Source organism: Lycium ferocissimum, chromosome 8 (genome assembly GCF_029784015.1).
Source record: "Lycium ferocissimum isolate CSIRO_LF1 chromosome 8, AGI_CSIRO_Lferr_CH_V1, whole genome shotgun sequence".
In the NCBI taxonomy this organism is placed as follows: Eukaryota; Viridiplantae; Streptophyta; class Magnoliopsida; order Solanales; family Solanaceae; genus Lycium; species Lycium ferocissimum.
This window is the reverse complement of record NC_081349.1, coordinates 18,644,849-18,716,937: the sequence shown is the minus strand read 5'-3', so window position 1 is coordinate 18,716,937 and position 72,089 is coordinate 18,644,849. Positions and strand designations below refer to the sequence as shown.

Below are 72,089 nucleotides of genomic sequence, written 5' to 3'. Positions count from 1 at the left end.
GAGAGTAAGTTCAGAAAAAAAAAAATGGTTATACGACCACTTATACGGTCCGTATAACATTCCAAAGAAGGGTCAATCCCAGGTGGGATTATACGACCATTTATACGGACCGTATAAAGTTATACGGACCATATAAGTTTCCGTATAATCGAGTAGGGTCACTTTTTCCAGATTTTTTTCCTTTTTATATATACATGACCCGAGTCCATATTTTTTCATTTCCCACATTCTCCACAACTCTTAAAAGCTCTAGAACCTTATCCCAAGCATATTCCACTCAAACCCAAGGGAAATCAAAGATCAAATAGCAAGAATCAAGGTATCCATGTGTTGGAAGACTTGCCAGGGTTAGTAGACTTCAAGAATTTCTAGGGTATTGAAGCTAGGGTTTTCATACAAGTTGATAACTTGCTCCAAAGCTCATTCCTTTAAGATAAAAGGTTAGTTTTCATGCTTATTCCATGTTATTAAGAATTCTTAGTCGTTGAATAACTTGGGTGAAAGGAGAAAGTAAAAGATGAGGCCTAAATGTAGATTTTATGGTATTTTTCAGTAGTAAACTAACTTGAACCATGATTCTTAGTATGCTATAGATATAATCTTGTTATGAAGGATATTAATGATGACAAGGAAGTGTTGTATAAGATTGTGTAAAGGGTTGGTGTGAAGTTGTTGATATAAGTTGAATATGAGAATAAATTTTAAGACTCAATGGAATATGCCTACTTGATTATGATATTGTGGATGTCATCACAGTTGTTTGGGAGTTGTTTTGAAATATGGTGGAAGTTGATGAAATAGGGGAAATGCTGCCTAATTTTTTGGTTAGCTCATGAGTTGTCCTAGTTTGAATTTAAGAGTGTCCTTAAGACTTAACTTTGGTATGAATCCTTTTAATGTAGATTTCTCAAGCTTTGTCGGTGAACGTTAGATAGTTAAGAAGGCAACGAGGTATGTAAGGCTAACCCTTCTTTCCTTAAGGCATGATCCCATTGTTGTATACCTTCACATTAATTCCATAATGTCTTCCAAGATGACTTCATTCCTAGAATCACTAAAGCTCATGATTCTTGATATTCTCACGATACCATTGGTCTCATCCTATGATGGTTGATACTCTAAAGAAGGATATAATGAAAGTGATGATGATGTTGAGGATACGTATGTACTACTATATATATCAAAGTATGACTATTAAGAACACCGAGCTTATATGGCCGGGTATGATATCTATAGCGCGCGCGCAGGTGCGGTTAGATACAGTATCTTGAGCCTTAGTAGGGCCAGGTACGTATAACACCGAGCCTTGTCATGGCCGGGTACGTGAGACACCGAACCTCTATGGTCGGGTATGATACTACTATATATATAAGTGTATGTAATGCAAGGCTCCAATTAGAAAAAGGGTAAGTAAATATGAAGAGCGTCGCTAGAGGTATAAATGACTCTATCACCCCATGACTCTTCCATCTTATGTTATTTTTCATGCTTCTATTATACTATTGATTATGCTTTACATACTCAGTACATTTTTCGTACTGACGTCCTTTTGTTTGTGGTCGCTGTGTCATGCCCACAGGTGGACAGAGAGATAGACCTGATCCTTAGGCTGCTTATTCAGAGATTGCTTAGAAGAGCTCTATTTGATCCGGAGCTGCAGCTGTTGGTACTATTCTTTTATGTATATATATATGGGCATGGCGGGGCTCTGTCCCGTCTATATGATGTTGTTTCATACTCTTCTTAGAGGCTTGTAGACAGCTGGGTACAATTAGATGTCTTTTAGCCTTGTCGGCTCATATTTTGTATATCATTTTGTCAGCCTCGTCGGCTTGTATATATGTATATGGGCATGTTTGTTGATGTTGATATAAAAAGTGCCTTAGCCCAATGGAAATGGCATTATTGATGCGTAGAGATTGTTAGCAGGCCATGTGGCTCACCTAGATATGATTGTGAAAGTATGATGAGAGGTGCCTGGTGGGTTAGCTCCGGGTGCCCGTCATGGCACTATCCGTTTGGGTCGTGACACATATATAGAGAGGATGGTGTTGAAGTACCCAAGTACAACCCAAGGTTTAGTAATTAGAGAGCTTATCTGCCTAAGGTGACTCTAAATTTCTTGTCTGCCTGAGATAGTATTCAGCCCATAAACAAAGGTGGCCTCGCAAGTGAACTCAAAATTCCTGTCCTTAACTGAACAGTGTACCATTTAAGGAGTAGCAAACTCCATATGAAGTAGGATCTGTTGACTCTTCTAAAGGACCAAAATTCTTCCAGTGGTGTCCTGTGAGTAATCAACATAGATGTCCCAATCAGCACCCATATTCCTCTTAACTTTACTTGCTTTCATTCATTTACTTTAGTCTCAAGACAGCTCAGTAGGACCACTTTATTCTTCAGCAAGAAGATCTTGAGTTCCTTCTCTGCTTGAAGGGCCTGTTAAGCCCCCTAATGTTCCATGATCCAAAAATCATGGGGGATATTTTGTGGTTTGTGAGGGGCCCTTTACTACTTTGGATGGAGCTTTTTCTCCTATCTTCAAAGTAGCATTCTTATTTCTCCTCAAGTAATGTTCAATTTCCTCACTATTAACAGTTTGAATAGGTTCTTGGGGAGCTATATTCACTTTCTGTTTGCCCCTTGCTTGGGCCCTAGCTTCCTCAGGAGACCCCTCTGTGTCAACCACCTCTGTAGCTTTGTCAGCCGCACTAGCCTCAGTCTATGCAACTACTATGCTTTGCTCAAGATGGATTGGTTGAGTCTGAGGTTCTTGAGATTTCTCAGTGGAATTGTGTGAAACAGTTGGATTCTCTTCTGGTTTGGTATGCTCAGCTTGAGTTGGTGTTGTTCTAGACATCCAAGTGGGAATTGTTCTTCCTCTCTTCTTTTTCACTATTGGCGCCTTTTCTTTAGGGGCAAGCTTACAACCCTTAGTGTGCTTGCCAAATTATCGGCACTCTTGACAATAGTTAGGTTGCCATTCATAATCAACCTCCTGAGTTCTACGTTTGCCATCAGGATCCTCAATGAAATGGCATTAGGTAAGGGCTGAGTTATGTCCATCTCAACTAACACCCTTGCATAAGCAATCCTCTCTTTATTAGTAGTGGGTTTATCAGTACAGATTGGCTTCCCTAAAGAGCTAGCAAGTCGCCCTAAGTTTTTAAGAGCCAATATACAATGGGAAGTCTAGGTAGAGTTACCCAGATAGGTATCTCCCGTATTTGTTCATTCTTTATTTGAAAATTAGGGATCCATTGTTTAGGATAAAGGGTCTGTTGTTAAACGTATAGGGGCCGCTCTGTAGCACTTTTTGCTTATCATCTTCATCCTCGAATTTAAAGAGAAAATAACCATCGTCATGAGTGTATACCTGAGGTATGGCTACGAATTTCCATACCTCGTAGACAAATTTCAGCATCTCCTTGAACGCATGCATTCTCCCAATTACGGATCCTATCAGAGCTAAGCTCTATTTTTCTTTCTGTTCAGCAATCACACTCGAACACATTTTCCCCACTTTGATGCCATCTTCAGAGTCGGAGAAAAGTATTCAAGTGGTTTACCAGTACGCAGGGTTCAACTACCTTTTATCAGCTCAGCCAAGTATGGTTCATCATTGTTGAACATCAACTTCCTCGCTGCATTTGTCGTCTGCTCTGGTGGCTGAATAATCTCCTCTTGTTGGACTATTGGTGTCAACACAAGCGGGATTCGAGGAGGGGTAGGTATCTTCGCCTGGGTGAGTATTTTCTTTGTAGCTATTGGTTGGTGGAATACCGTTGGAGCACTGCCTCTCCCAACCATCCATTGCCCTAAATTAATTGGGGCTGGGGTTTGTGGGATCCCAGATTCCGGGGTAACGAGTTGCGTAACTTCCTCTGTTGAAGCCGGAGTTGTTTTGGAATCCGGCGGCGCCGTTACATTCGTCTTCTTCTTCTTCCTTTGCTTAGCCATGGTGAAGTGGTGCACGTTAGTTATCCTCACTTAACGTGCGCCCATCTCAGCATATCTAAATATATAACTGCTTTATATAAAATTGACTCTAAAACCTAAAAATATTATTTTAGCATTTCATACTTATCAACTAATTTAATCAGATTGACCAACCCACAGGCTCTAACTTAGTTAGTCCTTAGCACATTTACATCATTCAATTTCTTTATATGCATCATGCATGTGACGAGTATCTCAAACTTCAGTCTTTAGAAGTAGCTACTATTAAAGAGATCGAATAAGAAAACGAATATTTCAACTAGTAGTGTTACTTCTATAAATACCAGATTTACACCCTATATACTTATATTCTTGTGCCAACTGTTTATTCACAATAAATTCCAGCTGATAAAACAGAAATCATTTTCCATGGCTGCAAAATGCAAATCATGAAATGACTCGTGTAAAAACAGAACTTTCTTGAACAAGCTAAACAGTAAAAAACATAGCCACAGTGAGGTTATCATAGTACTTTTTTTTTTTTTTTTTTTTTTACAAGTTTTGATTTGGAAAGGACACCATATTACTTTGATTGGACCACTTTTGTCTAAACTATTTTGAGTAATTAGTCACACTTCATATTGCTACGTGCTTAAGCTCTAAAACACACATCCTTGGTTCCCTACAGCATATTTATTCTTCATTTTTACATAATCAATAATTGGAGCAGGAAATATTCAATTGAACAGTACGTTCGAAAAGATTGTAACACTTGCGATTCAAGTTGTTGACAATAGGATGTTGTACTGCCCTCTTAGAGTCCATTTGATTTGGAACAAGTTATCGTGGAATTATAATAACGAGATTATAATACGTGAATTAAATAATAGTGAAATTATTTAGTGAATATACTGTTATTGGTAGATGTTTGGATCATTAGACTGAAAAATGAGATATTGAGGCATAATATAAAACATGTGCTGGGTCAAACGGGATAAATTGGGATATGCTTTTATTTTCGACATTTCTTTATTATAATATTTGGGAGAAGAGTTTTGGAGAAGGGAAAATGTTCCATTTTGTTCTTTATCCCAAAATTATAATCCCTTATCCTACCAACGAAACGACCACTTAGAATTCGTACTAACTGATGTTTGGACAAAGTAAAAAAAGGTAACTAACAAGGGTTGCGGTAGTACTCTTTCATCCTTCATCAGAGGTCTCGAGTTTAAAGCCCTGAATATAGAGTCACCTTATTAGGAGCATTTTACTCCTAATGTGAGACTTCTTGACGAGAATTTCGAATTTAATTGGACAACCCTATATAGTTACCGAACAACAGTGAGAATTTTTTTTTTTTTAAAAAAAAAAAAAATTAGAATCAAAGTTAAGAATCTCATGTAATTTCTCAAGTGGCATTGTAAAAGACTTGAAATGTGATAATGATGTTATACTACTTTGTATTTTGTGTTGTACTAACAGAACATATATTCCCTCACTCCCAAACGACCAATTACTTTAACAAAAGAAAATATCCTAAAAGAATTCTCACTTTAGGAATTCAAGATTAAAGTTGACAATTATTTTTAATTATATACCTTCAATTATGCATAGAATTTGAGAGGAAGAAATTAATTTACTTTTATTAAATAGGGGTAACTTCATAAATTTATCTTATATATATTTTTTTAATGGACCTGAAAAAAGTTAAATGACTGTTAAAATGAGAAGAAGAGAATAATTGTTATTAATTATATAGACTGAAAGAGATTGAGCGAGAGAACTTCGAGAGTAGAAATTTAAAAGTTTAACTACTGAGAATTTGATTTTGGAACGTCATCAAACGTATAGACAACCTGCAAAAGAATAGCTCAATTTTCAAGATATTAGGACCAGTTAGGTCATAAAAAAATTCACTTTTTAAAAACAAAATTATTTCATTCGAAAATCTGTGTTTGATCATGAAAATTTCAAATCAAACTTAAAATTGTATTTCAAATTTTGAAAACAGCTTATAACTTGTTTTTTAACTCACTTTTTACTTTTGAAGTTGTATTTCAGATTTGAAAAGTACATTTAAACATGAATATTATTTCAAAATATTCCTTGTCAAAAGTATAACGACACACAACTCAATCTTCAACTTTAATTCTATATGCCAAATAAAATGAAAATATTTGGAATCTAATTAGTTAGGCATGAAAACTCTTTAAAGCAGCTCTCAATTTGCCATTTATGATAAAAGGTTTATTGCTACGGGTCAATAGCAAAAAACGGAGTTTGTTCATATGCCATAAGTTCCCTATATTTGTTCTTTAGTTAATTAGAGTGGGAGGAATTTAAATAAATAAAACCATCGATTACGTACGTAGAATAATAACAATAATAACAACGTGAACAATAACATCATGAGACGAACTTTTGTATCTATGAGATTTTGGAAGCCTAAATCGCTTAATCGAAAGAATATTGTACAGAAGATACTTATTCTAGATCATGTGTTCTCTTTGAATTAAGATTTAATTCTTATTGTGGTGAATCACAAAAGAAAAAAATTATTACGTGTGATTTGTGAATATAATCTCCAAATATTGGTTAGATGAGCTACCTTGAACTGTATTAAGGCTTTATATTGCAATGGAGGAACAAAAATACATATACTGGTAGAGGAATACTTCTCTTTTCTTTGCAACAAAGGCAGAAGTAAAAAGAAAATTTAGAAGGAAGGGAGAGTCCAGATAACTACTACAAACAAATAAAAAAAATAAAAACAAACTTCTTGAATAACGTAACCTAAAGGAATGTTTCCTCTTTCCAGCAACGCTAATGTTCCTTTTACCTAGGGTTCCAAACATAATTCGTCAACTCCTGTGGTCCTCAACTGTAGCCACATCCGTAACAAGGAGAAATTACTTCCTCAGGTCTACTTTACTTGTCAAGCTCCTCGTGAAAGAAGTTTCGCGTAATCATAATTATATATATAAAAAAAGCTGCTTCTAATGAGTTTGATCGTTCACCAAAAAAAAAAAAAAATGAGTTTGATCAAAAAAGACCCGCGTAATCATAATTATAACAATCATTAGTAAATGAACATTCAGTAAAGCCAAAATGTTACTCCCTCCGGAATAAAAAGAGTGTCCACTTACCTTTTTTTTCTTCTTTTGTTAAAAAAGAGTTTTCACTTACCAAATTAAGAAATAATTAATCTTATTCTTCCAAAATTGTCCATATTAAGTATTAAGTGATCGAATCCTAATATCTATTTAATTAGGGATAGTTTAGTCAAATTACCTATTTTTTCCTAAGAGTTGATATTTTCTTAAAATATGTGCAAATGGCTAACCAGACACTATTTTTTATTTGAAGGGAGTACTGGTTTAATTAAACCTCCCTCTGATAAAGATTAGTACTACTACCTTTTAATTAGTTCCTAAACCCGAACCCAAAAGATTTTAATGATAAGTGAGAAAGCGACTCTCTCAAAGATTCATGAATGAGAGTATGAGACCTACGTACTTCATCAGATAATTACTTGACACGATTGGCTCAACTCCTAGCCGCTAGGTACCTCCCGACTTTCTTGACTTTTAAAAAAGTTTGGCATTTCTAAAATGTACGCAAATGAAGCACTTTCTTAATTTATTTACTTTTGAATATAAATTATCACTTCTTTGTTTTCGATATATTTTTCTTTAATTAAATTTTGGTATCAATAAAATATGATAACACATAGCAAGATAAAAAGCAAAGGAAACAACATATAGTAATACACATTGAAGATATGAACTACATGATTACAAACTAATACTACTAATAAGGGTTACACTCAGCTACCTACTAACCTTTTAGCTTAAAACTCGACCTTCTCACCTTCCTATCTAGGATCTTCAGCATGCTGAAGTTGTGTGATGTCCTGTCTAATCACATCCCCGGTTCTTTTCAGCGTACCTCTTCTAACTCCTATTATAGCCAACCTCTCACTCTCCTAACTGGTGCATCCACACACCTTCTCTTCACATGTTCGAACCATCTCAATCTCGCTTCCCTCATCTTGTCCACAAGGGGGGCCACTTTACCTTGTTCCGTATAACTTCGTTATTAATCGTATCTTTCCTAGTATGCTTACACATCCATCTGAGCATCCTCATCTTCACTACACTCGTCTTCTAAACGTGGGCGTTGTTTATTGGACAATACTCTACTCCATACAATAAAATCAATCCAACCACCACTCTGTAGAATTTAACTTTAAGAGTCTCTCTTTCCTCATCTTGTCCACAATGGGGCCACTTCACCTTGTTCCGTATAACTTCGTTATTAAATCACATCGTATGCTTACACATCCATTTGAGCATCCTCTACACTCGTCTTCTAGATGTGAGCGTCTTTGACTGGACAATACTCTACTCCATACAATAAAATCGGTCCAACCAACACTATGTAGAATTTACCTTTAAGAGTTAGCGACATATTTTTATCGCAAAGTACCCGGATTTAAGCCTCCATTTTACCTGCCCTGCTCCAATACGATGTGCGACATCCACATCAATCTCCCCGTCTCCTTGGATTATGGACCCAAAATACTTGAAACTACTTTTTTGGATATGACTTTTGCATCGATCTTCACTTCTACCTCCGCCTCCTGCGATACGTCACTGAACTTGCAATCTATATACTCTGTCTTAGTACTACTTAGCATAAAATCTTTAGACTCTAGGGTCTATCACCAACTTCTAAGCCATCGTTAACTCCATCATGAGTCTCGTCAATCAGTACTATGTCATATGCGAATAAAATACACCACGACATTTCCTTCAATATGCCGTGTCCATTCGTCCATCAAAGGGCTGATCCCTGGTGCAACCCCATCATGGCTGAAAGATGTTGTGAGTCACCCCCATTGTTCTAGTAAGGTCCTGGATCCATCGTACATATCCTTAATTGCCATAATGTAATCCCTATGTACACCTCAGACTCCAAACATCTCCAAAGGACCTCTTTCAGAACTTTAGTGTACGCCCTTTTCAGGTCAATAAACACTGTGTGAGTCTCTTTCTTGTCCCTATACTACTCCGTCAATCTTTTTACAAGATGAATGACTTTTTTAGTTGATCGCCCCAGCATGAATCCAAATTGATTCTCGTAGATAGATATACTCGTCCTCATACTCATCTCGACCACTCTCTCCCTAACTTTTATAGTATAGCTTAGTAGCTTGATATCCCTATAGTTGTTACAATTCTAAATAGTAACCTTGTTCTTGTACAATGGAACTACTGTACTCCACCTCCATTTTTCTAGCATTCTTAGTCATTCTAAAAATGACAATGAACAACCTAGTCAGTCACTCCATACTCGCCTCACCTGCATTCTTCTAAAAATCCATCAGCATCTCATCTAGCCCAGTCGCTCTTCCCCTCCTCATCTTATGCCCCCTCGTGTAATGACCCGTTTGGTCGTTATAGTCTTTTCGGTACTTTTGACCCTTCCCGAGCTTATTTAGTTCACATTTGACCCGAGGGGACCGTTGACACGCTTCCCGAGGTATTTGGATAAGATTTGGGCAAATTTTTGGGAAATTCGGGCTTAAAGCGAAAAAGGGTTAACTCAAGTTAACTTTTAGGAAAATGGACCTTTTTCGAGAATCCGTCGATTCTGAGAGGTCCGAATGGTCTTTTAGAATTTGTGTGTATATCTGGTTTGGTTCCCAATGCGCTCGAGTGCATTTTGGGACTTGGGTTGGGAAGTTAGTTTTGAGGTATCGGGGTTTGACTCGATCAACGAGACCTCCATTGGGAATTCCGAGGTCACGAGCGCATTCGTAGCGTGTTTTTATGTATGTCTACATATATGGTATGTGAGCAGATGGCCTCGTGTGATAGTCAGGATTTCGAGTTGGGATTGTGAAACTTGGGGGATTCGGTGTACGGTGCCGTATGGTGGCACCGATCATGCAAGCGCGGTTGCCTTGCCACCGTAGCATGTAAAGGCGGCAAGATGCCATCAGGCGGCCGGGGGGACCGTCAAAAAGCACCGCGAAGCTGCGAGAGTGCTTGTGAGCCGTGTGTACGGCTTAGATTCAGTAAATGAGTGTTAAAAGCCCTAAGTTTCTCATTCATTACCATTCCGAAAACCGAGCTATTGGGAGCATTTCAAGGCATTTCTTGGGGGGAAATCATTATGGTAAGTCCTTTCACTTTCCTTTCCATTCTGTGATTACTTTATCACCTTAGGAACCCATTATCATGCTAGTTTCATTGAGAGCTTAAGGATTAAAAGAGGGTTCAATGGGTTCTTCACTTTAGGCTATTAAGTCTTGATTTATTGATTGGGTTAGCTTCATTAAGCATGGAATTGATGATTAGAATCTATTATTGCATGATTCCTTCCTATTAGTGGCTAATTTATAGAATTAAAAGTTAGGGTTCGTACCTAAATTTGGGGGTTTTGCCTAGAATCTGAAAGTGATTTGTTAGTTTTCCTAGCTTATAATTGATGGGAATTGATCACCTAGAACATTAATTTCATGTTGAGACCTATAGATTTCTTATTCCATCTTTCTAGTTCATAAACCCCATTCCATAGATTGAGATTTAGGTCTTAAATAGAAATAGGGCTTGACTGATGTTTCTTCTTGATTCTAATTTCATGATTCGGATATGTTTAGACTTCCATTATCTCGAGGCTCAAAGGAAAGGAAAGACTAAGGTTTGATTATTGGAGACTTTGCTGTTCGGCTCTCCAGGTAGGTTATGGTTTACCTTATGGTAAGATTTCGATTAGCGAAGCGTATGTTTAGATGATATTGTCGGAGAATGCATGTAAACTTCGAGTGTGAAGTTGGGTTAGATATTGTCTTAGGTTGGGCCTGTTGTATGATTTGGGGGCTAGCCACCCAGTTGTGTTGATTTACTTATCTTGTTCTAGTTACTTATTGGCTCATTACTGTTACACCTCGAAAATTTTTCCGTTAATGCACAGTGAATAGACTAACGAAGGGCACGAAGTATACGATGTTTCGATAAGTAAGGAATAGCCTTTGGTGACCCTAATTGAGATTTCAAAGACATTCGAGGTAAGAGAGGAAAGTTTGCCAAGAGAGGCAAGGTATACGTTACGTATCGGAAGAGATTTACTAGTACCGAATTAATGATAACTTAATAATGTTTTGGAGAAGAGTTATAACATCCCTTAGATTGTTAATGAGGTGCTAAACAAGTGTTAAGAAGGTTCCATAAGGATTGGAGATCAAACGAGTCGACGAGAACGAGTTCGGAAAAAGACAGATGCGGCCAACATACGGGCCGTATAAAATATATCGGCCGTATGTTAGGCCGTATATTCTGCCCAGATTAGCAGCCTTCATTGGACCAAAAGTACGGCCAAACATACGGTCCATATAAATTATACGGACCGTATGTTGGTTCGTGAAACCGAAGCGAGACAAATTGTGAATTATTAAAAAGGGGACCAAGTTCATTTCATTTCATTTCATCTTCACTCCCCTTCTCTCAAGAACTCTCTAGAACATTTCTCCACATCTCTTGCACAAGAATTCAAGAGATATTAATGATCAACTTCATCAAACCAAGAGAATCAAGTGTGAGAAACTCACTAGGGTTCATCCAAGACAAGAAATCCAAGTGGAAGTGGAATTAGGGTTTTACTCAAGTGAAGTGTTTCCACCCAAAGTCCATTCCTACACCATCTAAGGTAAGTTTTATGGTATTTCCATGTAGTTTAAGGTATTGAGAGGTTGAAGAACTTGGATTATGAAAGGAGATAGAAAATGGGTTACAAAAATGAGCATAATGAGATTTTAAGTAGTAGCTTGGAATGAGTCATGATTCTTGATATGTTGTGATTATGATTATGTTATAAATGACATTAAGAACATGGGATAAGCATTATATGTGAGAAAACGTACTAGTGTATTATGACCATGATTATGGATGAATTGAAGTGAAATTGTGAAATGTGGATAATGTAGATGAATGAAGATTGTTGGTTATAATATTGTGAATGTTATTGTAGACGTTTGGGAGTTGATATATGGCATGAGGAAAGTTGTACAAACAAAGGAAATGCTGCCCAATTTTCTCTAGCTTTAGTCAAGTATGCTAAGCTATCGATTTTCTAATGTTAGTATAAACTCTAATGAAGGTAGAAACGTGAGCATTGAAGGAGAACGTTCAAGTGATAGAATAGCTAAACGAAAAGGTATGTAAGGCTAACCCTTCTTTCAACAAGGCATGGTTCTTTGGCTATATACCTATCCTTTCATGAGTTTACAATGTCTTCCAAATGATTCTGTCTTTAAAAGCTACTAAAGCTCATGATTCTCATTATGAGTCGATTCTACTAAAATTCCTTATATGATGGGTGATCCTCTAAGGATAGATGTAATGAGACGACGATAGTAACGATGACGAAGATGCTTATGAGCTCTTATGTATATGCGTTTATGTATGCATATTATGTAATACCGAGCTCATCTGGCTGGGTATGATATGTATTGCGCGCACACCACTGCAGTTGGGTACGGATAACCCTGAGCCTTGGTAGGGCCAGGTATGTATAATCACCGAGCTTGCCATGGTCGGGTATGTGAAACACCGAACCTTCATGGTCGGGTATGCTATGAATACGAGTATGAAAGCGAATATGAATACGATTATGAGTATGAATATGGATATGAAAATATAAATAAATACGGATACGAATACGGATACAGATATGGATGTATGTACAAAATCACGCACTAGAGATGGAATGTCCCTATGAAAAGCAAGTAAGTGTTTATGACGATGGTTCTACTACCTCCTATCTTATGCTATTTCTTATGTTGTCTCTTATGCTTCTATAATGATGTTGATTATGCTTTACATACTTAGTACATTCTTCGTACTGACGTCCTTTTGTTTGTGGACGCTGCGTCATGCCCGTAGGTGGCCAGGGAGACAGGCTTGATCCATAGCTTTATTACTCAGGGACTACGTAGCAGAGCTCCATTTCATTCGGAGCTACAACTTTTGGTATCTATTCTTTTGTGTACATGCTTATGGGCATGGCAGGGTCCTGTCCAGCCTATATGATGTGACATACTCTTCTTAGAGGCTCGTAGACATGTGTATATAGTTAGATGTATTGAGCCTTGTCGGCTTATATTTTGTATATCATTTTGATAGCCTTTTCGGCTTATGTACATTGTTATGGGCATAGTTGTTGATGGTGATATAAATACATTGTTGCCCAACGGGATTAGTATGAATGATGGATAGAAAGTATGATTTAGCTATGTGGCTCACCTAGATGTAAATGTGAATGTACGATAAGAGGTGCCTGGGTGGGTTAGCACTGGGTACCCATCATGGCCCTCCGGTTGGGTCGTGACAATTGCCACGTTAAGACATTAGGTAATCATGACTATGATATTGCGGTACTTTACTTGATCGGTGTTGAGATAAGATTGTGATTTCATTGTGGCTTATTGTGTAGCCTTATTATTGATATTACTTGTGTGCCCTGGGTAGTACTGTTTGGGATTGAATTAGTTGTTGATATTATATTGCATCGTATTCATACTCATTTTCATGAGTCATGATATTGCATGGTTATGGTATTGATGATGGTAAGTGAGAGAGTGTAGCCTCCGAGGTTTCTGCCGGAGAGTGTAAAAGAAAGTGAGAGTCCGTGATCCGAGGTCATTTATCGGAGTGGACTGAGTGTACGTTGCTCGAGGTTTCTTGCCGGGAACGAATGAGTGTACGATGCCCGAGGTTTCTTGCCGAGATCGAGAGAGTGCTCGTGATCCGAGGTCACTTTCCGGAGTGAGTGGTACATGGACTTCGCGGGCCCCCCATGGGTTGTACTGTCGAGATGTGATGTTCCATCGTCGGAGTACATATGTACGGTGTGTATGCATTACATTCATCATATATACATTATTACAGTGCATTGTACCTTTTGATTTCTGGTGATATGTTGTGATACTATTGTGATGTACTGGTTCGGAATGATTATACTGAGGCTTGGCACAATTAGGCTTAGATGCTATAACATATGTGATGACTTGTTGTGATACCATTGTGATGTCCTGGTTCGGATTGATTATACTGAGACTTGGCACCGTTGGGTTTAGAAGCTATAACATAGGCGATGACTTGTACTATGGATGTGGATTCGTGTTGACTTGTACTGTTGGTTTATGTATTTATCCTGCTTTGTTATCTTTATATACGTTAGCTAGTCTTAGTCTACCTATGATACCTACCAGTACTTGTTGTTTGTACTGACCTACACTTGCTGCATTTTTTTATGAATGCAGAGTACCAGGTGGGATCGACTTCTACTCCTCGTGGTTGATATTCGAGGTTGCTGATTCGAGTCTTTCAGGGTGAGCATGAGGACGTTCGCTGCCCGAAGACTCTTCCTTTATTTATGTCTTGATTTTCATTCTAAGACATGATTTTGAGACTATTGATGTGTTATTATTCCGACTTGTAGTATTTAGTTAGATGCTCTTGTACGACCAGACCAGCTACTGGGGTGGATTTCTTTTATTTCCGCACTTTTATATCCTATTGTGAGACTTACGTTATTCTATCTTCTTCCGCTTATTTATATTTTTCTATAATTATTGGGATAGGGGTTCGTTTACCGAGGTAGGAAAGGTAGGTGCCCGCACAACTTAGTGAAAATAGGTCGTGATACCTCGACCTCTCAGTCTTTATGCACATATAATACCTAAAATCTCACAACTCTCAAAATGAACTAACTCCCCCAACAAAATATCTTGTCTCCTTCATTATTTAAGAGCTTATGGAAGTATGTTTGCCATCTTCGTCTAATGTGCGTCTTCTACCAACATATTGACATTCTCGTCCTTGATGCTATTCACGTGGTCCAGATCGCGGGCCATCCTCTCTCGCCTTGGAGAGCCTATAAAGCTTCCTATTCCCTACTTTGCGCTCAAGCTCTTCATACAAGTGCTCAAAAGCGATCGTTTTAGCCGTCGTGACTCTTAGCTTCGCTTCCTTCTTTGTTGTCTTATATCTCTTCCTATTCTTCCTTTTATCCTCATCGTCTAAGCTCTCCATTAACGCCGCATAGGCAACCTTCTTGGCTTCCACTTTTTCTTGGACCTCTTCGTTTCACCACCAATCCCCTTTAAGCCCACCTAGGTTATCCCTCACGATGCCTAACACCTTTATAGCTGCTTCCCTGATGCAATCAGCCGTCCTAGTCCAAATATTATATGAATCCCCATGCACTACTCCACCAAGCCCCTATAGCCATTAACTTCTCCCCAATCTCGTGGGCTTTGGCTTTAGTCAGACCTGCCCATCTAATCCTCGGTAGACCATATACGACCCTTTTTTTCTTCCTTTTCATAGCTAAATTCATAACACAAGCTTATGTAGGGTTGTAAGATTCTAGTAGGATAACCTTGCAGTCCTTGCATAAATCTCTATCACACTTCCTAAGCAGCATGTAATTTGTCTGGGTCCTAGCCATGACACTACGATAGGTCATCAAGTGCTTCTTCCTCTTCTGGAAGCACGTGTTAGCTATGACCAATTCAAAAGCTTTCGCGAGGTCTAACAGTGAAACTCTTCCTTCATTTCTATCTTCAAAGCCGAAACTACCATACACATCATCATATCATCTTGAAGTGATCCCTATGTGACCATTAAAATCGCCTCCCACAAATAGTTATGCACTATGTGCGATACCTCTCACAACCTCGTCCAACTACTCCCAAAGGCACCTTTTGACATCCTTGTCCAAACGCGCCTACGAAGCATAAGCACTAATTATGTTAAAAGTTAGCCCTCCCAAAACTAACTTAATGGTCATTATCCTATCATTTACCCTCCCGACCTTTTGCTCCCTGAGTTCTCTGTCTAAACAGTCTTTAATACCGTAATTCATTTTGATTGAGAAGTATATATAACTATGGAACACTAAACGTGCAAGAATTAAATGGTACGGAGTTGAGGTAGACATACATACACAAGACAATAAAAGCTGGAACTGGACCCTCCAGAAAAACCTCATTCAAAGTCATTTCATTTCAATTCCCAAAGAGTCTCCTCTCCCCCCCTTTCTTCTCTGGTGGTGTACGCCAGTAGGTAACCCAACAACTTCCCTTTATATCTGCTTCTCAATTCACATTTCCTTACGTGAATGCCTAACAACACTTCATCATCATTTCCCTCGGACTCAAACTCGGATCGGGTTTTGAAATGGATCCTCAACCTTCCATAATGAACCACGCCGCGCCGTTTAATTTGGCTGAGATCTGGCAGTTTCCTATTAATGCCGGTGGAGACGCCACGGCGTATACTTTGCCGCCACCGTCAACGGCGGCGGCGCATAATGTGAGTGATATTCCAAAGAATACAAATTACAGTGGCGGTGGTTCAGTTAGGAAGCGACACGTGGATGATGAATTTGCTAATAAAGGAGTTTCCACTAGCGGCAATGGCTTGGTAATCTATTATATTACTATCTAAATTAACCTCTATTTTCTACTATTTAGCTCTAGTAACTGCCAATGTTAAGTAAATTCTATTGTAGCCTGGTATTCTATCAAATTGACTTATTTTTCTACTATATTTAGCTGTAGAAACAACTGTGATGTAAGTTAATTCTACTATACATTTAGTTGATACAGTCAGACCTCTGTTTTCTCGGAACCGGCCTCTTATGTTACATTTTACCTCTCTATAACACTTTTTTACCTATAACACCAATTATATTTACAAGAGTACACTCTTTGTAAAATTAACCCTCTATAACGACTATCTTCTTTTTTGGTAATATAATAAGTAACGATATCTATAGAAATAGAAACTCTAAGATCACCAATAATAGGTCTAGAGATTTTGATCAAATATTTTGATACTTTATTTCTGGCAAAGAATATTATATGAATATATAGATTTTCATCTTTAAAAGATTTTCCTTATTTATACAAAGCGTGAATAAGCTTAAGATTTGGCATTAAAGTTCCTACTTCCATAGCAGGCTAGCAGCATTAAATAATTTTGTCATTTTTTATAACACTAAAAAATGGAACATTAGATTTTATGCATCTTTTTCGCCTACAGTAGCCAAATATTTTTTAAATGTCAAGTTCCTATAGCAGTCAAAAAATCTGGAACCAACGATGCTGTTATAGAGAGGTTAACTGAATAAAGAAAAACTGGGGATAACTTGAGAAAGCCAGTAGAGTACATTGCTTATTTGATCCTTATGGTTACTTCATTGTTTCCATCAATAATAATCATAATGGAGATATTGGCTGTTGATTTGTTCTCACTATTCTATCTGAATCATGTTTATTAAGTACTTTCGAGGTGATTAGACATTTAATTATTCTCCAGCTTAGGAGAAGTGGAATCTTGGTTTAAAATACAAATTATTTGCCAGTATTGGGAAGAAATGGGCTCAAACAAAATGGTGTGTGTGGAGGATCCATATTGTGATCCTAACTAGTGCGGGATTGAAAATTAGTTGGTTGATTGGAGGTGAAATCAAATTTCTTATATTGAACGTGCATTGTGAGAAAGTGATTATTTTTTTCTGCCTTGTTAATTTTTGACTTAATCTATTAATATTAATTTGGTGATTTGAGCAGACTGATTCTGATAGTAAGCGGCTGAAAGCTACAAGATCGAATGAGAATTGCCAATCTAGAGGTGATGGGGAAGGGATTTCAGGAAAATCTACAGAACAACCTGCAAAGCCTGCTGAACCACCAAAAGATTATATTCATGTGCGAGCAAGGAGGGGTCAAGCTACTGATAGTCACAGTCTAGCAGAAAGAGTAATTTTGACTAATATATTTTCTTCTAATTCGGTGTCAAATGTTAGACTTTTTGCTGTAACAGGTTTGACATGATATAAAATGATGGTTATATATGACAAATATAGTCTTTTGCTGATTGGACTATTTGTTGTGCAGGCTAGGAGAGAAAAGATAAGTGAGAGGATGAAAGTCCTCCAAGATATAGTCCCTGGTTGTAATAAGGTGCGCTACTGCACCTTCCGCTTTCTTTTCACTGTTTAAAATCAGAAGTGCTTGGTTTTCATCTGCTGTTTTTCTGTTTTGTAATGATACTTGAGTAAATACTTTCTGATACTAAGACTTTTGGAGCGTCCCCACCTTTAAGCGAGATGACATATTTTTAGGTTCACTAGCAAAGCCTGCTCCCATAGTAAACTTCAGACAAAGCCTCACAAATATTTCTTTCAGATTTTGTGGACATACTAATTCGGTGAAGGTTAGACTCCAAATCTCCAACAGATAATGTTGCAACAAGGACACTTATTCTTGGAATGAAGATTTAGCTTTAGCATTTTAGCGATGAATTACTTGTCAAACAAAGCCCTTATCCCATAGTATTTTATTTTATTTTATTTTGACAAGTAAAGTCAACCCATGTTATTTAGGTCGAACTTGTATTTTGTTTTATCATTTATAAGTAAAGCCCTTGTCCCATGTTATTTAGGTGGAACCTTTATTTATTGCCCGTTCTGATTGACATATTCAATATATGAACCTGTCTTATCCAAAAATTATCAATTTTCTTAATTTCTTGAAACTTGATCTTGTTTGAACTGGTTGCTTTTTAACAAAAGCACGTGGATTTCTTTGTATATTCCATGCCCAAGCTCTTACTACATATCAGACGTGCTCCTCTCATTTATTATGATAACAACTGAAGTGTGAGAATATATAAACTGAGACAACTAGATAGAATTAAGCAGATACAACTAGAATTAGAAAGGAGGGGGACTAAATTTAGAAGAAAGAAATGATTAATAGCAAATAATGAAAGCAGCTAAGCATTCAAGTACAAACTTGTAATCCATGGGAGAAGGGAACTGAAACTCATACATGGATTCTTACTAGGGAAGAATTCAAGAGGGTCCAATGAAGAGGTTATAGACAATTTCATAAACTCTCAAAGAGTATCTTCACATTATCAAAAAATATGAACCAAAACCCTAAAGACAACTAATTATACTAAGGGTTACATAAGACATAGATAATTACCTAAATGTCCTTGGGCCACATCCTAGTTAAAATAAGCTAAATCAGCTATTTGATACTTTGTGCTCCTTGACTCAAAGCTCTTGATTGCTACATCCATGGCCTTGATGACGAGTTTAGCGTTTTTGGGCGTTATCATATTACTGTCCAAATAATCCATAACTAGACCAACAAACGTTCCTTCTCATAAAAAAAAATTAGACCAATGGTGTTCCTTTGGTTACGGATATCTAATCTAGTGAACCTAGAACTGTCTCAAAGCTACTGGCTTTCGCCACATTAATGGAGATGGGATGGTGGAGGTCGAACTTCTTTCTTCATGATATATAACATAAACGGCTACCCGTGAAATATAAACAAATAAATAAATAAACATCTGAAGTTGAATTAATGTTTTTGGTTGAAATGAGATGGATGGAAAAAACTCAGAATAAACATCTGAAGCTGAATTAATGTTTTTGGTTGAAATGAGATGGATGGAAAAAACTCAGTTTGATTGTTTTTCCGGTTACAGGTTATTGGCAAAGCTCTCGTCCTTGATGAGATAATAAATTATGTTCAATCATTACAGCACCAGGTTGAGGTATGCTCGCCACCCTATCCGCCACACAGGATAACAAAAAGAATGTATTAGCATCTATCCTGTTAGCTGTTGGTGTGTTCTAATTGTGAGAATTCTGCGGTAATACATGTTCTTGATTCTGCAGTTTCTATCGATGAAGCTTGAAGCAGTTAATTCAAGAACGCCAAGCATAGAAGGATTTCCAGCTAAAGATGTAAGTGTTGTATGAACTACTCATTCCAATGGGTTCATTTCTGTACTTGTGCACATCAATGACCAATTAGTAGTGACCACCTTGGCCATATGTATCATTTCTTAAACTGCTCTATACCTTTTTTTTTTTTTAAGCAACGCCAACTCAGTGCAATCTGACCTACCTTCTAGCTTACTGGACTGTGGGTGATTCTGTGCCCTAATTTGACATCTGTCCTTTTTCAGCAAATGAGTCGATAAACGTGCCCCTGGCAACCTTGATTATAGTATTTAACTGGCCACCTTCTTTCTCTTGGGGGACGGGGAAAATAAATGCCTTGTGTCTGCATTTAGCAATTTGTCCTTGTTTCATGTTTCTTCATTAGCTCCTTGAAGTAATACTTGCTGGTTAAACATCATTCATATGTACCATATATTTCTGAGTACTGAGCCAGAAGATATGTTCAGGACTACTTAGAATTTTATGGCCAAACAACAGTACTTACTCTGTTTCAAAAATTCGTGACCATAAGCATTTCCGATAAAATGACTGGTGGAATACTCGTTTCTCTGAATTTGGTCCTTTTTCCTGGATGTCTTTTATTTGTATCTCGCTTTAAACACTTTATGCACGTGGGACTGCCAATTTTTGTGGATCAGAGGGAGTTAGGGAACAGTGCGTAGGTTTTAGGTTTTGATAAATTAGTAAACTGTAACGAAAAAACCAAGGTAATAGTTGTAAAGACAAGGGGAGGAGATACATTATTAGGTCTGAAAGTGGAAAATATTCTATGGTCTTAAAGAGTGGGATAACAAAAAGATTTGCACTGGGAGAAGTGTTTTCCTCAATTTTTAATCCTACATGAAACTGATGACAAGATATTTTAATTTTTCTAGTTCGGACAGCAGACATTTGATACAAATGCGATGGCAAATGCAATGACGTTTGGTTCACAAGCTACAAGGGAGTATGCCAGGGGAACGTCACCAAATTGGTTGCATATGCAGCTTGGTGGAGGATTTGAAAGAACACCATAAGTTAATAAGATCATTAGGAGTCTAATGCCTCTGATGATCGGCAGACATGGCTAGTCAAGGTTTCGTAGAGAGCTTATATCCGGTATCTTTGTCAGGCACAGAGTTGTTGAATGTCTAGTACAGCTGATGGACAGACAACCACATCTTCCACTTCGTTCGTTGGTAAAGCATCTATCTTTTTATACTTGTAGCAGGCACCATATTCTCTTTCGTGAATACTAAGCACAGCTGTTAAAAATGACAAGTATTCTTGTGAAAAGGCCTATTTGATATGTATAGAATTGGGTGTGTCAAGATTCTGAAGTTGTCTTTCTATACTAGCTTAATAAAGTGTTCTGTTCCGTCCTAAAGGCTAAACCCCACTAATGTGTTTTGCTCTCTTCCTGTGAAACTATCACAAAACTAGAAAATATAGACATTTTGCAACCCGGAGATTATTATTATTATTATTTTTACCACCACCACATATTTATATGCTTAAAGATTTTTTAGGATCTAAGGTAGCGAAGACACCCCAATGGAAAAATCCAAACTTTAATGTCTATTAGCAGAATAATAAAAATAAAAAGACAACAAACAAACAAATCAACGGGGAGAAAACTCTCTTTGGAAGTATGCACGCATATAATTTCCACTCTCGTTTAAGGTAACTCAAAATTGTTGAGTCTCACCAGAGATAGTAGATAGCATCAAGTCTTGTAAATGGGGGAAATCAACGTTTTTGTGTTTCGATTGCTCTCAGCGATTTGTTTTGGTTTTCTACTCGGTGGTTAGTACTCGCTTTGGAATCCGACTAATATGGGTTTGTGCCGGAAAATTATACTTCGGTAATAAAGCACTCGCTTTGAGGTCCGACTAATATGGATTTGTGCTGTCAAGTTTTATTTCGGTAATAAAGCGCTTCCTATCAAATGCGATTTCATTCTCAGGATTGAATCAGTTTGGTAGTAAAACGCTTCGTATCAAATGCGACTCCATTCTTAGGATTCAATGAGTTTAGACATTACACTTTATACCAAATCAAACGTTGTTGGATCTTCAATTTACTAGCAATACCGTTTAAAGATATGGTAAACTCAGAAAAAAAAAATGTCGGTAGATAATAAAGAGAGATGACAAAACGAGAAAGGATGCATCGTATTCTCATCAATTTACGCATTTTGTTCTGGACAATTCCTAACTCGAAAATTTGCTATTTCCACCGTATTTAACTCAGTTGTTATCTATTCTTCAATCCTTAACTGGTCTTTTCTGTCACATCCCACTCTTTTATCTCATTAAAATTATCTCTTACTCCATATTTTGCTTTAAAAAAAAAATCTCTGTTTGATTACTTTCAGTATATATATACTTAACTAAAAATATTCAAAAAGTCATTCTACAATAAACTATTTTTAAAAGTATCTTTTTCACTATAAAATAAGAATTTTTTTCTAACAATATTACAATAAGCTACTGAATTGCGTAAAAATGTGGCAAAATTTCTAGTTTTTCGTGAGGCAACCTTGAAATATGGAAAGGGTGCGATGTTTGAGACTAGCTACTCAATGTGAAAAAAATATCTTAAATGGGCGTGTTTTGACCAAATTATACTTGCACCAATTTCTTAACAACAAAATGGAGATGATTCAACCCTCAAAGTTTGGTAAAAAAGCACCCATCAAAGTTTATAAGATTGGGACCTTTTTGTAATTGGTTGCTTATTACTAAATTGACACCCAAAAGATTACAATAACCATTAACCAACACGACGTACACGATTAGAAAGAGCCAATAACCGCCACGTACCTGAAAATTTCAACGGTTTTGCAGTTACAATGCGCCAGTGCGCACATTAGCACTAAGCATGCGTATCGTATCGTACCAAGTCCTTGCTGCTATATAGAAATAAAATAGGACAAAATAGGAAAATCATTGCGAAATACAATACCACCCAAACGCCCTCTATAGCGCGTATAAACCTAACATATTATTTTATATTATTTAGGCTTTAATGCATATTCAGGCCCCTAAACTTTTTTTTTTACATTTTGACACTTCAACTGAGTGTTGTTCCTATTGAACTCTGAACTTGGCCTCAATTGTGTCTATCAAACACAATCCAACTTATACAGTAACATATATGGTGAGTTTCATTTTCTTTAGCCTTGCGCGTGAATGTCAGTCGCATCTTACGTAGAAAATTCAACCAATTAAAATACCGCACCCATTTTAATTATACACATCAGATAGGAAGAAGTGTGCTACTGTGTTATACAAGTGAAGAAGCACACTTAAACTAATCAAATAACAAAAATGGAAAATAAGAAATCAAATTTGGAAACTAAAACTGAAAACTGAAAAATAAGAAACCAAAACTGGAAAATAAGAAGCCAAAAATATTAAGCAACACTAGATCCTATTATGTTATTCCATAATCCCAAAAAAGGTTCAAAATCAATCTCAAAAGGCTCGTCTTCAATTCTTGGTTGGCCTAATTGCTTGGTTCTTCAAAAAAGATCGTTATACACATATTTTAATGATGTGTATAATTAAAATGTGTGGGGATTTTTAATTGGTTGAATTTTTCATGTAGGATGCGATTGACGCCCGCGCGCAACACTAAAGAAAATGAAACGCACTATATATGTTATGTAAGTTGGATTGTGTTTGATTGACACACTTAGGCCAAGTTCAGAGATTCAATGAGAACAACACTTAATTGAGGTGCCAAAATGAAAAAAAAAAGAGCAAATTTAGGAGGCTGCATATGCATTAAGCCTATTATTTAGGTTGAAATACAATATTACCCAAACGACACAATTATATGACACATTGAAATTTCGACATTCAAATTTCCAATCTTTATCCATGTATTCGGATATAAAAACTTTAACTTAGTAAAAAGTATTATAAATTGCAATAATTAACAACTTAATATATTTAAAAACATATAAAAATAATTCCTATCAAATAAACTTTTAGTTGACTCTCAAAATTTTAACTGTGCATCATAAATTGAGACAATTCCTATCAAATAAACTTTTAGTTGACTCTCAAAATTTTAACTGTGCATCATAAATTGAGACAAGGACAAGATTAGGGTATCTACACAACGTTTCTCACGCGCGAATTCCTCGTTGTTTTTGCAAAATTGGGAAAATATACATATACATAAAAGAAAATAACTTAATATTCTTTTTTTTTTCTTTTTTCGTTTTGGTTTTCCAAAAATATTCCTCTTCTTCAACGCGGTTAAAAAAAAATGGTTGAGAAGAAGTCCTTCAGGTGTATGAAGAAGAAGAAAACATTGAATATATGAAAAATTCAACTTTGGAAAACTCATCTTCTTCAACAACTTCGTTCAACTAAATTCACAATACACCAAAATCAGCTACATAAAATATACGATTTATTAATAAGAAGAAAAAGAAGAAGAATCGCACCGGCGGCCACGTAGGTCCGTAAAAATCGGAATATTCCGTCCGGTGAGATCAAATCATTTATAGAAGAAGAAGAAGGAGAATATTCCGTTGAGATCAAAGCGAATATTCGGTTTTTGGAGACGAAGATTCTAGAAGGGATGGCGGGTGGATGGAGAGGAGGATCTGGATCGGGCGGTGCAGATGTAGCGATGAGGAATCGTATAGCATCTTCTAAGAATATTCGTTTGGGTAAAGTACAGCCACAAGCACCTGGTCATCGTACCGTTTTTTGTAATGATCGTGATGCCAATTCTCTCACCAAATTCAAGGTATATATTATTGTTAATTATCATCAAATGTATTGGTTTAGAATGGTTTATACTTGAACCGAGGGGTAAGGTCTGCGTACACTCTACTCTACCTTCACACTGGGTATGTTGTTATTGTTGTTGATTATTTTCCCTGTACAAGTCTTTGGTTTTTGTTAATTATTATTATGATTATTATCAAATGCAGTCATTTAGATAGGCGAAATGTGGGTTTAGGGATTGGTTGATGTGTTTTAACAGCTTAACAATGTTTTGAATGCATCAGGTTTTACCTATGATTTACAAATTACACATGCAATGAGACTAGACAATTTTCTGCTGCTATTTCTTTTTTTTTTTTTTTTGCCTACTTAAATTTCGTCCCGAGGGTGTTTAGCGTGTTCTTGTTGGTACTTATAGCTTTACTGGATTAAAGAGAGACAACGAAATATTATGACATTCCTATCTGGATTAACTGTTACTTATGTCCTCAATCAGTGCTGTTAAATCATTTAGAATGTATTTTTGTAAAGTGTGCTTATCTTCCAGAAAGCAATTTAAACTTGCCAAACACTAACAAAGGTCACTTAATTGCTTTATCAAGAAAGCTTTCAAATTTTAGCTGCGTAGTGACATACATATAAAAATAGTTTTCAGTTACGTTGTCTGTGAAGAGATAAGTTGTAAGCTACAAAACTCGCCTTACACTGACCGGGATCACTTAATTCCTTTATTAAGAAAGCTCCCAAATATTAGCTGTCTAGTGCTGTCCATATACAATCATGTTCCTTACAAGTGTTAAATTGCACCTGAGTCGATGTGGTGAATTCCTTTTTCCTTTTCAGGGAAATTCTGTGTCGACGACAAAGTATGACATCATAACGTTCTTGCCAAAGGGGTTATTTGAACAGGTAAATTGTCTTATCTCCCATGTTGTGTATTCTAGTTTTTCTTTCACCCATTTAAGTTTCTGTATCTCTACCAAGCTTATACTGTAAGTTGGAAACGTCCCAGAAATTATAAAACTTCGTCAAATCAGGTCTGCATGGGCTTATTATACAGGATGTTTAATACAGAGGTGACATAATCCTGCAATAACTCCTCCTGGAAGGACCACATTTTGAATCACGTATACCATGTTGAAACCTATCAACAGAGGATGTAGAGAGAAGTTTCTTGAGTAACTAGAAACATTTGAAGTAGGTTCCTGCATGCTATATGGAACTGGTGAAGAAAAAACTCATGAAAAACTAGAATATGATTACCTTTCTGTTAGTAGATCTCTAAATATATTCCACCCTCCCCCCTACATATTAATTAATCCTTGTAACTTTAAAAGTGACTTGGAAACTTCCCAGATATACAAAATTTAGTCAAATCAGGTATCCATGAGCTTATTATGCAGGATGTTTAATACAGAGGTCACATGATCTTGCAATAACTCCCTGGAGCGACCACATTTAAATCATGTATGTCATGTTCATACCTATCAGCAGAGGCTGTAGAGAGAAGTTTCTTGAGCAACTAGAAAGACTTTTAAGTAGGTTCATGCATGCAATATGGCCCTGGTGAAGAAAAAGCTCATGAAAAACTAGTGTAAGATATAATCCCACTGTATTTATTAGAAAACAGAAAAGTAATAAGAGTTGTTTCCTCTCTATTATATTTTTTAAAAGTGAACATATGAATACCTTTTCCCTTGGCAGATCTCGGACTATATTCCCTTTTCTGCCTACATGTTAATCCTTGTAACTTTAAAAGTAACTTGGACAAAGTTTCTACTTTGAGCTCTTTTGGTTAGTAGGAAGAGAGCTTCAGCTGATAGCCTGTTATGTAGAAACGAAACTCAAATGGTCAATTTGCTCATTTCTCTTTAATAGTTCTTTCTTTGGGTGGACACCTATTAAAAGAAAAAGTTATATGTTCTGGTGAACTAATAGATACACTAGGAATGAGTTCAGCTCTCAGTGTGAGCCCTTCTACTGTAGCCTAGGTGGGCACATATGTACTTGTGACCTATTGGGGCATCAGACCAACTAAATGCACGAAATGACATTGAGTCATGTGCCTCATAGATGTCCTAGGCTCCTAGTTCATGTGTTTCAGGAATTAAGGACACTAGGCACTTTGGTCAATGTGCTTCAGAATAAAATTAGATTGATATCTGAGAAAATTGGAAATATTAGCATATTAGAAATTTAGAATGGTGGGATATTATCGATTACATTTCAGTTAGATGAGTTACTACATAGCTGTAAATGTGGATAAAGAGCCCATCTAGCTGTATTTTTCAATGCTTGTCTTTCTATAATCTTCATCTTATCTCTTCACCCTTCTTTTTATACTGACAGTTCAGGCGGGTGGCTAATCTGTATTTCCTTATGATCTCAATTTTGTCGTGCACTCCAGTCAGGTATGTCAATTTCTGTTATCTGCATGTATTATGTGGGTTCACTTATCCTCTCTATTTTCTCTTCTCAAACACCAAAAAGTTAGAGGGAGGATGTGCTTGTGAGAGTAAGTGGGGGATTACTTTCTTCATTAAAAAAAAAAAAAAAAAAAAAAAGAGTAAGTGGGGGATTACTTTATCATGAGAATTGAGTCTAGAATGATTGAATTTCTCCTTATTTTGGTGTTCTGATGATAAAAGTCATCTTGCAAATTGTTTTCGAAGCATTCTTAACAAAAAAAGAAAGCAAATTCTCAGAAATTGTTTTAGAAGCGGATCAGTACATTGTATTAGATGAGCTATGTTTCCTGTGTATTTGCTTCTGAAAAGTATTGCTTTAATGCAGTCCTGTAAGTCCAATAACGAATGTGCTTCCTTTGAGCTTGGTGCTTCTTGTCTCTCTTATTAAGGAGGCTTGGGAGGATTGGGTGAGTACTGGTTGCTCCATTTCCTTCTCATACTTTTGATTCATAAAACGCCATTTTTATGACATTCTCAAGATAACTAACAGACTACTGGGTTTTCCCTTTTGCATTTGACCTATTTGCTTACATTTTCTTTTCTTATTGCTTTGATATTATTGCAGAAGCGTTTTCAGAATGACTTGTCAATTAACAATACTTCTATAGACGTGTTTCAAGATCAGCAATGGGTCTGTGTACCTTGGAAGAAGCTGCAGGCTGGAGATATTGTGAGAGTAAGTGTATATGTACAAAGCAGTCATTGCAATTCTGTGTTCTCTTTTGCTTTAGGTCTTGTAGGATAGATGGCCTCCTGTTTTATATCCAACAAGCTATGCAGCTTTCTCGGTCGAGCTCTGTGTTTGTGGCTTTCATTATCGACTTTTGTTTTGTCTGTTTTCTGACATAAGAATTATCTTTTGTTAGCTTGTTATGTGGAGGTTATCTTCCATTAGTTTGTTATTATGTTAATGGCGATGGACCTGTGTCTGTTTATTATGATCAATTATGTATTTAACATGGGTACATTCATGTTTTAGAAGGCTTTATCTCTGCTTTGACTGATCCATATATACCCAGTTTCCTAGTTGACTGACATGTTTGGAGATTGTACTAGGGTAACCTAGGTAAGTGGAACTACAGACCATATCAGTTTATAAAAGAAGTATTGGAATGCATATTTTTATTGTTTGTCATTTTATTGTGAAGTGCTCAATTGGCTCCAACATATTACTTTTTCCCAACACTAACCCGACTCTTTGATCTCATAGTTTCAAAAGAGATTTTGTTCTGATCATAAAATCTCGAGAGACATCCAACTATTTAAGGCTTAAGTCACCTAAGCATTTAGCTAATCAAATTTTATTTAGTTAAATGCTTTAGTACGGGGTAGGAGAGAGTGGGCGTATATGCTAAGAGAAAGCAACCTTCTACTTGCAATTTTGGAAAGAGGTTGTTTCCACTCCTCAAACTCTTGAACTACAACCCATCAAAGGAGAAAGTCTGTATTACGTCTAAGCTGTTGTGGATATGCTTCTTTTTGCATACATGTGAGTTTAGAATCTGCCTTTGGTGATATCAGAGCTGAATGTCTGGTTGTGACACCAGTTAGTCACATGCATGTCCTTTTAAATGCTGGCTTTGAATGAGCCATGTTGAGAGCTAACTACTAAGATATATGAATTCATATTACTGTACATTTCCCTCTTGGTGGATTCACATGCATTGCGGAAGATGTTGAATAACTGGTACTGACATCCTCTCAATCGTTCTTGAGAAAGATGCTAGACTACTGATTTACCTGCCCCTTACTGGCACCATCTGTACTCCATCCTCGATTGGAGCAATGCCATATTACAGACCAAAGATCCGCTATTCAGTGAGCTCCAAAACTACATTAATGAAATAGAGGCAGACCTACCTAATCATAGATTTAAGACTGTCTTCTCATTATATAAATTGGTAGCACACAACTCAAGTATCAATAAAGCTGTTTTACTCATCATTAAACAAGAGATTAGATAAATACTGGAATACTTCATTTACTGAAGTGGTGGTAAGCTCTAGTAGCTGAGAACTTTGGATCTAAACTCTAAATTTATAATGGTTAAGTCCGTATTTTTGTGGGGTTGAATCTGAGGAGTTATAGACAGACACCAATCTGCGTCCAGCTCAGTCAGTGAGCTTCCACCTTAGGGATATGACTATCTGGCTATCATTCAACTTTGGTAGACCTTCTAGGATGAAATGGAGAATTGTCAAATGGAAAAGACACTCCACTCTCTCTCGGTAGCAAAAAATTTACGGGAAGGAATTCAAATCTGCTTCTCAAAAATAGCTGCAGTACTTCAAAGAAATTTGTTTTGTAAACTTTTGACAAAATCTAGGAAATACTCTTTTTTCCAGTGAAGAATTTAAGGTGGTATAAGTTGGCTATTCTTGTGCAGGTTAAGCAGGATGAGTTCTTTCCAGCGGATCTTCTTTTTCTTGCCAGCACAAACCCTGATGGGGTCTGCTACATTGAGGTTGTACTTGGTCTGCATCAAAATGATCTTTTTTAATTTCCTTTTGTGAAAAAACAAGTTTGGTCTAGTTTATTCCAAAAGGAATATTATTATATACCATAAATGCATGCACTGGTCTCTTATCTCTACCGTCTGATTACCGCAGACCGCAAATTTGGATGGTGAAACTAATTTAAAGATCAGAAAAGCACTAGAGAAAACCTGGGATTATGTGACTCCCGATAAAGTCTCTGAATTTAAAGGTTGGTCTTTCTGTGCTGCTGCAGCTCAGTCTAATGTCTCTGCACGATTATACATGTATGTGGAATTTCTGATGTCCAAAGGCCATCATCTTAAATTTGAGCCAACATTTTATTGTAATTTAGCATCTGAAATAGGAAGTTGAATTCCTTCAATCTAGCTTTCTCCTTCTTTTCTGCTTCCTAAGCATCAGACTAGGTAGAATCAACGACAACCATCAGAATTGGGGAAACACGCCTTTTGATGTTATCTTGATTACAGAATTTTAACACAAATAGTTATGGTTTAATTTTATTTACTTAGCATGTAAGTTTAATAGGTCATACACTGTTGAATACTTATATTCTGACATTGGCGTTAAAAGCACATGTTGTGCAATTGTTAACATGCTGTGCACATAATGAAAACACAGACTCATGTTTAAATATATGTTACTGCAAATGGACAGCTTATATTTTGGATTTGTACCCTTGAGTATGTATCATCCCCTGCTGATGCTTTATAACAGATATGCTATTGGTATATTGTTTATATCACATGATGATGATCTTGTTATGTCTTTAGTGAAATCTTGATTATTTGATTCTAATGCACGCATGGATATGCCTTTGAAGGATGTCTTATGTTTCCTTGCATGTTTCGTCTTTCCAGGAGAAGTACAATGTGAGCAACCTAATAACTCATTATACACTTTTGCTGGCAATCTGATAATTCAAAAGCAAACCTTGCCACTCGGTCCAAATCAACTTCTATTAAGGGTACTTAGTCTTTTCCCGTGTGTTCTATTTTTCTTCTTTTGTTTCTCTCTCTCTCTCTCTCTGGTTCTTACGATATACTTTGGTAAGGACTGTCAAGACTGAATTATTGATTCTTATTGGTGGTTCATGTTAAGATGACCTGAGTCCTCGTGTTTTCCATTTTGTGCATTACATTTGGTGTTTCTCTGCTATTTTGCTATACTTCTTCTCTGATGCAGAGAAAGTATACTTGTTGAATTTGATTTGCGTTTTCCTTCTTGATATTTCCTCTATTTTTTACAGGGCTGCAGTCTGAGAAACACACAGTACATTGTTGGGGCTGTCATTTTCACAGGGCATGAAACAAAGGTATATTCTGTATTTTAAGTTATAAGCTACCACATGCCCATATACACTATCTATCTCTTTCTCTCCCCTCTCCCTCTTTCATTTTCTTTTTTTGGGAGCACGGGTTCATTTTGCTGGCCATATTTCAAAAATAATTTAAAGAAGTAGGTTACTCATGCCATTAACTAGTTCAGTAAAATTCCTCTCTTTTAGTCTAATCATAGATATTTTTGCTTAAAGATTTGGGAACATCCTGTCATTGATGAATATTCAATTGGGTTATATTTATCGCTTTGCTTTGTGTCCTTAGTTTTCCTTTCCTTCTTTGGTTAGGTTTGTATTTAAAGTAAATCGTCAACTGCGTTTCCACTGCAGGTTATGATGAACGCCATGAAGATTCCTTCCAAGAGAAGCTCTTTGGAGAAGAAACTTGATAAACTTATTCTAACTCTTTTTAGTGTTCTCTTCTGCATGTGTCTATTGGGAGCTATTGGCAGGTTCGATTAGTTTCTACAACTTATCTGCCACTTTAGAACACTGCTTTATATTCACTTCAGTGTTGAAAAGGTTGCTTGGATCTTTGCAGTGGTATCTTCATCAATAAGAAATATTTTTATTTACGGTTTGAAAGCAGCTCCGACGCACAATCCAATCCTGACAATAGATTTGTGGTAACTATTAGATTCTCTTGACTTGTTGATCTTCTCAGTGTTTCTGCTGTTTTTTCTTTGTATTTGTTTTTGATTACTCTTTTGGTTTGAGCGCAGGTTGCTGCTTTGACCATGTTCACCTTAATCACTCTCTATTCACCGATTATTCCCATCTCTCTCTATGTTTCTGTTGAGGTTGATCTTATGGCAGTTTTTGTTGTTGTGTTATGCAGAATTTTGATTTTGACGTATCTTTTTCTCTTTTTCTTATCTTTTCTCTGGTTTTCACTTACAGATGATTAAGTTTATTCAATCCACAAAATTTATCAACAATGACTTACACATGTACCATGCTGAGAGTAACACTCCTGCACAGGCTAGGACATCTAATTTGAATGAGGAACTTGGGCAGGTAATTTTTAGTCAGTGACTAGTTTGGTGAAATTAATTTGCTCGCAATGCAATGTGTCCTTGTTACCTTTGGCTCTAGTTTATCCTGTGCTTTTTAACTGTCAATCTGTGATGTAGGTGGAATACATATTTTCTGACAAAACTGGAACTCTTACGAGGAACTTGATGGAGTTTTTCAAGTGTTCTATTGGAGGAGAGATATATGGCAGTGGTATTACAGAAATTGAGATGGGAACTGCACAAAGAAGTGGAATGAGAGTTGAGGTAAACGACCTTTAAATTAAGAATAATTTATAAAAGGATTCATGGCTTTGCACTGTATTGATTTAGAGAATTGTTATAGGTTCAAAAATCATCAAACGAGGCACGAGAAAAAGGTTTCAATTTTGATGATGCTCGCCTGATGCGAGGTGCCTGGAGGAATGAACCTAATCCTGATGCATGCAAGGTATTATATTGAATTATTATATGGAATAAAACCACGAAAATCAGTTGGTTTGTGCCCGAGTGTCTGTTTGAACAATGAAATATCATTAACTTGCTGTTAAATAAAAGACCAGAAAGTTACTGCTGCTGTAGTGATTGCCTCTCTCTCTCTCTCTCTCTCTGTGTGTGTGTGTGTCTGTCTCTGTCTATTTTTATTTTAGAACCTTTTTGTTGTTGTTCACGAAGTTAACAGAAATCGGATATACCTAAAGTGTAAGTCACACCATGTGACAAATGGAAAACTTCTATCCTCGCCTTGTTTTAAGTTTTTTTTATATTTAGTTATTTCTGTGGCGTTCATTGATATTTGTGTGCAACTCATTGTGTATTGACTTCCGTTCTCTAACTCCCTTCGTCTTAAACTCAATGCCCATCTTTCCTGCGTTATTAAGAGAAGACTTGATAATTGTTTCCTTTTATATGGGGAGCATGTTGGGGCCGTATATTAAGGAAAAGGTGAACATTTATATAAACAACTTTTATATATGGATTTTTTGGGGAATATAAAACTCGGTTAGTAACTTTTGCATGTGAATATCCCATTCATATTAGAGTTGATATGGTGCAACCTTTCACAAAAATGCTGTCTGTTTCTTCTTTAGCACTCACAGACCTCTAACCTAACGATGACCAAGGTTGTTTGTTCAGGAATTTTTCAGATGCCTTGCAATATGTCATACCGTGCTTCCTGAAGGTGAGGAGACCCCAGAAAAAATACGATATCAGGCAGCGTCTCCTGATGAAGCTGCTTTGGTCGCAGCAGCAAAGAACTTTGGCTTCTTCTTCTACAAGTGCGTGGATACTTACAATTTTTGTTAGCCCTATCAGAAAGATAAAGTAGAATTTCTGTTACATTTATGCTGCTGGAAGTGATACAATTTTGTCGTGAATCTGTTCATAATGTGAATATATATGGGAGGCCTAGGAGGTAAATAACATAAATTATGTGCCTGTAAGACTTAAGGAATGCTGTTTTCTCCAACTCTAAGTGGTGAAACCAATCACCATTTCATAGGAGAGTGCGTGTAAATCTGTGCTTGTAATTTTATTCTTAATTTCTTCAAGCATGGAAAGAAGAGATTCAAATTGAAAGTGAAATGCTGTTTCTGGTGTTAAAAACATTTACAGATTCTTAACAGAGAATTCTGTTACACTAAACTATAAGTCCAAGAATAGTCCAGGTTAGATAAGGATAATAATCACCTTTTTGGTGGGTGGTTGAGTTGTTTGCGGCGGGGGGGTAGGAGATTTTAATTGTAGAGTGAACAGAGAATTGAGAAATCTGGTGGACAATATGGAAGGAGAGGAATTCAGAGATTTTTGAGGAGAAAAGCAGCTAATGTATAGTATGGTATGATACAATATGGTGTTGTATTGTATTGTACTGTATTAATGAACATAATGTTTGGATAGACTGTATCGTTTGTTGTGGTTTAATAACATTTGCATTGTTTGGTTTGACTGTATGGTACTGTATAATAACTTATAAGTTTACTAAAATACCCTTAACTCTTTTATAAAACTCAGGTAAATGATAAAATAGGAACTTTAAAAAATAAGTAGGTGGTGGTTTGGGGGGGGGGGGTAGTGGGTGGGGGTGGTGGAGGGGTGGGTGGTTGTGGGATGAGGGTGGGTGGAGTGGGTGGTAGGTGGGTGTGAGTGGTTGTGGAGTGGGGTTGGGTGGTGGTGAGGGGTAGTGGGTGGTTGTTTGGATGGTGGGTGGAAGGGAAGGGTGGGTTGGGGGTGGGGGTGGGGGTGGGTTGTAGGGTGGGGTGGGGGTATAATGGAGAAATGAAATAGGTAACCACGCAAAAACCACCAAATCCGTGGTTACAAAAACTGAACTTTTTCATGGTTATATAACCACGGAATCACAATGGGTTTACAACACCATGTCACATAATTTTAAGAACAATGGATACAAACATGGTTTCATAGACAACCATACATTAATGAACCACGGGAAACAACCATCCAAACAGGGGTAAATGATAGTTTTTTTGCTGATTAGACAACTCACTTATAATTATATAGGACTACACTTTTTTGGTGTAGCTCATATATATATTGGTGTAGCTCATATATATATATAAAATACCAATATGTTACCTGTTCAAAAAAACAAAAAACAAAAAAGAATTGAGAAATCTAGTGATGTCCGTTGGCATTTATTTTCTTGAGTTGTCAACTTGTAATTTCATGCTATTTTTCTTTGTGGAAGATTAGGTAAGAAAGAGTATATTGTTGGTATTTGATTGATTGAAAGAGTAATTCTCTGTTAGAACTGTTAGCAGAAGGCATTTTCTGCTCATACATAGTTAAGGTATCAAATTATGGAAAGAGTTAGGGTTGCTTATTTTGTGCCATTGTTACTGCTCGCTATTTTATTTATTTCTGGTCCGCTGTTAATTTTACAATTTTGCAGGCGTACTCCAACACTGATTTATGTGCGTGAATCACACGTTGAGAAGATGGGACAGATTCAAGATATTCCCTATGAGATCTTGAATGTCCTTGAATTCAACAGGTGTTTGGACTCTCTCTCTTACTATGTGCATTGTCTGTGTGATTGTATGAGGTTTAACTGTTATCCTTTTTTTTTATTCAGTACGAGAAAGCGTCAGTCTGTTGTATGTCGCTATCCTGATGGCAGATTGGTACTCTATTGCAAGGTAGGCAGTTTACAAAGAAGGATCTTTTACTTTGTTTACTTGTTAGAAAATTATCATAGAACCTTCTTTTGACAGGGTGCAGATAATGTTATTTATGAGAGGCTGCGTAATGGAGAAAATGATTTGAAGAAAAGAACTAGGGAGCACTTGGAGCAATTTGGTGCTGCTGGACTTCGTACACTTTGCTTGGCTTACAGAGATCTAAACCCTGATCTGTATGAAAGTTGGAATGAAAAATTCATTCAAGCAAAATCTTCTCTTCGTGAGCGAGAGAAGAAACTGGATGAGGTGCGTATCAGTGGTTCAAACTACTATTATATTTTCCAGATTTGTTACATTTTAGAGGTGACTTTTTTGTAATGATTGTTAATATATTGTTTGGCACAGTTAAGTTCTTCTTTTCTTGAAAATCTGCTAGTCCCTTTTGGCGAGGGTTGTCTTGTTCAGCATGTAGTCTAGATTATCAAAAGTTCCCTCCCTTGTTATCCTTTCGGCTCAAGGTGCCAGGCGTAGGTTACAAAATTGCTTTTAAAGTGTAGTTTGATGTATTCCAGAGAATGGATGATGTAAATTAAACTTCATTAATAGCTTATTAGTAATTTTCCCTGTGGTAAGAGACCAGTCAGTGATGTGTGAGTTAGGTGCACCTCACGTGTTCGAACCTCCGCCGCTGACAAAAGCCTGGTATTTAAGTGGAGAAGGGTAAAAGGGTGGGCCCATTATCCACCGGCATCCGAACCGTGCGCCAGTGACCGTCGGATATTTCTGGGTATCAAAAGAAAACAAAGCTTATTGGTAACAGTTCATAGTGGATTTCCTGTCTTGTTGCCTACTGTTATCAGCTGTTACGATATTCTTAAATCTTAAGAATATAATGGATGGAGGTTGTATATTAAGAGATACATTTTGATGATTCGTTAATGATGCTAGTTCTTATCACTATGTACTCTAGCTTACTACCAAGGGATGTGGTGGATGGTTGAGATTTCTTCACCCTTAAACAGAGGTCTTGGGTCGAGCCCTGGGAATGGAAAACTTCTTGGTATGGAGCACTTTACCCCCTTGGTGGTCCTACTCGGTGTGAATCTGGATTAGTTGACCATTGAGCTTTGGTATGTACCAGATGGTTAAGCATAAAAAGAATTAGTTGGCCAGCGGGCTTCGGATAAGTGAAAAAAGAATGTACTGTAGCTTGGAGCTCTTTTCTCTCTCACCTTCCCCCCCCCCCCCAAAAAAAAAAAGGTACTCCCTCCGTCCCACTTTAAATGTCTAGTTTGACTAGGCACGGAGTTTAAGAAATAGAGACTTTTGAATCTTGTGGTCCTAAATTAAAGATGTGTCTAATGTACTAAAATTTCCTTTGAATCTTGTGGTTATAAACTTGCTATGTAGGATGTTTGAATTGTCAACTTACCAAATATATAGGCACTCTTTTTGGGACAGACCAAAAAGGAAAGTAAGACGCTTAAATGGGACAGAGGGAGTATGATATTATTGATTATTGCACAAAATTAGTGTAGCTTTGCAGATATGTAGATCCGTTGTCAGTAATGGAGGGAGCTGATAAAATCTAACACTCATCTACATTGTTCACATTTAGAAGATTACGCCAAAAATACAAAAAGGAGAGATGAGTATTTCAGTTGATGCACCGAGGAGCTTCTTCCTGTCGTTTCTTGCTTTCCATAACACCCACAGAATGCACAAAGTTATAGCCATAAGTTCCTCCTGTTCTTCTGGATCTCTGTTCCCTTCCAGCACCAAAGAACAAGTTTTAACTCCGTTGGTCCATCTTAAGATGAACAGAGAATAGGTTCTGCAGTTCCTTGGCAACCGAGCAATAAACAGAGAAGATGGTTATTGAATCTGTCCCCCTCTCGCTCAAAACACCTGATGCACAGAGAGAGAACCCTTCTCGTTATATTATCCTGCCCAAGCCAAGCCTCACTACTAACAATCACCCAAATCAATCCAGCTTATGGGGGAACTTTAGCTTCCAGATAGCCTTCCATGGCCAGTCTACTGTTGGTGTAGCGTTTAGTGCCCTTGTAGCCAGACTTGATAGGATATACTCCTTTGTTCTCTGTCACCAGAGTCTTTCTTCAGCCACCCAGTTTAATTCCTCCATCCGTTGCATAACTGGAGCTCATCTTCTTTTACTATTCTTCATCTAGAGTTTTACTGGCGGTTAAACTCAAAGTGCTTCTTCACATGTCATTATTTTTCTGAGTGTGTTGCTTTACACAGGTGTCAGAACTGATAGAAAAGGATCTTGTCTTGATTGGATCCACTGCCATAGAAGACAAGCTTCAAGAAGGTGTACCTGCCTGCATACAGACTCTTTCAAGGGCTGGAATTAAGATTTGGGTGCTTACTGGGGATAAACTGGAAACAGCAATAAACATTGCTTATGGTTGGTATAACTAATAGGCAGTTTGTGATTTGTTGATATTTACTTTCTATGTACTATCTTATCCTGATTCACTTGTGTATTGCAGCATGCAATTTGATCAATAACAGCATGAAACAATTTGTTATTAGCTCTGAAACTGATGAAATCAGAGAACTGGAAGATAGAGTGAGCAGCATTTCTTAATCTTCTTGTTTGTCAGTTGGGAAGTCCACAACATTTAACAATCACTGTGTTTTTTCACAAGGGTGACCAAGTGGAGCTTGCTCGTTTTATGAAAGATACAGTCAAGAATGAGCTCAGGAGATGTTATGACGAAGCGCAAGAGCTTCTTCATTCGGCATCTGGACCAAAGTTAGCGCTTGTAATTGATGGGAAGTGCTTAATGTATGCCTTAGACCCGAGTCTTCGTGTAATGTTGTTGAATTTGAGCTTGAATTGCAGTGCAGTGGTTTGCTGTCGTGTTTCTCCTTTACAGAAAGCTCAGGTGAGGTCCTTAGCCACCTTGGAAATAGTCAAACTGGCTTCTTCATGCCGAAACATGATTTTTTTAAGTAAAAACATGGATGCAGTCTCTTTTTTTTATCCATCCCTTCATGCAATGGGGGCATTCTTAGTTTCTGTCTGTGACATCTGCCTGGCAGCTTCAAAGTTTATACACATTATGATAGGTTCCATCAAATCTGTTCCTTGTCTCACTGTATCACTTTGTAATAACCTTGGCATATTTGTATGTCTTGAAATGCTCTTTTGGGGTTCACATTTCATTATCAACATTTTTGGTTTCTTCAAGAGTCACCATTACAGTTTAGTGTTTTGGTGATCTTCTTGAAGTTACAAATAAAAATTACTATAATGTTTGTGAAGTTAGGATGAGCTTTTTGATTGTCAAAATTGTAGGCAGAAGATATTTAGCCACTTTCTGATTGCTTTCAGGTAACCAGCTTGGTTAGGAAGGGGGCACAGAGAATTACTCTTAGTATTGGTGACGGGGCTAATGATGTGAGTATGATTCAAGCTGCTCATGTTGGTGTTGGAATAAGTGGACAGGAGGGAATGCAAGCAGTGATGTCTAGTGATTTTGCAATAGCTCAGTTCTGCTTTCTCACCGATTTATTGCTTGTCCATGGGCGCTGGTCATACCTTAGAATATGCAAGGTTTACCTTCATCTGGTCTTCTGTGTGCAAACTTTTATGATCTATACGGGATGTTATGTGATCAGGAAGTTTTATATGCAGGTGGTGACATATTTCTTTTACAAGAATCTGATGTTTACACTGACTCAGTTTTGGTTTACCTTCCGCACTGGATTCTCTGGTCAAAGGTTCTATGATGATTGGTTCCAGTCTCTCTACAATGTGATCTTCACAGCGCTTCCTGTTATTATTCTTGGGCTTTTCGAGAAGGTATTCATTTTAGTTTTTCTCAGCTCTAACAATGTGTGACGGTGATGACTGTTTCTCTAACTATGATGTTGTTTCTTGTTGTTTATACACATTTATTGTGAATTTTAGGATGTCAGTTCATCTCTCTCCAAGAAATATCCTGAGTTATACAGGGAAGGAATTAGAAATACATACTTCAAATGGAGAGTTGTGGCTACCTGGGCTTTTTTTGCAGTATATCAATCATTAGTCTTGTATAATTTCGTAACTTCATCGAGCACGAAGGGCATAAATTCAGCTGGCAGGATGTTGGGCCTATGGGATGTCAGTACAATGGCCTACACCTGTGTTGTTGTAACTGTCAATTTGCGTCTCCTTATGATGTGCAACACAATTACAAGGTGGCATCACATTAGTGTTGGAGGGAGCATATTATTATGGTTCATTTTTGTCTTTATCTACTCGGGTATCCACTTGCACAAAGAACAGGTGAGTTTCCGTACATGTTTTGCCATATTATTAAGATCAGTTCACTTTCTAACGTGGTTCGATTGTATTCACCACAGGAGGGTATCTATTTAGTCATCTTTGTCCTGATGAGCACATTGTATTTCTACCTGACGCTGCTTCTTGTACCAGTTGCTGCACTTTTTGTTGACTTCCTATATCAGGGGTAAGTTTCTGGAGTAAATTTTCTTTAACTACTTGGAATACTATGTATTACATTGCAGTATAGCACATTTTGCTAAATTGTTCTTTTATCTAAACTTACTTTCAAATTCACAAATTGGCTGCCTCTTGAGGATATATCAGAGTCTAAATAAAAATGTGTTAATGAAAATGTAAATTCACAAAGTACTGCACCAATTTGATATCTCTTCTCTTAACCTTGTTATGCCTCAAGGAGTGTCTCTCACTCTGTTTTGCTGATTGCGATTCTATGAGAACTGCACCAGATCTTGACCTTAGTATATTTTTTAAGGAACGAGGAGCAGTTGACTTTACCTGAGTGCAATATCCTGTATAATTTCGTCTCACTCGCATTGTCAATTTAAATCTATTTTCTGCTGTTTGTTCTCTTCTACGCTGCAAGTAACATCGCACAGCAAGTCCCTAGGCGGCACAGCCTGCTCGATACATTTAAAGTAAACCTTTTCCTAGTCTAGTTTTTTTTTTTACGTAGTTGGAGAGAGGGGGAAGGACATGGGGAGTCGAACTCCACCGTGTAGTTTGGGAAACCACCCGCTGCACTTTATATTGACAAAATAGACTTAATGAGCGAGATCTGAATGTTTAAGATTTAAACCTTCATTAAGTGCAAACAAATGAGGCCTTACTCTTGCTTCGATTCTCTAGTCAACTACTTCCCTAATTTCTTGTATGACTTGAAAATAGCTCACTTTTAACACTACTAGTTGCTCCATTTCAGGGCACAAAGATGGTTTTTCCCATATGATTATCAGATTGTTCAGGAAATTCACAAGCACGAGATTGACACTAGCAGGGTTGGTTTATTGGAGATTCAGAACGAGCTTTCTCCAGACGAAGCAAGGAGATATGCCATAATGCAATTGCCTGGACAGAAATCGAAGCATACTGGTTTCGCCTTTGATTCACCTGGTTATGAGTCATTTTTTGCATCTCAGGCTGGCGTCTTGGCACCTCAAAAGGCGTGGGATGTGGCTCGGAGAGCAAGCATGATGAAAACACGGCCAAAGGCACCTAAAAAGAGCTGAGTTCCTGAAATTTTGTACAAATTTTCCTCTTTAACCCTGTGCTCTCCTAGACAACTTTAGCGGATACGTAGAATTAGCTGTTTATTCTTTCACACACATTCTTCATACCTTTTGCTGTTAATTCTTCAGTTATAGACGCTAGTTGGCTGTGAGATTGTAGCAAAATCAGCTGAGAAGAAAACGATAGAGAATGTACATTATTTATGTAACCATCCGGAACACACTTGGCAACCTCATCTTGTATCTATGTATCGATAGTTCTGATATTTTTTATGCAACATTATTCATAGATTAATTATGAACGTAACAAGAGGGGAATGGCTGCATATAAGATTTAGATGGCCCATTTCGACTAATCTGGAATTGATGTATAGTTGATAGATTGATTATATATTACTTGAAATTGTAATACAATTTAGTTATATTAGATTATTGAGGCGACTGCGGTGATATGTTTTGGACATAAACTCTTCAACTTACATTACTAGCTTGTAGCTACTAATTATGACTATCAAATTTCGTTTTGTCTAAAAAATAATGGCCGGAAATAGAGTACCAAATTATCTTGAGTTCCAATTCGAAATCGGCGCTATTTAATATTTAAAAATAAACTCTTCATATTTAAAAATTATATCAGAAATTTTATAAAGGCAAAAGTCATAGATAGCCTTCTAAACTTTATCACATTTTCATAAGCTACCTAAACCGGGGTTGTCATATTAGTCACTAAACTACCTTGAATTTATCCACGCTAAAGACCTTTTTGACAATCAGGAAAAAATATAAAGAGAGTGTAGTCCACTCGTGGATGATGTGGCAAAACTACGAATTAAATGAGGACACGTGGAATTTAGACTAAAAAAAAAATCATTCAAAAATTGAATTGTTAATAAAAAATAAAAATACCTTTTTTTCTACACCCCCACCCATCTATCCAGCCATCCCCCATTTTTTTTCTCCATTCCATTTGATCCATTCACCGAAAACGGTGGAGTTTCACCGGAAACAATGGGCTAGCCCCAAACTCATATATACCAAATCTCTTCATCCCACTAACTTCACACGATTCGAACTCAAAAATCCCCATTCGTAACCGCAAAGGAAATTAGAAATCCAACCACGGTACAATTAGAAACAACGGAAATTTATTTTGATATTTTTGTTCTTCTTGTGTTGTGGGTTATTTAAGGTTTGAGTGCTCTGACAATTTCAAAGAAAATAGCTTCAAAGTCGTACTAATATTGCCGGAAAAAATGAATTTTCGCCGGAAAACTTTTTGACCCAATTCGATTTTTATTTTTCTGATGAACTTCTCTTCTGCAGCCTTAATGGAAATCTTTGCCAGTCAACTCTTTCGATTTTTTCTATTTTAGCTGGCCAACTTTATTTAATTGGTGCTCCATTTGCCTTGATTTATTCTGAATAAAAGGATGAATACGCTTCCCGTTTATTGCACCAAAATATAAAATGCATAGCAGTTCATTAGTTAACATTTTCCGGTGAAGGTAACGACGGGATGATGGTTGGGAGAAGATGGGAAAGGGGTGTGACGTGGGGCAGTGGAGAGGGGATTTGGCCGGTGAAGAATTGGGGAAGACAAGGGGTTCCCCCCCCCCCCCCCCCCCTTTTTTTTTTTTTAAATTCAGATTTTGGCTTTTTTTTAATTTATTGACATGTCAGTTTTTGATTGGCCCGTAAATATATAAATGCCCTTCACGCGCCTAGCTTGAGTGCAGCGCAGACGATGTGCCATGGAGGCAAACGTGCTTATGTGGTACAAATCCAGAGTAGTTTAGATGTCAAATTGGAACAAGTTTGGGTTTAGGCAACCATGAGGAATATGTGGAAAAGTTTAGGGGGCTGTCTATGACTTTTGCCTTTTATAAAATTTGTTACCTGACAACAAACACCATACTCCATGTGATCCCATAAGGGGAGTCTGGAGTGACGGTGTATATACAATTTTACCCCGACCTTGTGAAGGTAGAGAGACTATTTCGATAGGGATACTCCTCGTCTTAAGTAAATCATATCAAAATCAATAAGAAAAGAAAATATAGTAGTGAAGAAGACATGTAGAAAATAATGGAGAAAAGAACAGTAGCAATAATAAATAATATGATAATTGAAACAAAGGAAACTAACAGGTAATAAAATCGAAGAATAAGATAGTACGAGAGTAATATATACTATAATAATGATAATACTAATAAGGGAAACTAGCCAACGCTCGACTATCTACTAACCTTATACCCTAATCCTTGACCTTCATATCGGTGTACTATATCCTGTCTAATCACCTCTCCCAATACTTCTTCGGCCGACCCCTACGTCTCCTCAGACCCACCATAGCCAGAGGAAATTAATTAAATTTCTCAAATAGGAATAATACTAGGTATCTTTTTAGAGTCCACCTATTCTTGATCTGTATCTTAGTTCCCTTTCCACTGATTCTACTCCCAGCAGTAGGAATATCATCATCTGAATGATTACCAGAGAAAATGACCTGAGAGAATTTGGGAAGCTAGAGGTGAAAAGTTGCTCCTTGAAGTTTTCAGTTGGAAAATAATAAAATAAACGGAAAAGGCTCAAATATGCCATCGAACTATCGGAAATGGCTCATTTATGTCACTCGTCAATAGTTTGGCTCATTTATGCCATCGAATTATAGGAAATGGCTCATTTATGCCACTCATCAATAGTTTGACTCATTTATGCCATTACTCGTTACCAAAATGACTCATCCATGCCATTTTTCATTAACGCTGGTTTTATAATATAAGATATGATACGTGGCCTCCAATTAGAGGTCTACATCGTTTAATTAAACCAGTCCAATTTTAAATATCAAATTAAGAAAAAATCCGACTCATACGCCCTGCCCACCCACAACCATATTCTAGTAGGAGGCCCCCTGTCATATATTGTACGGAAAAGGGCCAAAATTACCCCTGAACTTTGAAAAATAGTTCATCCATACCCTTCGTTATACTTTAGGGCCAATTATACCCTTACAGTTATACTATGGGGTCAATTATACCCTTCTGTCTAACTGTTGCCACGTGTCATCCTAGCCCTTCAAAAATTATTTTACCTCAAATAATTTTTTCTCACTAAAATAACTCAATCCGACCGAATTTTTTTTTAAAGAAAAATAATACGGAATTATTTTTATATTTTTTTTGGAAAAATTATCCGTATTATTTTTGCTTTGAAAAAAAAAAATTCGGCCTGATTGAGTTATTTTAGTGAGTAAAAAATTATTTGAGGGTAAAATAATTTTGAAGGGTTGATGATGCCACGTAACAACGCTAGATAAGTAGATAATTGACCCCATAAGATAACCGTAAGGTATAATTGGCCCTAAAGTATAACGAAGGGTATGAATGAACTATTTTTCAAAGTTCAAGGGTAATTTTGGCCCTTTTCCGTATATTGTATTGTAAAACTAGCTTTAATGAAATATGACATGGATGAGTCATTTTGGTAACAGACGATGACATAAATGAGTCAAACTATTGATGAGTGGCATAAATGAGTCATTTCCTATAGTTCGATGGCATAAATGAGCCATTTCCTAAAGTTTGATGGCATTAATGAGCCAAACTTTTGACGAGTGGCATAAATGAGTCATTTCGGATAATTGGATGGCATATTTGAGCCTTTTCTGTAAAATAAATGCACATTTAGATAAGCATCATGTGATGTTTATACAATAAGAAGAGTAGAAAGGAGCAGTAAAGTGACCCATTAAATACATTACCAGTTTTCAAAAAAAAAAAAAAAATTAATTAATCCATTTGCAGTGAAGCAAGCATAGTATTGAGAACTGGTTGAACCATGTCACTTAAGGTAAATCATGTAGGGGTACCCGATTTGCCAAAATTATATTAGGCAAATCGTGTACCCCAACAAGATTTGCAAAAATAACTTTGGCAAATATTTGCCTTACATAATTTTTTTTTTTTTTAAAATTCATTGAAGACGGAACAGACGGGAAACCGTTAATATTTGGGTAAATCGTGTAGGGCTACACAATAAACCCGCTTTGGTTTATCGTGTAGCCCAGGACCCCTTTGAAATTTTTGGATGAAAAAGGTGCCCTTTAGGCGCCGGACTCTTTATCTTTTTAAGCTAGATTCACATTATGCATCAGTCAGAACTTCTTTCCCAGCGTAGGCAGCCTGTTAGTATGCAGGAAGCTTAACAATTTAACAATCAATGCTTCACAAGATGAATCAAAAGTGCATAATTCAATTCCAGAGACAAAAAGTGCCAATTTTCGAACAATATTACTATTAATAATTCATTAGGGACCTGCAACCTATATAGGAGTATAAACATTGTTTTGTAACTCTACTCAAACTTCAAACACTACATCATCAACTTACTGACACAGTAAATGTAATAGAAAATTAAAAAGATTTATCAAATTCGTCCTCATAACTATAGATACCAATAATCCTATCCTTATATGCGAGCCCCAAGATTTCAATTTGTCTGCACGTCTCTTTCTTCAAATTATACAATAAAATCCAATTTGGCTTGAGCCTTGAGTAAATTATTGCGATCTCCTCTTTATCAGGAGTGTTACAATAAAAGTGTGACGATGAATATTGCTTGGGAAGGGCAATGGAAAGTTGTCGCATCCATTCTTCTGTTTCAAAGATTTTATAAAATCCAAAGTTGTGTTGTAGCACTAAATCTTGAAGAAATTGCTGCTAATTTGCCCTCAATTTCTATCAAGTTAAAATACAATTCTATGCTAGTCCGATGTTCTTCATCACACTACAATGAGATAGTCCTGATTTCTTCTGTTCTAACATTAAACTCAGCTATCTTGATTTTTGAACCAAAGTAACAATCAACAAAGAAATAGATAACTCCATCAGTGTAAGTTCCTTTTGACTTCTTCAATGGGTGAAAATAGGGTATGGATTTGATCTCTCTCCATGATTCACCCGGACTTAGAGTGAACACCCATTGTCTTGTTGACTTTTTTGTATCGTAAAGTGTCATCAAGACTTTATGCCTTCTTTTATCAGGGTCAAAACCTAACGAATAGTGACATCGATAACTTAAATCATCGTCAACATTTAAATGAGGAAGAAATCTCATTTCTCTTGTACTAGGGTTACAAATAATAGCTGTTCGAAAACATGCACTCCATAAGCAGAACAAACCTTTGGCCTACTCGAATTTAGGATAGTTAAGGCCATCCAAATTCTCAAGTGGAACAATGCAAGCTTCGGTTTGTCTCAACTTCGAGTCTATGGTGTAAAAGTTTTCTCGGCCCCATGTTCGTAGGAATAATTTTGTCCTATGATCAGGACGGGATATAGAGTGGCTATGATGGAAATCAACAAAATCGGGATCTGATATTAGAAAATTACATAATCTAGAAATACACTTGAAACTCATTAAAGATTTGACGGGAAGTCTAGAGAATATATCAGTAATAATATCTTGAGTAATTTCAGGTTTTGTTTTGGCAGTACTCTTCATGTTCTTCACTTCCATGAGAAAACCCTCCATTGTGTTCAGCTAGCTTTTGTTTTCTTCTTCTCATTCTATTCGTTTTGGAACTTTTATGTGTATGTATAATATAATTGTTTTTCTCCTTTTCCTTCTAGGACTTGTACTCTTTTTTATGTACGACATCATTGTTGGATATATACCATTAAACATGCGTTTAGACATGGTATATTCTAATAATTATCATGGTTGAAAGTTTAAGTGAGAGATTGTTGGGATATATATTATTAATCATGTGTTCGGATATAGTATTTATTATAGAATAATTATTTATTCATTTTTTAATAAAGAGTTAAATAGATCATGTACTAGTATGGTGTCCAATTACTTATATGTAGATGATTTAGTGATATAAGAATTAGCTTATACACGATAAGGAGATTAAATAATCGGTTCTTATAAGTATAAAGCCTATAGGAAAAACATTTCTAACCATCCAAATACACAAGTCATGGTATGATTGTAGGACAAGATTAAATATAATGTATCTTAGTTATGGGAAAAGTATAGTTCTGTCTTCTTGTGCTAGTACATTTTGTATGTATTGAACGGATTAAGTAGAAATAAGTGTTTTTGTACTAAATATATAAAACAACCTCTCTAGCTCATTACATGTAATTATACTCTTAATCTTGATATGATTATTATGATCAATGTGATTTTTTCATTATTTTGAACTTACATATTAAAATAGAATGCTATATCTCACCTCGAGAGAATAAGTATTTTGAGGTAAATTGGATAATGGCAAAATACATTTGTAAAATAATAATTAGTTGATAGAATCCATGTCTTGACATTTATGGAGATTGATGATACCCTGTTTTATGGAATCATGCTTATAAATCTCAAAGAGTTTAGAAAACCTTTCGGTTTCCTTGAATTTTTATCTATCACATGATATAAGTTACACATAGACCATTCAATATATAAAGGATTCAATTAGTTAATGAATTAATTGTCGAATTTAATTTAATTGATTGGTATCCGTAATCTTAACATGGAAATTAAATACCAACATCAACCACAATTTAATGTAATATATTCCAAAAACATCCCACACAATGTTCTAATTGCGAATGTTAGTGGAATAATTCGTAGTTTATTATAAATAGGATTAATTCAAATATTTTGAATTAATTCCATGATTCCAAGCCTCGTTAATTAAATCACAACTATACGTTATCGTGGTCCACTTAATTTGCGAATAATAAAGAATTAAATGGAATTTTTTCTTGAAAAAAGAAATACCTAACAGTGTTTTGGAAAAAATGGGGGTTTAAACCCTAAAAGTGGGTAGTTATAAAAAAGATCTTATTCCATAAGGAGACAATTTGTAACGTTTTTACAAGTTTCTACACTTTTTGCATTGGAAATTCACCCACACTTCATTTCACTTTTGAAATTTAAAACTCTTATTTGGATTACACAACAAAAAATTCTATCCAAGGATGAACGCGTAAAATTTTCGATAAATTTATTTTCTTTGATTTGCTCGTGCTTGAATAGCTTATTATATGAACTTAAACCTTGCATTCACGCTTCAAGAGATAAATATCAATTTTATATTTGTGATTATGTGTTATCTATATTACATGCAAGTTCAATCTTAACTATTTGCTTCCGCTGCGTATGCTTGTATTCCCTCAACCATGAGAAAAAATTCATAAAAGAACTTGAAAATAACAATAAAAAGAAAGTACCACGGTAGTGTAATAGTAAAATCTTTAGATATGCAAGTTAGGTAAAAACTTACCCACATCAGGTGTTTCCACCAAGCCAATAACTAAATGACACTTGTCACTTAATCTAACTACAACTATTAGTGCTTAATCATAGTTAACTTTTATAAATCTAAAATAATAATTAAATATACTTGATAATCTAGCTAGTTATTCCGATAGTGTTTCTTTATTCTGTAACTGGACAAAGATTCTATGATTTTGATATTCTAGTATTAGTAAAACCATCATTCCATTTGCATAAATACTTAAAAGTAACCATCTTTTTTCAATTTCTTTTTCCCAGAAAACTTAAACAATTAGCTAAAGTAAATTAAGCTAAACGGATATTCTCCTGACCTTAAAGTGACCGATTATTCAATATTGGTAAGAAAGCTATTTTCAAAGATTAATTTTTTTTCAAGTTAATGGTTTTTGCAGTCTTGTGAGTTGTGTTTATTCATATAATAACTATAGTGGAAGAAGACAAGATATTGCCCAAGCATTTGACCATATATATATATATATATATATATATATATATATGAGAGATGCAGCAAGAGTGCTAAGAAGATGATTGCGGGGAAATAAAACAAAGAAGAAGACGGCAACCCAAGAAGTTTGTAATGTTAGTTATTATGATTTTACTAATCTTCTTTTAAGTTTCATATTTATTAAAAAAGAATAATACTCTTGGAAGACCATTATCTTTATCTCCTGTAGTTAATTTAACTAGACTTGAAAATAACTTCAAAAAGAAAGTACCACGCGTAGTGTAGTGATAAAATCTTTAGATATGCAAATTATGATTGAAATAAAGAAAACCAAGATGAGTCCAACTACATATTACGTTCCAAACAAAATAGAATTAGTCAAAATAAATAGCAGTAAATATATATAGCTGCTAATTTTCCCCTTTTCCTATCAAGTCCTAAAACCTTATATTCAGGATTACATACTTACATCTAACTTCCACAACGAGATAATTTTGAAATCTTAGATTCCAACATTAAATTCCTAGTTTATTGTTGTAATAATTAAAAAGAAAAAAAAAAATAGATATCTCCATCAATGCAAACTCCTCCTGCAGTAATGGGAAAAAATAAGGTGCATTTTTTGCCATGATTCACTTGTGATTATAGTGAAAACTCAATATCATAAGGGTATACGAACAAAAAACTTAATCATCAAAAATTTTATACTTCTTTGTATTTGGTTCTAAACCTAATATATAGTGACAAAAGGTTTCGTTGTCAAGGGAATTTAGGCAAGAAAGAAATCTTACTTTCATGTTAATTATGAATAACAGGGATTGCACCCTTCTACTCCACAAGTATAAAAATCCTTTAACATAATCAAATCTAGGATAATTTATAAAAGGCAGAATACCTAAAGACCTCTCTAAATTTGGTGCGTTTTATTCCGAATTTATAGGCGGAGTCAGGATTTAAAGTTTGTGGGTTCTGAATTTTCCACAAAACTCGTAGCTTGTCTTAGTTAGTGGGTTCACAATTAAATATTTCTATATATTTAATAGATTTCTTAATAGAATAAAGAGTTTAAGAAAAAAGTCATGATTGAGTTCGGCTGACGCCGTATCTGATAGGCTCTGCTCCTGATTTAAATCCTCCTTAAACTATACTTGGTCCTAATTACCCTCATGTACTTGGCTTTTCTATAATCATCACCCCTCAAAGAATAATTGGTCCTATTTACCCCTCTATACTTGACGTTTCTATAATCGTTACCCCTCAAAAGAAAAATGGTAAAAGAAGAAAAAATTGGGTTGTATTTTAATGGAGGTACATGGAAGGAGATAAGGAAATAGTAGTTGGAATGGCTAAATATTCTTTTTACAAATCAGATTATAATATGATGTGATTGTTATTTTACACTCTCACGCGCCAAACGTCATTTGAAATCATTTGGATTATAGGAAAGCCAAGTACAGAGAGTAATTAGGACCGGTGGTTATTTGAGGGGTAAAAAAAAAAAAAAAAAAAAAAAAAAAAAAAGACAAGTACAAGGGTTAATTGGGACCAGACATAATTTAAGAGGAGTTTAAATAAAATACCCAAATTTAGAAGGGTCTTTTAAGTATTCTGCCTTTATAAAACCATCTAATTCCTCTATACGAAAAGTGAGGCTTTTCTATATTCCACTATGGTGTAAAAAAAATGTCTTCATCCCTTGAGCGTGCAAGGAATTTGATTTTTATCAAGGTGATACATAGCGTGATTCTGATGGTGTTCACAAAAGATTAATCTAATTCAACAGAGTTACAAAATCTAAAAAATGCACTTACAACGCATTAAAATTTTGACTGGAAGCCAAGAGAATATATATATATATATATATAGATTTTCTTTGGGCAGTCTTCATCTTCTTTTACATAAAATTCAAACTTGAAATGGTGGCATGCAGATCCCTTTTCCTTCTAGGAGTTCTTATTCTCTGGTATTTTTGTCAAGGAAAATTATGTGTATCTACTAATTAAATTCTTAAAAACTTGTCAAGGCATCAGAGGAAGGGATTGGAGCGAGTCTAGGGTCTTCCAGGATCACTTGCCCCCAGCCATTCTTTAGGTGCATTTACTTTAGCTTGAGTGCTTCCATGCCCGGTAAAGTTGATAAACTAAATTGAAATCCTTTTACTTGTGTCGAAGATCGGAATGCTAATTATGAGGAAAATGTGGTACCAAAGAAATTAATGTCATGAAATGAAGATGAAGAATTCTCCATGACTAGAAATCTGAATTATGGGAAGAAAGAGAGTCAGCTGAAAGATGAACAAGGCAACTATTGCTGGGATATTGAAATTGGAAGATAAGATTCAATGAAGTCTCAATATGTGCTCTTGTGCTATATTGCACTCACAGCATTCAGGGGTCATTTGGTTGTTGGTTAGGAAATGAATTATTTATACATCAAAACCAGCATAACTAGTACTATGTTTGGTAGAATTTTAGTTGTTGTGGATAAAATTCAACACACCAAATATAGTGTTTGGTTACCAGTTTACAATCTCGCATAACTAAAACATGTACTATAAGTTATGAGTCAATTTATGTATTATTTTATGCGGGGTAAAAGATGAAATAACTAAATCTGCATAACTAACGACCTGTTAAGTTTCTGAGTTGGAATATGAAATAAATTGCCAGTAGCTAGTTAAAGGTACAAGTTATCACAATCAATCCATCTGCACCAATGTTTACTCTGAATAAACTTGCCAGGCCACTAACATAGACGAATCATTTAGTATATACACATTTATAAATGTCTTTATATAGTCAAATTCTTGGACTCCACTCTGTATGCTGAATTCATTTCGGCTATGAACTGTTTCATAATGAATTAAAAAAGTTAGCAAGTTTCTTCGAAACAGACTGCTGAGATTCATCAAACAGATCCTCATCATTATCATCGAAGTCATCCTCATTTTCAAAAACCAAGTGCATCCCATGCTTCTTCAGTTTGAGGCCATTAAAACGTGGACTCTCTCTAATTGCAACCTGCACCCTGTCGCCTTCTTCCAACACGAACATAAAATCACTGTGCTCTTGAAATCGACATAAATAGAGCTGATCTTCATCTGTATCAGGAACCCCCTCCAAGTTCAAAGTTTTTCTAAGTTTAGGTTCAGCATCACCAGGTGTGGTAATCGTTGCTTGAATATCCACGATTGCTGGGACTTTGTGTCTGAAATTGTCCTCTACTTGTTGGTCTAGAGAGAGAACTACTCCAATGATCACACCCTTGATATCACGGTGCTTGCGAGTTGAGACGTTAGGTACTTCCTGAATAAACCAATCCGGAATGTCACTCCCTGGAACACAGAGATACTTTATATGCCTTAGAGAATCCTGCATTCAGAGTCTTAGTCAACTTGATATCAATGTGTATATATAATCTTGATGTATGAGAGAGAGGGAGGAGAAAAGGAGAAAGAACCTTAGAAATCCTTCTTTTTATGGAAGGTAAGCACGCGTTGCAACCGACTGTATACAACCTTACCAAAGATTTCAAGCTTTCAAGGCCAGGAATATCTGTTATCTTCTTGCAATTACTGAATTGGAGTTGTTCCAAATATTCCAAATTTGATATGCTAGCTATACGTTCCAATGCGGAGCAGTTTGCAGCATTTAACCATTCCAAACTTGAGGGAAGTTCAGGAAGAAACTTGAGCTTTCTGCAGTTCGAGATAAGCAAATGCTTGAGAACACAAAGTCCTTTCATGCTAGAAGGGAGGCTGCAAAAATCGTTGTGTCCAAGGTCGAGCTTTTCCAAAGCAGACAACTTCTGGAAATCATCAGAAATCTTGCCAGAGAATTTCCATGCATGAGCATCTAGGACTTCCAAGGATGAGAGGTTCGAAAATGATTCTGGAAGAGTAACGCGTTTAGAGCTTTCTCCAACATGCAAGTCTTCCATGTCCAGCAGTTCATCCTCTCTAGGCTGTGGTTTCTTTCTCATCTTCAGTAGTTTTAAGTTTGAAAGCATTCCAATTTCATCGGGTAATTCTGATACAGCAGTTTCAGCCATATAAAGGTAACACAAACTCTTAAGGCTTCCAATTGAAGCCGGGAGTTGTTGGAGATTCAAACAGTTATTCAGGTTCAATTTCCAAAGTCTTTCCAATAAGCCTATCGAGTCTGGTAACTCAGTAATTGATGTATTGTGTAGGTCCAAAGTAGTTAAACATAACATATTTCCAGTTGAGCTAGGTAAAGATCTGATTGACGCGCAGTTTCCCATCTCAAGCTTCTCAAGGGACTTTAAGTTACCTAACTGGAAACTTAGTTCACTAACTGAGGTCCACTCTAGACAAAGCCAAACTAATGATGATAAGCTACTCATGGAATTGGGCAATTCGCTCAAGTACTTGCAATTGTTGACCCAAAGGAACTTCAAATGAGATAACAAACCAACAGAAGGTGGCAATTCTTTTATCGAGCTGTTATTAAGATAAAGTCCTATTAAAGATTTAAGATTGCCAAGGGAATCAGGAAGTGAGGTGAGCCCCTTGCACATTCTCAAGCTTAATTCCTCAAGATTTTTCAAATTTCCAATGGAATCAGGCAGTTCCTTTAAAGCTGATCCTCTAAAAGAGAGCTCTCTCAGCGAACTTAGATTCCCAATAGCTCTAGGCAACAACTCCAAACACCGGCAATCATTTAAATTCAACATCTGAAGCTTCTTCAGGTGGAAGATAGAGGTAGGTAGCTTTGTTATTGCTGTACCATCTAGAAGAAGCTCTCTCAAAGATTTCCAGCCACTCAAGTCCTCTGGTAATTCTTTTAGACTCGAGCAACCAGATAGGATAAGTACTTCAAGACGTTTCAATCCGGACACATCATCTGGAAATGCCAAAATGCTCTGACAGTCCTTCATGTTTAGATGGGTCAACGTAGTCAAGTCTCCAATTGATGGATGGATCTTAACCAGTTCCTTGCATTGCTCAAGAATCAGCTTCTCCAATTGAAGTCCAGATAAATCAGGGATTTCCTTAAGTTGGCGACAACTATGTAGATTCATAACTTTCAGCTGCTTTGCCATCTATCAGATGAAGATTTTCAGTCATTGCCAAAAAAAAAAAAAAGATAGAGAGAGAGAGAGAGACTTGCAGAATAACCCTTTGAGATCAGTAAACAGTAAAGCCAAGAAATTAAACATTAAGGAAAAGGAGATTTTAGCGCCTAGCTAGGTAAGGGAAGACGAAGCAACAAACATTTCAATTAAAAAGAATAAAAACTGCACCTTTCCTTTGTTTCTTTCAGCTTCATAGAGCTTGAAAAACAATTAGCCACTTACCTGACAAAGCTTGTGAATCTAAGGGTCTATTTGGTATTGAGGAAAATGGTTCCAATTTTCCATGTTTGGTTGGTCTAAATGTTTTGGAAACATAATTTCTCTAGGAACACAAGTTCCTTAAAAATGACAAAAATGACTTTCCTAATTGAAGTATGGAAAACAAGTTCCATAAGTGGTGTTCATAGTTTATTGTCTCCTCCTCCACCCCAACCCCAATCCCACCCCACCACTGCCTCTAGCCGCCACCCCAAGCCACCCCGAGCCCCCATATCCACCCCCATAGTGTTTTCCTAGATTACATATAAATGCTCTTGGGATAATTTTTTTGCTTACTAATCAAACACCAGAAAATAAGCAAGAAAACCACTTATTTTCCAAAAGAACATTTTCCAGGAAAACATTTTCCTTCATATCAAAGAGACCCTAAAAATCATCTATAGATGATTAAAGGGACATATAGTACTTCCAACTTAATTACCAACCAAACAAAGTTGTCAAAAAGGAGAGCTGTTGTTCTTCCTACTTACCAACAAACAAAGTTGTAAAAAAGGAGATTGGTTGAACTAATTCACGTACCTTGTTCTGGTAGCAATTCCACTTTTTCTTCTTCCAGACGTGTGTAATCATGCTCTCCGATAAATCAAGAACCGCTATCTTTCGCGACAATAACTCTGGAGGAATAACTTGTAAAGGGCAACCTTTCCACTGCAGCCACTTCAGTTCAGCAGGTAATAGCTTGAAATTTCCAACCAATTTGACATGATTGATTTGGAGGAGTCTCAGTTTGACCATGCACTGAAAAGCTCTTGTGCAAAATGTTACACCATTTTCCTTTCTACCTTGGCCAATATACCTTTTAAGTACTTTCTTCAAATAGATCCGAGATACTTCCTTGGAGTTCTGATCTTGCCTCTTCTCAAAGTCAAGCACAATACCCTCATTTTTTCTTGTGCCCTTGAATTTGTTCAAATTAGATAAAAAGGAAATCAAAAAGGGAAGCTAGAAGACAAATAACAAAAAGTTAAATGCTCAATTAAATAACTTCAAAATGCTTCTTGGTTCCAATGAAGGTATCTTTTGGTTGCATTTTCTTGTATCTATAATAAACTAGTACTAAATATACTGAGTATTTAGTTAAACAAGTAAATTCAACTTCTATTACTAAAAGAGTTACAGTTGCAAATACTTTTCAAAGTGTACCACGATTAGCTCACTTGAAAGATCATAGAAAGAAATTATTCAGTAAGCATAAAAAGTTTTTATACAAATAGATCTATCGAAAAATCAATTATAAGTAAGTGTTTGCACTGTACATGGAGTAAGAACCTAGTAAAAGAGGATGAATTACCTGCTACAATCAACTAAATTACACTGATAATATAATTTTCTTCTATAAAAAAAAAAAAGAAAAAAAAAAAAAAAGAAAAGAAGATATTTTGAAACTTGTGTTCAGGCAAGCAACATGAGCAAGTAGAACACTTGTTTAGCCGTTTAACCACCATGTCGAAAACAGGAATCTCTAGATTTCATCTCAATGTGCATGTATGTACCAACTTCAAGTTAAACAATACAACAAATACAAAAGGTGTCAACAAGATCATAAAACCATACCTTATGGTTCTTTAGGACATCCGTAATATCGTCACGATTCCACAGTCTACTACGTTTACCAACATCTCCAAAATTCTCACGTTGTACAATTTGCCTTCCCATGTCTTTGAGCTGATCATGCATCCACAAAACATTCCCATCAACTATTTTAAGAAGCGATTTTGCTGTGAGCTCTATTATTGCACTTTCAGCGCCAAAACCACAACCTTTAAATATTGCAATTGCATCTTCCCTGTCAAGCCTTGTATTAAGAAGAAGACATGCTAAATCAAGAAAGATGCACTTTTCTTGTTCATCTAGAGCTTCAAAACTTATTTCCAGGACGTTTTGAAGATCACCAGGACGAATCTGTCTCAGCTTTTGCACCACATCTTGCCACTCCTTCATTCTTTTCTTGTAGAACAATAAAGATCCAAAAACTTCCAGAGCTAGAGGTAATCCCCCACTGAGTGTTACAACTTCTTCAGCAAGAACCGAAAAGTTCTTAGGAGGCTGCTCTCTTCCAAACGCATGATAACTAAATAACGTAAGTGACTCGGACGAGGAGAGCTCTTTTACCTCAAAATTTTCGTTTACAATACTTGGGAGTAACACATTTTTATCTCTAGTGGTGATGATGACTCTACTTCCTTGGCGAAACCAGTCTCTCCCACCAACCAATACACGAAGTTGGTCTGCATTGTCCACATCATCTAGAAAAATAGCAACTGGCTCATTATTCATATATTCCTTCATTAATTGGATACCTTTAGCAGTACCATCTATGTCTGGCGAAGCACCTGAGGTAAGATCACCAATGAGTTTGCTTTGAAGAGTGGCCAAACCATTTTGTCGCCTTGCAATTTCTTTAACATCTGAAATAAAGCTACGTTTCTTGAAATGCACAACAAACTGATTGTACAAAGCCTTGGCAAGAGTGGTCTTGCCAACTCCTCCCATTCCGTATAATCCTAATACTATCACACCATTTGCTTTAACATTCAGTAACCTGAGCAACTCATCAAGACGAGAATGAAGTCCTACGGGGTATTTTGCCACACCTATAGGTGTATTATCGAGTTTTCCCAGAACTTTCTTGACTAGAGATTGGATTAACTCTGCTTCTTCCCTGGCAAAAATATGACAATAATGAAAGTCAGAGGAGCAAGTTTCAACACCTAGAATAAGCAAGTTGCATAATAGGGATATTTTATGATACAATCCTATGTATATTTATGACAAATTATTTTTTGAGAATGTCTAATGTATATAGAATGTTTTCAGCATAAATGTTGTATTGATAAACAAAATACATCTCTAGATTGACTGTATAAGAGATCCCCTAGACAAAAGCTTGCAGGGACTATATGATTTCGAGCATAGATTCACAATCATTTACAGGGTTGCTATTACACCAGAATAAAATAAAAAGCAATATAAAATTCAGTTTTATTCTTTGTATGGAATTTCTTTGATCCTCAAAACATCTGAAATTTCTTTCCTTCAACATAGTCCACCAAATGCATGCTAAATTCTTTCTCCACTGTTTCTTCTCACACCCCCCAACTACACTGGCATCAGAAGATCAATTGTTACTTTTGGCATAATTCAGCTCATACGAACCATATTAGGAACATTTCAATAGTTGATATAACAACACAGTGTAAGAATAAACGAGAGTTATCCTTAGCCTCCTTTTCACATAGATGGCATGTGGAACTTAATTGAAAGCCCCTCTTCCTTAGGTTTTCATGAGTCAGACAAGCCTTCATAGCCACAAGCCATACAAAGCATAGTACTTTGAGTGTGCGTTTACCTTCCAAGTCTGTATGTTTCAATGGCCATTTCTGGCCCTCCGGGTTATCTCCATCAGAATTTTATAGAGAAACTTACCTAAATGTAATCATCATCCATCTAGTTTACCATGACCGAAGTACACACTGCCTATATGCTTTGGCTGTATAGGTATGAATATAATATGTATATTACATATATAGGTGTGTATAGCATATGTATATTTAGTATACTTTATACACTACCTATACATTGCATAAAATATTTTGTAAAGTAGATGGCCGAATGGTATTTGGTTGTAATTTTCTCAATTTTATAGGCCGACCTGGCATAAATTGTCTCAACCTACTCCTTCATCACACACACCCCTATACGACCCCACCTTTGAAGACATATTTTAGAAAAAGAAAGCGTGAAAGGGGAAATAGAGATTCTGGAACTGCACATGAGGTGGAACCAATCAACCAAACTTGAAGAAACTATCTCCTGGATTCTCTCCAGTAGTTACCAATATTCCAACCGCTATCAGATTAGGCTTTTCAGTTTTTTAGTTATTTGTTGTTGACAGTATATGTGTATAAATATCTAGTCAGACTTATTATTAGGATTATTGAATATATGTTTAGACAACCGATTCTGGGAGTTTTGTCCACTCCATACGGACAGATTTCATGGCTGTAAATTGTGTTTAAGATCTTTGCACAATCTATTACCAGTAGCAATTTCCTTTCTTTCTCAGCCAGTTTCTTAAGAATTTCCAGCATCTAACAGTTTGGTATCAGAGTAGGTTGATCCAACATGGTCAATACCAGATCTTCTAATTCTCAAGAAGACGTTCCTAATGTTGAATCTCTTTCCCAACAACTATATGCCATTGCATCAAAACTACATACAATTGATTCGCTGGCAGAAGCTGTTGCTACCCTGAAAGCCCAGACCGGCTGCACCCAACTAGAGGAAATCAGTTACCGAACTCGTAATGGAGGAAAAAACACAAACTCTTGGCAAGAAGAAGAAGAAGACATCAATAATCTAGGATGGCCAAAAAGTCCTTCTCGGAGGCCACACATGAAGATGGAATTTCCCAGATTTAAAGGAGGGGATCCTAGAGGTTGGCTTTTGGAGGAAGAAAAATATTTCTGCTACTATCAAACTCTAGATGAACACAAAGTTGATGTCGCCGCTATGTATCTTGAAGGTGATGCTCTTGATCTCTTCTCTTGGATTAATCGTGAGCGAACTTTGCTCTATTGGGAAGAACTGGTTAAAGTATTGCAAGAATATTATGGTCCTGCGGAGTTCCAACATCCGGACGAGCATCTTTGTAGCATCCGACAAACTGGTTCTATACAAAAGTACCGTCAATAATTTACGAAACGTTCGTCTAGAGTCGTAGACTGTCCAGATCACTGTCTCTTAGGGGTTTTCACGAATGGGCTAAAAGGGGAACTAAAATCTGATATTAGAATTCACAAGTCCAGAACAGTTTACAAGGCTATGAGTTTGGCACTTGAATTTGAAAATAAATTAAGCCCAATGCGCAGCAACAGAGAGTCCAATTGGACCCCAACCAATAGACCTGTCATACAAAACCCATTGCACTCTGTTAAACATACCCAGAACAACGCTACTTCTTCCTCTGCACATCAAAATTCAAGAAGCAGTGTTTCTTCCAACCCAGTCGCGTCCCAACCTTTTCAAACTGGTTCATGGGATACAGAAAGGAGAAATCTTATGGCGAAGGGAGTTTGTTATCGTTGCCATGAGAAATTTGCACCTGGTCATAGATGCAAATCCACAAAATTGTCACTCATGGAGATTACAGTAGGAGATCAATTAGATGGTGTTGATGAAGTCAATGCTACAGATGGTGATGATGTCGACCCTCAAGAAACTGACATTGTTGAAATTTATTTTCATGCCATTTTGGGAAATTCAGTTGGTACTACAATGAAGCTTCAGGGTGAAATCAATAAGAGACGGATTTTAATACTTGTGGATAGTGGTTCCACAATTAATTTTGTGGCGGAATCCATTATTAAGGAGCATAAACTGCCAGTAGAATCAGTTCCAACATTCGGTGTGCAAATAGGGAATGGAGACATCATCCGCTGCAGTAAAGTTAGCCAGAATCTTCAAATTCAGTTGCCGGGCCCTACTATCACTCAAGATTACTACCCATTTGCTCTTGCAGGGGCTGATTTGGTCTTTGGTATCAAATGGTTAGCTTCTCTTAACACATTCAAGCTAACTGGAAAGATATGTTCATAATTTTTAATTGGCAAGGGAAACGTTACAAACTGCAAAGGATGAGATCGACAAATTCCACTACGGCTTCCCTCCAATCTTTTCACAAATTGTGAGAGAGTCCAGGTAATGCAATTCAGACACTTTTAGATGAGTTTCATTCGGTGTTTTCTGAACCAACATCACTTCCACCATTTAGAGCATATTCCCATGCTATTCCTCTGTTACCAAATTCTAAACCTCCAAACATAAGACCTTATCGATATACCCACTGTTACACCCCGTATCTTCGAAGAAGCACTTATCAAATTTGAAACATAAGTACGTTGAGTTATGGTTAAGTAAAATCACTTTGGAATATAAGGAGCAAGCAGTATTAAGTATATTTAATGAGTGAAGGATGTATATAAGGTATACCGGAATGTTTTATAAGGAAATGAGTGGAAGAAATGGAGTAGTACGACTTTGGAGAAAGGATGGGTAATGTTTTGTGTGAAAATTTTGGTCCAACTTGAGGGACGAATATCTCTTAGCATATGAAGTGTTTTGAAGTGAAACTAAAGCTTAAAATGAAGTTCGTCGAGTCTAGTTTCCAACGCAACAACCCGCTCGTCGATAAGACATCGGAGTAGAGAATTATGGACGTTACAAGTTCGGCTGACAAAGCAGAACCGACTTGCTACAGTAATTTGCTACAGTGACCCCCGAATTTGACCCCTATATAAAGGGTAATAACCCCCTTTTTTCATCAGATTTGCCTAGAAAATTCCAGATAAACAGTTGAGGGTGTGAGAATATAAAAAAAAAAAAGAGCAATTTTCAAGTGACGGAATATTAGTTTAGGTCCGGATAGCGTGTGGTTGTGATTGTAGTCTTGTTTTGCGGTGGATTTTGATGTAGATTCAAAGCGGATATCAGGGATATTGCTACTTCAACAAGAGAAAGGTATGAATCTTTCTCTTTTGATATTATTTAAGGCTTATTCTCGGAGACAAAGTCGTTAAATAATTGTGTAGTAAGTTGGTTAGTTATGGAAGTTGGAAAACAGCGTGTGGGCTGTTTTATGGTACATATTGGTGTTGGAAATGATGTTATTGATGTTGGTATTGTTGTTGTTTTGTTGGTTCTTCGAATTGAGATTCGGGCTAAGCATATAAACGGGGAGATGCTTTGCCTCGATTTTCGAGCGGGATATAAAATAGTTTGACTTGAGAGCTTAGCACAAATATACTACGATGAGTCTAACGATTGTGTGAATCCTCTTAAATGTAGACTTGTGAGCTCGGACGAATAACTGTAGACAATTAGAGGCTGAACAGGTATGTTAAGGCTAGTCCCTTTCAAAAGGCATGATTCCTATGCTATGATTCTATATATGTTTCCATAACCTTCTTACCTCCAAAAGTTAGAAGTTCATGATTCTTAAAAGCTTTTTATGATACTAAAGATGATATGTTTTCTATGATGAATATGATGATGATGATTTTAATTCTAGAAATTCCAAAGCTTATGATTTTAATGCTAAGATGAGATTACTGAGCTTATTTCGTGATTTTCTTGATTCCACTCATTGTTGTTGATCTCGCCCCCCCCCCCCCCCCCCCCCCCCCCCCCCCCCCCTTATAATCATTGTTCCTTCAAGGTGAGATAGAGCGATGATAATTGTTCCATAATATAAGTTGGAGGCTACCGACCTTGCGTCACTCCGATAGAGTGATAACTTTTACTTGGGCTCTCATGCAACCTATATATATACATATGGGGTAAGGGGAAAGGTGAGGCATTATATGCGCATAGCCACCTAATCAGCTGGATATCATCCCGAACGCGGGATGCCCGGACGCTGGATATATGGGATAAATGGATCAGGCCGTTCGTTCCGCGGCAATATATATGCAAGATGATGATATGATATATGGATCGGTACGCACGTTCATGAAAGACTATTATTTATTTATGGATCGGGGGCACGCCCGCGTTCCTATTATTTATATATATATATATATATATATATATATATATATATATATATATATATATATATATATATATATATATATATATATATGAGGAATGTTTTTTTTTTCATAAGAAAGCTAAGCATGCATGGTATCCGCCTTATGAGGCAATCGGATAAACGGGTTATTTTTATTTCATGTTATGTTCTATATTTACTATTATGTTGTTATTCATGCCTTACGTACTCGGTACATCGTTCGTGCGCGTCCCTTCTGTGGACGTCGCGTTCATGCCCGCAGTGTAGATAGACAAGACGAGGATCCTTCATCGTAGGGTCGCCTTCGGTACCAGTTCGATTGGTGAGCTCCACTTCTTCCCCGAGCGGCCGCCGAGTCCGGATGTATATATGTTTGTATGATTTTTGTTCGGGGCATGTCGGGGGCCCGTTCACTTGTATACTTCGGTCATGTTCATAGAGGCTTTGCGAAAGTTCCTGTGTATAGCTTCGTTATGTTCAGTCGGTCGTTATATTGGCGTCGTGGGTCCATTGGACATATATTTATACATGATATTACGTTCATATCTAGCCTTAGCCTTATTTTGTCATTCGAGACATAGAGAATACAAGTTATAAGTTGGTTCGCTCGGTTTCCGTAAGGTGCCGGGTGCCAATCACGCCTTACCAAGGGTGGGGCGTGACACCCACATGGCCAAAAGACTGAAATCGAGAACCAAGTTGCTACTTTACTAGAATCTGGATTCATTCGTCCAAGAAGTGTCCATTCGCTAGCCTAGTCATGCTCATCCCATTCTTTTTCCGAATGTCACTCTTCCTGATAATAAGCTTTTCTGTTTCGTTTGATTTTGCAGGTGGTCCCTACCTAAATAGTAATTAGTTCCTTATCCGTTTCTTTGTTTTTTTTTTATGCTCTTTCCTTCTTTGTTCTTTTTTTTCTCTCTCTCTTTCTGTTTGTAAACACAACAAGTTCTACTAGTGAAAAAGACAGGTGATTCGTAGAGGTTTTGTGTTGATTACCGTAGCCTCAATAAGGTAACAGTACTAGATAAATATCTGTTTCCCAATATAGATGAGTTACTGGATGAGTTACATGGCGCCACTATTTTTTCAAAGATAGATCTTTGTTCAGGGTACCATCAAATTCGTGTCCAGCCAGTCGATATCCATAAAACAGCTTTCCAAACTCATTCTGGCCATTATGAATTTCTGATAATGCCTTTCAGACTCACTAATGCTTCTTTCCAGTCCGCAATGAATGACCATATCTTAGAACATTCTTCTTGGTTTTCTTTGATGATATTTTAATCTATAGTCCAACCCTCCAACAACAACGAAACCATCTCCAGATAGTTCTTCACCTCCTTTTAACCAATTCTTTTTTTGCTAATCCCAAGAAGTGTCTGTTTGCGCAACCTCAGATTGGGTTTCTAGGTCATGTGATTTCCAAAAAAGGAGTAGCTGTGGATCCAGAAAAAATAACTGTGGTCTTGGATTGGCCTCTGCCAAAGAGTGTGAAGGAACTTCGAGGTTTTTTGGGATTTACGAGTTATTATTAACGGTTTGTTAAAAATTATGTTATTATTGCTCGTCCCTTGACAGATCAGACCAAAAAAGATGCTTTCATATGGAATCAAAAAGCAGAAGTGGCTTTCCAGCATATTAAAAGACTCTTGACATCAGTACCTGTTCTTTGTCTACCCGATTTCACTCAACAATTTACTGTTGAATGTGATGCTTCGGCTGATGGTGTTGGTGCTATTCTACTTCAATAAAGTCATCCTCTAGCATATTTCAGTAAGGGGTTTTCCTCTTCTAATCGGGTTAAATCTACATATGATCGTGACTTATTGGCTTTAGTTCTTGCATTACAAAAGTGGAAGCACTATTTATTAGGTCGGCATTTTATCGTCGCAACTGATCATTGCAGCCTAAAATATCTCCTGAATCAGAGGGTAACTACTGATGAACAACAACATTTGTTGATGAAGCTATTGCCGTTTGATTTCACTATTGCCTATAAAGCGGGTACTGAAAATAAAAGAGTTAATGCATTGTCTCGTCGCCCTCGACATGCTGATCTTTCGACTCTAGCAATGCCTATTTCATTAGATTTTAGCACTTAAGGGAAGCACATGAAGCTGATCCATATACCAAGCAGCTTTTAGATCAACTTTCTGCGGACCTTCTCATTTGGATTTTTCACTGTCGCCCAGCCATCTTTACAACAAATCCCGGTTGGTAATACTTGATTATCCTGAGCTTAAAGCCAAGATTTTAGCTGAGGTACATGATTCTCCAACCGGAGGACATGGGGGATATTTGAAAACTCTTAAAAGAGTTTCTGCAAATTTTTTCTGGCCATGTTTGAAGCAGGATGTTAAGTTGTTTGTCCAGAATTGTTTGATTTGTCAGCAAAATAAATATGAAACTTTGGCTCCAAGTGGTCTTTTGCAGACTTTGCCAATTCCCAATCGAGTTTGGGAAGACATTTCCCTGGATTTTATTGTTGGTCTTCCTTCTTCAAATGGTTATGACACTATTTTTATCGTAGTAGATAGGTTCAGCAAACATAGTCATTTTATGGCTTTATCTCATCCATTCACTGCCAAAATAGTGGCTGCTTTGTTTTGTAGGGAAATTGTCTTGCTACATGGCTTACCTCGTTCCATTCTTTCAAATCGTGATGTTATTTTCTTGAGTACTTTTTGGCAAGAGCTTTTTCGTCTTAGTCGTACTCGTCTTTGTATGGGTGCTTCTTACCATCCCCAATCCGATGGCCAAACGGAGGTGGTTAATTGGTTCCTTGAAGCCTATTTGCGTTGTTTTGCTCATGAAAAGCCTGAATCATGGTATCAATATTTAGCTTGGGCTGAGTAATCTTTCAACACCAGCTACCATTCATCAACTAGTATGACTCCTTTTCAAGTTGTGTATGGGAGGGAGCCACCACCATTGCATCTTTTTGTTCCTGGTGAAACAAAATTTGCTGATCTTGAAGCGCAGTTGTTGGCCCGTGACCAGATGTTGAAGTTACTGCAGTCCAACCTCTTGAAGGCTCAATCTCGTATGAAATCCCAAGTTGATTCAAAGCGACTAGAAGTCTTTTAACGTGGGTGATACTGTTTTACTTCGTCTGCAGCCGTATCATCAGAAGAGTCTGGTCAAACGTCCTAATGAGAAGCTGTCTCCTCGCTATTTTGGTCCATATAAAATTGTTCACAAAGTGGGTCCTGTTGCATACGAATTGCAGCTGCCTTCAACGGCAAAGATACATCCAATTTTTCATGTCTCCTTGCTTCATCCTGCTCATGGTTATGCTGATATTCCATCGCCTCCACCATTACCACTTTCGGCTGATTTGGAATTTATTGTGGAGCCTAAAAATGTTTTGTCACACCGCTGGGTGAAAGGACCTGGGATTTCAACTTTAGAATTACTCATTCGATGGTGTCATCGTCCTGTTGAAGAAGCTAGTTGGGAAGAGTATGACTTACCTGCTGGTCAGTTTCCTTCTTTTCGCTTTGAGGACATGGCGTCTTTTCAGGGGGTGTACTGATACGACCCCACCTTTGAAGACATATTTTAGAAAAAGAAAGCGTGAAAGGGAAAAAAGAGATTTTGGAACTTTACATGAGGTGGAACCAATCAGCCAAACTTGAAGAAACTGTCTCCAGGACTCTCTCCAGCAGTTACCAATATTCCAACCGCTATCAGATTAGGCTTTACGGTTTTTTAGTTATTTGCTTTAGACAATATATATGTATAAATATCTAGTCAGACTTATTATTAGGATTATTGAATATACGTTTAAACAACAGATTCTGGGAGGTTTGTCCACTCCATACGGACAGATTTCAAGTCTGTAAATTGTGTTTAAGATCCATGCACAATCTATTACCAGTAGCAATTTCCTTTCTTTCTCAATCACTTTCTTAAAAATTTCCAGCATCTAACACACCCCTCCTTGAATAGTTCCAACTTACACCACCTCTAACAAAATCAGAGGTTATTACTGCACTCAAATCTTTTAAAGCCCCTAAAGCGCAAAGACCTCATGGGCTTTACCCTTTTTTCTACCAACAATATTAGCAACAAATAAGCCGCTCGGCAATTACTTTTTTTTTTTTATATATATTTTTCCCTGATGTCCGATACTCGCATTGGAGCCCAATTATATTTGGATTTACGCCGCGTAAGGTCCCATTCGGGGGGAGCACTCCCTACCAAGAATTTTTCCATACCTAGGGCTCGAACCCGAGACCTCTGATTAAGAGAGACTCGGTGATTACTTTTCTTGAACAAGCTAAGTTTTCTCAAATAATTCCATCCCCGATACTATAAATAAAACCTATCAATGCCTGTTCCAAAAATAAAAAAATGTGATCACTATTACTCAATATTGACCATTGAAGTGTGTAACACTATTACAAACTCATTACCAAAATTATAGGAGTTAATGGTCAAAAACACAGTTGAATTATTATCACTTTTTTGCGAGTTTCACACCCGAACTATTAGTTGTTCATTTTTCTTACCTAAACTATCACCATCTATGCACTTAAAAAACACCTCAATAGGTTGTTCCCTTTTTCTATTTGATATTGATATGATTTAGGATTTTCAGGTAGGAAAAGGAAACCACTGATAATTGAGGTAGTATGTTTTAATACATAGATGATGATAGTTCATGTAGGAAAAAGGAATGGCTGATTTTGGAGTGTGAAACTCGCCAAAAAAAAAAAAAAAAAAATGCCAGTTCGCATTTAACCTCTTCTCGACAAAATAATTAGACCTACCCAATTGGAGCTTCCAAGAAAATATTGTATTTTTGACCCTTTTATTTTTGTTGCCATAAAATATCGAGAAACGAGTTAAACTGAACCGAATATTTGTATTTTATTTTCATAAATGCATGGGTTTTATATGAACCTATTACCTTACTAATAGTCTGTTTGGCCAAGCTTCTAAAAACAGCTTATTTTAAAAAGTACTTTTTTCAAAAGCAGTTTGTGTTTGGCCAATTAATTTAAAAAGTACTTTTGAGCAGCAATTAGTGTTTAGCCAAACTTTTAAAAAGTGTTTCTATGTTTTTTTTTTCTCAAAAGTACTTTTTAAAAAAAATGCTTTTGGGCAAAAGTTTTTTTTTTTTTTTTTTAAACTTCTGAAAAACTATTTCTGCTACTTCCCAAAACCATTTATTTTCTCTCAAAAGCTTGGCCAAACACCTCACTTTTTTTTAAAATAAGCACTTATTGAAAAAATAAGTACTTTTGGGGGAAAAATAAGCTTGGCCAAACAGGCTAAAATAATTAGGGTGGATTTTTATTTTCATATAAACCTTGGGGGAAAAAATTGACGAACCAAACATACTTAAATAGTATATGTATAAAATATCACACATATAAATTGTAATATAAAATATATTAGTATTTTGAACTTTGCAAAGTATTAGGACGCTTCAGTAACTTTATAAATTCACCGGGTTAAGTCAACTATTGAGTGGTGTTCCTCTATTTACCCTTCTTTTATGGCGTTTTCCTGCTGCATGTGAAGAAATAATAAGTAATCAAAAGGTTGGACTGATGAACTATGCTGGGCTGAGCAAAAAGCTAAGGGAAAAACACCCAAAGCAGAAGTATATCGAATGGTGTTGGGTATTGCAGTATACTCTATATGGCAGGAAAGGAACCAGCGTATTTTTCAACAGAAAACACAAAGTATTAATCATCTCACTAAGCTGATCATACAAGAGGTGCACCAGAGGGCTACAAGTAAGAAAAAGATTGAAAGGTGGCTGGAAAAGTTCAACTTTTACCCAGTCTACATGCAGGATATGGACTGTTTTGTAACTGTAGGAGACTTATGATGTAATCTGTGCTGCTGTTAGAGGTTTGCTATGGTTTAAAGCTTGAGCTGACTACTGGGGCACAATGTCCAGTAACAATGCTCTATATTTGTACTGAATTCTCATTTTGGTTTATAATACATCTAGTTATTTACCCCCAAAAAAAAAACAATTGAAGTAGAGGAAAAGATAAAGGGATGAAAGTATATACCAGAGCCTAGAATCCCAACCGGAGGTATTACCAGCTTTCTTCATAGCTTCTCTCCACCGAGAAACCTTCTCTGCTTCCACCAAAGTATCGTAATTCCTAAAATGCTCCTCAAACGGACCTTTCTGTCTCCTTACATCCGACGGGTCAACCCCATAGAAAACAGGCAGCAATAGTCTTTTGCATTCCGTGATCTTTGCCAGTTCTTCTAAGCACCACTTTGAAGAACAGTAGTTCTCCGATATCACCGCGATTGAAGCCGCTGAGTCTTCAATCGCTGTGAATAGACTCGGAGCGATCTCTTCGCCGCGATCTAAGCCTTCATCGTCGATGAATGTACGTACGCCATTACGTACGAGTTCATGGTAGAGTTTGTTGGTGAAGTTGTGACGTGTGTCTTCTCCTCTGAAGCTGAGGAATATGTCGTAATGGAACCTGTGGCCTGACGTCAAGGACCAAGTCTCGTCGTCCGCCATAGACTGTTAGCTTTTTCGTTTTGGTGTACGTATATATGTATGTAATCTAATTACGGACGTGACAACGGGAAAGTGAATGGCGCAATTTCAACCGTTTATAAATTTAGATCCAATGGACGAAGTCCTTTTCCAAAAGCTACTTATGCAGTTTGTGACAACGCTTCATAATTGCAGAAAGGAATATTACTCCTGTGAAAAACAAGTTCACCTATTGTAGCTAATAATAATGCTTCTCTTAGAATTAAATTAACTTAGAATTAAATTAACTTAAATAGTTCAGTGCGTCCAGTAGATGTGGATAAGGTTTTTTTTTTTCCAAAACTAATACATTTTTTTTTTTTTTGGGTACATAAATACAATACAATTATTTTGTTCATTTAAGAAAACAGTAGGATAGCAAGGAGTCCGCGACTTAATTGACCCACGAAGTGAGATTTTGATCCAAAATACCCACTAAAAAAAGAAGTTACAATACTACCTTTTGCGCAGGAATTTCCTGCACAAAAGGACTTAACAGTTAACGGCGTTGTTAAGTCTTTGCGCAGAAAATTCCTGTGCAATAGGTAGTATTATTTAGCAACCCACGGTTTTTAAATGTTCACTTTTAGCTCACATTTTTTCTATTTAATCTTAATTTTGGATGAGGTGAAAACTCATCCATTTCATAAGTTTAAGTCATCTTTTTTCAAATTCCTGAAAAAAACTCAACACCAAAGTTCATAAAAAAAAAAAAATGGCCTCTCCTCCTTCAACTGTTAAGGTTTCTTTATTTTGGGATGGAGAGATTCTTCATGATAATAATACTGATCGTTATAGTATTAAACCACAATACCATGTTAAGTTTCCAACTACCTTGGATTACGAAACATTACTCAATGTCATACACAAAAGAATGAAAAGTAATCGTGAATATGGATTATCTATAATAGACAGATATCCAATGTCCATTGCACCGCAAGGTTTAGTGCTTTATGGGAAATGGAATATCATTGATGATGAGTCTTTGAAGGAATATTTAAAGGCGCCGGAAGAATATAGGGGGTTAATCACTCTCAATGTTCTTGAAATGTATGTTGAAAAGATACCTCACAGTCGTAGTGAAGTCTTGGCCAGGACTCGTCAGGAAGTCCCTCAAGTCCAGCCTACTCATGGTAACACTTATACGGACTTGAGTTCTTATGGAGACATTTTGGTGAGGTCAAGTGCCGCTGGAAACTCTAAGCTAACAATTTAATCAAAATTACGGTGAAAATCGGTAAATATCCATTTTTTCATTATTATTTTGTGTAGTAGCACAAGTTTATTTTATTATACGTATGGTAATAGTAATGGTTTTTTTTTTGTATCTTTTTAGGGGTTATACACTTGATATGAATAATATTGGGCAATCCTCTCGTTTTGGTGCAGTTGATTATTATCGGTAGGTATTATGGAGACCATTGGAGGAGAGAATGGAGATGACTGTGCGGTTTTGAGTCTCAAAGAAGATAGTAATCCTACAATTGGCGTCGTAGAAGAATTATGTATAGGGAATGTTGTTAAATTTAAATAGTATATAACTGTGTAACTTGAAACTTATAATCAAGATTTCTTTTTAAATTCTTAGCGACATTGTAAAAAATATTGTGACTAAATATGCTTCTGGCAAATACTTCACTTTGTAACAATGTAATCTCTTAATTTGTAGCTGCACATATATCTAATTGTTTAGAACATGGCTATTATTCACTTTTGTAGCAAATAAGTAAAATCTTGTTGAAATTCTATATATTTCAATGCAAAAAGAATGGATCTTTAGCTACATATGAAAACATTTGTGGCAAATACTTAAATTTGTAGCTATGAATTTTTTCAACTTGTAGCTAAATACGAGCACTATAGCCACGACACTAAATTACAAAAACAATCATAAAATTTATTTTTTCGTGGCAAATATATTAAATCTTTTGCCACAAAACATAAAATCTTGTGGCTACAATATAAAGTTCGCTACAAAGTTTATTTGTCGTGGCAAAAGAATAAGATCATTTGCTATAAGCACATATTTCGTGGAAAAGGTTTTACCAATATAGCTACAACACAAAAGAATTTGTGGCAATAAGTATAATTCCTTAGCCACGGACCATGTAAAGCTTGTAGCTAACTTTTAGCTACGCTACATATTGCTACGAATGCTAAGGAAAAAAATATTATGACTAAAGTGTTTAGCCACAGAAAATTTCATATTTAGCTACAATGTCTTTTGTGGCAATATATGCCTTGTGTTGTAGTTAGTGTTTTGATGTTTAGTATTTATACTCCAATGTCCTGTGTGTTGTTGCAGATATATAGTTGAGAAAGAATCAAGAAGTGCAGCTTCAACTCAGTCATCTTCACTGACGCGAACATCAGTGAAAGATCACAATATCCTTTAAATTTTAAAAACTCAATCATAACATTATTTATCTATACCTTTTTTACAAAAGAAAATTATAATTTACTATTAAAGATATTTTTATTAATATTTGTGTGATGTTTGAAAATTTAGTACTCATTGATTTGGGATATGCACGCAAATACGCACGCAACGCGCATATCGAGAGATTAATACTTAAAGAAAGAGTAAATAAAAGAAGTCAAGAATTAAATAAGGAAAAAAAGAGTCAATTTGGATAATAAAGAAAAGCAAGTAAAGAAGAATTGAAGAAAAAGATTTAAAAAAATAAAAAAGATAGAGCTGAAGTGTGTACTTTCGCAGCAAGCAAAAGAGGAAAGCCAAAACAAGTAAAGAACAATTAAAGAAAAAGTGAAAAAGAATACCGCTGATCAGCTAAAGCGTGTACTTACTCAGCAAGCGAAAAAGCAAGTAAAAAAAAGTGCTTCACGAGATTCGAACTCCAAAACAAGTAAAGAACAATTAAAGAAAAAGTGAAAAAGAATAGAGCTGGTCAGCTAAAGCGTGTACTTACTCAGCAAGCGAAAAAGCAAGCCAAAAAAAGTGCTTCACAAGATTCGAACTCACGTCACTTGTGTGGTCTGCTATGCCATTTGCCAGTGGCACCTTTCATTCTGTTGTTAGTCCGGGTGGCAAGACCCGTATATATTGGATTTCTTATACATATGCACATATACATACAAAGTTTCTACCGAAGCGTCCGGGTGGCGTGGCATCCCCACCCTCCTACGTGGCGGATCTAGGATTTAAACTCTAGGAGTTCAACCTTCTAAAATTTTTAGCATTGAACCATTATATTTCTAAATTTATGAGTTCATATATACTATTTATTGTAAATTTAGTGAATTTTTACACATAAATTTGTACACCGCATCGAAAGTTTGGGGTTCAATTGAACCCCAAGTTATAGTGCTCCATCCGCCTCTGGATCCGCCCCTGTTAATAATTAAGTTGATCATGTCTGGAGTATATGCCCTTTGCCAGTGGCACCTTTCATTATGTTGTTAGTCCGGGTGGCAAGATCCGTATATATTGAATTTCTTATACATATGTGCGTATACATACAAAGTTTCTACCGAAGCGTCTGCGTGGCGTGGCATCCCCATCCTTCTACATAGATCATCCGCCCCTGTTAATAATTAATTAAGTTGATCATGTCTGGAGTCTATCAAGTTATCAACTACACTGAATAAGAATTCTCCAATGGCTCTATAACTAACTCCTCGTAAAACATCCGGTTTGGTAGCTACATTTAGCACGTGCTCTTCGTGTGAGAGAACTTACGGTGCCGCCGCGACAATTTCACCACCATAGCATGATTTGACTAATTTTTTATTTATAAAACGTGTGAATGGACTATAAAGAATTGTGATTTGACTAATGAATTTACAAAAAATAATTAAACCAAAGAAATAAAAGGATAAATTTGTCAAAACACATATTTTTATATTAGTGTTGCTCCCAAACGCACACGCAAGTATACGTGTCGTACAAGTAATATAGACTGTTAAGTCCAGATATCGATCCTACAAAGACTTAGATTCTACTGTTAAGCTAATTCAAATTCGGATGAAACTATTCAAGAAAGTGAAAATCAAGATGTTTATTATACTAAACTAAAACTGAAAAGTAAACAATTTGTGATGGGTGTTTTGTGACTGGGAATATCTTGACAAAGATTGTAAGAATTATCAAATGAGAGAAAGATCTAGGGTTATGGCTTTCGACAATCCAGTTGATCTTCGGACAATTCCACCTATTTTATTTCCTGGGTTACTAGTTGACGGGTTAATTATACTTTGTGATATTCTCTCGAACTACTCACAAGCCTGTAGATGTTACTATAACGCCTATATCTCTATGGTCATCAGAGGTAACAAGAACACATTTATTTCTCCGTATTCAACTAAGTAGGGCTAAAGGGTATATCT

The 72,089-nt window shown here is 36.5% G+C and overlaps 3 protein-coding genes across 5 annotated transcripts; 2 read left to right on the top strand and 1 right to left on the bottom strand.

Moving 5' to 3' along the window:
* The first annotated feature begins 16,029 nt into the window (after positions 1 to 16,029).
* On the top strand, positions 16,030 to 21,145 carry LOC132067444 (transcription factor BHLH089-like). The gene is made up of 6 exons (XM_059460676.1): positions 16,030 to 16,433; positions 17,585 to 17,773; positions 17,912 to 17,977; positions 19,518 to 19,586; positions 19,711 to 19,779; positions 20,655 to 21,145. Exons 1-6 carry the CDS (start codon positions 16,188 to 16,190, stop codon positions 20,793 to 20,795), a joined length of 780 nt encoding a protein of 259 aa, XP_059316659.1. The 5' UTR covers positions 16,030 to 16,187; the 3' UTR covers positions 20,796 to 21,145.
* A 2,858-nt stretch (positions 21,146 to 24,003) lies between these two features.
* On the top strand, positions 24,004 to 40,783 carry LOC132067443 (phospholipid-transporting ATPase 3-like). Of its 3 annotated transcripts, none has more exons than XM_059460673.1 (27): positions 24,004 to 24,528; positions 25,353 to 25,418; positions 26,859 to 26,920; positions 27,303 to 27,384; positions 27,543 to 27,653; positions 29,364 to 29,441; positions 29,587 to 29,683; positions 30,333 to 30,439; positions 30,722 to 30,787; positions 31,142 to 31,263; positions 31,353 to 31,437; positions 31,534 to 31,611; positions 31,712 to 31,828; positions 31,945 to 32,091; positions 32,171 to 32,275; positions 32,962 to 33,104; positions 34,739 to 34,840; positions 34,922 to 34,985; positions 35,061 to 35,273; positions 37,233 to 37,398; positions 37,484 to 37,563; positions 37,643 to 37,882; positions 38,332 to 38,553; positions 38,635 to 38,802; positions 38,911 to 39,270; positions 39,348 to 39,454; positions 40,211 to 40,783. In XM_059460673.1, exons 1-27 carry the CDS (start codon positions 24,358 to 24,360, stop codon positions 40,515 to 40,517), a joined length of 3,666 nt encoding a protein of 1,221 aa, XP_059316656.1. In that variant the 5' UTR covers positions 24,004 to 24,357; the 3' UTR covers positions 40,518 to 40,783. The 3 variants fall into 3 exon arrangements, with proteins under 3 accessions (XP_059316656.1, XP_059316657.1, XP_059316658.1); XM_059460674.1 differs by having other exon boundaries at positions 24,463 to 24,528; positions 26,864 to 26,920; XM_059460675.1 differs by lacking the exons at positions 24,004 to 24,528; positions 25,353 to 25,418; positions 26,859 to 26,920; positions 29,364 to 29,441; positions 29,587 to 29,683.
* A 10,157-nt stretch (positions 40,784 to 50,940) lies between these two features.
* Positions 50,941 to 67,828, bottom strand: LOC132067442 (disease resistance protein RPV1-like). Its single transcript, XM_059460672.1, has 5 exons — positions 67,252 to 67,828; positions 55,198 to 56,305; positions 54,163 to 54,540; positions 51,727 to 53,331; positions 50,941 to 51,638 (listed from the first exon to the last, which is right to left on the bottom strand). Exons 1-5 carry the CDS (start codon positions 67,722 to 67,724, stop codon positions 51,120 to 51,122), a joined length of 4,083 nt encoding a protein of 1,360 aa, XP_059316655.1. The 5' UTR covers positions 67,725 to 67,828; the 3' UTR covers positions 50,941 to 51,119.
* Between the last annotated feature and the right edge of the window lie 4,261 nt (positions 67,829 to 72,089).

Bases quoted from the DNA above. Each gene is read 5' to 3' on its own strand.
- LOC132067444 (XM_059460676.1), top strand. From the start codon at position 16,188: ATGGATCCTCAACCTTCCATAATGAACCACGCCGCGCCGTTTAATTTG. The intron at 16,434-17,584 runs GTAATCTATTAT...TGATTTGAGCAG, and splicing joins CCACTAGCGGCAATGGCTTG to ACTGATTCTGATAGTAAGCG. The intron at 17,978-19,517 runs GTGCGCTACTGC...TTCCGGTTACAG, and splicing joins TAGTCCCTGGTTGTAATAAG to GTTATTGGCAAAGCTCTCGT.
- LOC132067443 (XM_059460673.1), top strand. From the start codon at position 24,358: ATGGCGGGTGGATGGAGAGGAGGATCTGGATCGGGCGGTGCAGATGTA. The intron at 30,440-30,721 runs GTACTTAGTCTT...TATTTTTTACAG, and splicing joins CAAATCAACTTCTATTAAGG to GGCTGCAGTCTGAGAAACAC. The intron at 37,399-37,483 runs GTTGGTATAACT...TGTGTATTGCAG, and splicing joins AGCAATAAACATTGCTTATG to CATGCAATTTGATCAATAAC.
- LOC132067442 (XM_059460672.1), bottom strand. From the start codon at position 67,724: ATGGCGGACGACGAGACTTGGTCCTTGACGTCAGGCCACAGGTTCCAT. The intron at 54,541-55,197 runs GTATGGTTTTAT...AACAAATTCAAG, and splicing joins ATGTCCTAAAGAACCATAAG to GGCACAAGAAAAAATGAGGG. The intron at 53,332-54,162 runs GTACGTGAATTA...TTCATCTGATAG, and splicing joins GGAATTGCTACCAGAACAAG to ATGGCAAAGCAGCTGAAAGT.